We start from the raw sequence: 72,089 nt of genomic DNA on the forward strand, positions 1-72,089 counted from the left end.
CATTCGTTATAACGTATAAAATTATGTTTCTTAACAAAATATAGGCAGATGTATTAGACAAAGTTGTTCGTGGTTTGTTCAACTTGTTGACTTCATACAAAAAATAGAAAAAATGGTGATTTTGCAAAACATTTATGATCGTAAAATTGCGATCAGAGTGTAGCTATGTGACAATTGGTTGTAAAAGGTAATGCTACATGCCAATTAGGGCTATTGCACTTGTTTTATTGAAAATGAAAGTCATCTATTAAATGTTTTAGCTATTCCTGTACACGTGTTCACTTTCACGTATTTGAAGAAGAAAATTTGTCTTTAAGTAAATTGATCCAAATGGAAAGTCTGTAATACTTCAAATAATTATATTTAATTTATATTGATCCGATATTACTTATCTGGGATAAAAAAGTCTAGTATGAAAATTCATATTATTCATTTTTAAACTTGTTCTCGTAATTGATAAAAGCTCGTGTATTTTCTTTTTTAAACTGTTGTGCAACATTAAGTTTGTGGAAATAAATTACTCGTTAACATTGTGCTACATTTTTAAGACAAGTACGTATACATTCACTACCTTTTATCAAAAGCATGTGGAATGCAGGATGTAAAATAAGAAACAATGTCGGTCGGCTTTTTGTTAATTAATGTAATAAACCTAAGCACTAAAGCATATGTTATGGAAATGAACAATGATACAATCAAATCAACCAAAAATATTTACCAAACATATTTATTTTTAATTAAAGAACTGAAAATAAAGGCGCAGCTGTACTCGTTGGCTGATACTTTAACATTATTTCTAATGTGACTGAAAATATAATCAAACACCAAAGTTATTACGAATTTGTAATTTTGTCTGATATTACTGTAATTACGGTTGTTATAGAAATGTTTGCTTCACGTAATCAAAAGAAAAATACAATGTTTCATCTTCTATTTGTTTAGATGATATTAAACATTTAATCTAAAGATATTTAGGGTAATAATATCATTGGATAAATCTCATTCCTATAATTTACCTTCAGGTTAGCACAATTACACTGTTACATTGAAGTCTAAGACAATATTGATCCCCCGTTGGTTCAACCAACATATTGTCTGTAATATATATGTAATGTCTGAAATATGAAGTTACCTCAGAGCACTTCAGGGAAAGAGATTATTTTTACATTATGCTGATGGCAGCATATCTTACGACAAAAATTGAAATTGGCTGCAATTATGGTTTTTATTTTCTACTGAGGTAAGACTTTCCTTTATTAATAACATATATCTAACATATAAATATACAAGCGGTTTTAACATAAAGTGAATACCTTTCTGCTTGATTGCTCAATATTTTTACAGTTTTATCTCCTTAAATCTTCATAGAAAACAGAGTCTATTAATTTAAAATTAAATTGAAATTGAACATATTATTATGTCATTTATATTCCAGAGAAAGCGTAAATTTCTCTCAAAGTATTCCATTAGACAATTTAGTAAACCACTCAACAAACGTGATAGATAAATTCTCATGAATGATTCGGATGTGAATTTTGCACTGCATACAGTCCCTCTATGCATTACATGTAACACTGTAAGTGGAAAACATTGAAATTGTGAACGAAATTTTAATGTATACTAGAAATGAAATAGAGTTTAAGTATTTTAATAAAGAATGTTTCTTTTAATAAGTAAAAAAAAACCACAAGAACAATTTGTAATGTAAAAAGGTCAAGACCATTATTTACCTCTTATTTACTGGAAAGCGAAAGTTAATGTAAAATCATTATCAACTGAATTATGTTTAACAAAAATATTCAACGAAACCTTTATGAATGATAAATATAGCAAAGTTGTAAAATAGTTCAGGGTCGGTTTGATTGATAACGTTAATGAATGAAATCTACCATCAACTTCTCCTAAGTATACCATGGCATTGACGCTTTCTAATTTTAAAGATTTATTACCCCAAAGTATGTAAATTACACGACAGGAGTGTCAATAACTTCGAATGAATGGATATCATATATTCAAACAATCATTAATATTTGGTATATTTAATTAAAATAACTACATTGGTGATTTCTAAATGATAATAATAATGATAATAATAATAATAATAATAATAAATAATGATGATGATGATAATAATAATTGTAATACATAAATAAAATAAAGCAGTAAAAGGACATGCACTCTATTTAAATCTAAGATGGTTTATCATTAAAATGTCAAGCAGTTAGTAAATGTAGTAAGAACATTATATTCATTTTCTGTTTATTTCATTCCGCAACCTTGCTTTCATTTACTAGTAAAACCACTCAACTGAGAAATGACGCTGAAACTACATAAGTTTAATGTTATGAGTAGTAATGATGTGATTTCAAAATAATAATCGACCAACTTATTGACTTTGCAAGAGAAAATAGATATTAAGACAATAATTTGTTTCAAAATAATTGTCTACCGACTTATTGACTTTATTGCGTTCATTGGGAGCCGCCTTTCCTTGTTGATCTTGTTTATCATATTTTTTACAATGACAAAACGAGAGAAAAAACATTATAACAATAACTTCCGAATTCCTTTTTCTGATGTGTTAAAAATGGAAATAAATCAAACAATCATTACGATATTTTAAACATGATTAAAGGACCACTTAATTGGGTTTATCGCCAATACTGTCTTTTCTTTAACTATACCCAAAAGGTTTGAAATTTATGAAAAATAAATACTTTCTGATGTTGATTAGATAACTTTATATAACAGGTAATGAGTATATTATGCGGTTACTAAGCACAAATAACCTTGATTTTTTTTTGCTCAATGGTCTATTTTTGCAACCAGTTTCTAAGCGAAAGCTCGCCAGTGTGAGTCTGAGCCAAGGTTTGATTTTTTTGTGATTCGTTTGCGCCCTCCTATTACAAACTAAAATGTACTTTAGAAATGTATGTGCTTATCTTTTCTTTACAAGATACGATACAAATTAGGCAATTGATATTTCCTTCATTCTTTTATACTAAACTAAATAAGCACGACTAACAGTATTGATACAACTGTATCGCTGAAGTTCCTAATGAATGGCCTTATTATTTGTATTGCAATTAAAATAAAACAATTAGTGAACGCAATAAATATGTGCAGATGAGTGGCATAAATAATTCATGTGATACATATTTTTGTTTTAAATGAAATTTGAAAACATTTTATAAGAATGTCATTTTTCATTCTTTAACATTAATATCATGTATCAACATTATTTCAAATAATGTCTTGTATTGGCAGATAATAACAAATAATGACGTGATTTCGAAAGACATTTCCTACGAGGGAGTAAATTAGCAATAGAAAGAGAAATGAAAATCAATTTACTTATTATTATAATGGTTCTTTTATGATTAGGTAACTAGATAAAAAGTAAAAAAGTAATAATGTGTAACAAAACATTATTTTATGTTTTATCGCCAGAACCATTTACATTTTGTAACCATTTCATTATATGGAAGATACTTTTGAAAATATTGTTTTTGAAGCTCACTTGATGAAATAATATTTTATCATGCACAAAAATATAAGAACAAGTTTTATTTTTATATTTTGCTTAAAACAAGTTTGCAAGACATTTCTTAATAGTAACATTATTATTAAAGAATGTTTTCCCCGCTGACAGTCTCAATTTCAATCATATTTCACATAAATACATAACGACAAGAGCTAAATAAATAAGTACTGAAAATAAATTGTTATTTAATTAACAACTTGTCATAAGAAAGAAAAGGGCATATGCAGTCAATAAATGACAGAAGGCAAATAAATATACATATAAAATGCGACTAGGAATTTGGAAAACATGTATTTCTGAAAGGCTGCATTACGAACACTGGGTTATTTATTTCTTGTGTTGATTGTTCTTGAAAGATGCATTGTCAATACAATGACTATATACACTGGCATGTGTTCTTTTCTTAAGAAAAAAATTAAGGTGAAATTCTTATTGTTATCCATTGATCTAATGTTTGCAGACCTGATAATGTCCGAATATAAGGGAGATTCACATGGGGGGAAATCTTTAAAAAAGAGGACCCTCTTTATTAAATTGTATGAAAGTATATTTTAAACATTTTCACTGGGAAAATATCAAATAAATATAATTTTCAAGGATGAATGAATAATACGGTCAAAAGCAGAACATAAATGTTGGTAATTTATTACTACCTACCTACCTGCCTGCCTGCCCGCTTGCTTACCTACCTTAGTGATACAACAAACAGCGTTCTATATACTGTAGTATTGTTTTGATACTGCTGCATAAAAAGCGTCAATAACAAGGATTTGTTTTGTATTACAGATATCCCTAATTTCCAAATGCAAAGTTTATCCGGAAATTACTATCAAGGAGTGTTTGCGTAATTAAACCATCATGTCGAATAATGTAATTATAAATATAGAACATATTGTCTCAAATTTTTGTTTGTAAATTAAAGACGTTTATAAATAAAATCAATATCCAAGTCAGAGTTGTCACCAGAAATAAATATATTGTTTATATAGAAACATACGAAGTCCGCAGTGATAGAAATATTGTATATACATGTAACTACATTTTTCCAATATTTCATTTCTAGGATGCAACTGTACCTAGCAAGAACTTTCGAGTTGTGTTGCATGCATTATTTCGTAATGATGATTAAATTATAATTTACACCCATACAGCTGCTTTGTGTTTTATTTTTACTATAAAATGTATTCATTATTTAATCAAACAACAGTTAATACTTTTTCAATTGATTATATTATGTCTTTCTGTGAAGACGGCATCTATTTTTGGTTAGCTAAACGTCTCAATATTGGACAACGAAGTGATTTAGCCAATACATGGATGATGATGTTGTATTGGTTAATCTTTAACACATTTTCAAATATAGAAATGTTTTTTCATAAATATTTAATGTTATAACTAACTCCCAGTCTGAGATATACTATACATATTTCTTTGCTTTTATGAAATTTATTCTGGAAAACTTCCAATATATGAACCGACCGAATTTATTGTGTTGATTGATCATTTTTTATTCTTTTACGTGTAGCGTGATAGATATCACCGCATTGACAAATACACAATTCTAAATTATACATTTATGCATAGTAAAGTGTAACTCAAACAATTTATAAAGTATTTTGTTCTTAAAATTTAAACTGGGTCATTTCAAAAGACTGATTCATAGTTCAAACTTTCAAAGAGCCTAAAACATAGCAATGCAATAAGAAAAAAAACTACCGTTTGCTGGCCATCTTAATAGTCTATTTAATTGTAATCTATAAATTGTAAAGTAATGTAAAGTAATGAAATGAACAGGTCATAAATGAAAGAGAAGTCCTTGTCAGAATTAACTTAAAGGAAGATTAGAGTTAAAATCATCAGCGTTATCAAAGGGCACTTAATTATATCACATTACATGATGTTTTTATTTATTATAGAAGAGAGGTGAGAACTTGTGCTTTTCATATCATCAAATGTCATTTCCATAGTAATCAATTTGATTAGTACTACTTAATGATTCTCTAAAGACTCTAATTCCCCCAGTGTCCATATCAATCGTGTAATGTTTCAGAAACAACAACAATACGAATCAACACGATGTATAACAATAATCAAACATATCATGACTGTAAAGAAATCATAAAAAAAATGAGATCACGGAGTTTTTGAAATATTACTATTTATTCGATTTAATACATTTAATGTATTTCAAAATATAACAATTCAAAGAAGTATTTTAACTGTGCATGATTTTTTCTCAAGCTCAGGCGAGTACCAAGCTCAGGCGAGTACCATAACAATTAATATTTTATTTAGAAGCCCTGTAATTGATTATTCATTGTTCAAAGAAACCAGTTTCAATAAAGATATTTTTCGAAATGAAGCAAATGATATTTTCAGTCATATTTTTTTGCAATATATCAGATAGGATCGTTATAATCTCGAAATACTGTTTTATGTCTTTGTGTTTGTTTCTTTTTTATGAGAACTAAAAATTAATAGTATTTGTTTGACATATCATTCAAATATGCATTCCATGTAAAGTCCGTGACAGTAGCAAAGAATTGTTAAAACCGCTAATGAACTACATCGACATGTACGCGTTACCGTAAATAAATCATGTTGAAACAAGAAAGAATCATTAGCTAAATAAGTAGGTTATAATGTTTTATCAAGTCTGTGCTAACTTTTTAAGGATTTAGGTCAATAATTCAATTGGAATTTCGTTTAATGAGAAATGAAATGTACTAACGTAAACAGATATCATACAATTGTCTGATACATTTATATAGGCATTACTTTTAAAACATGTTGATGAATAAAAGTGATACCAACATAAACTGTTATCTTAAAATATGTATTTGTTAATTATCACAAATTGATCGCTTTATGATTACAGGCTTACATCTTACGGCTGTACAAAACAAACACTATATGAAATGAAAGTAATATACAAGAAACACGTATTTTTCAATTCAATTTCAATTTATTTACAAAATGCACAAGTCCCACAATAGCGGGAAACATCAGCAGTATACATTCATAAACATATACAAAACATAATGGAAAACGGCTATATTACATTCTTAGGATAATAGTAATATATAGTTACAATTTGGTGAGAAGAAATATATATTAAGTTAACATATTTAGTATGATTAATGGATCAAATAGAATGTTTACACATTTCAAAATAAAACGAAAGCGTATTGAAAAAAACAACAACACGAAAGATATCCAGGTTATATTCAGGTTCTAACAATTTAACATTCATTTCAGTATCAATTGTTTGTAATTAAACAGAAAGTTTCATATTTGAATCTTAGATTTGTATGTATGAGAAAAAAATGTGCGCAACGTACTTATATCATAAAGATCGTACTTTAATACTTATTGTAATAGTGTGAAATTATATATATTATATATATATAGCCGAGAAGACATAGTAATTCAAATATCTTAAGATATTCTACTTTTCAAATTTCAACAAAGGTGATTACATGTTGCATAATTTCATCATTTTTATGAAAGAGAGAGACTTATATGAAGTATGTATAACAAAGAAACAAATTTTCTTTTAAATAATTCAAATGTCAAATAAATAAATATATTTATATGCTTTACTCAATATATAATGATTTGTATATTTAACAATATAAGTTTAACTCTTTCATAAAACACAAGAAAAGGAAAATAATGCAATATATTTGCAGCATAAAGAGCATTTTTGTCAGTTATGTCATTTCAGAAGAGTAGTAAGTATTCTAAAATTTCTAGAAATGTAGTATTTTAATGTTTCACAATGTGACATATAAGTTTCACTGAACCTTTTATAAATATCCTAAGTATGTGAACTATGTGAATATAAGTTATAGAATATACTGTTTTTAAACAGAAATCATTAAGATCTAATACATATGCATGGTATATAAGTATGTTGACATGTTTCATCTACCAATACCTTAATCTACAGTGTACATTACATAGACAATATATGTAACATAGAGAATAATCAAGAAAAAACAAAATATTGAATAATTTTATTACAACAGATACTTAAATTTTCTAATTTCTTCATATTTTTACAGTTTAATAATTCTATGAATTTAAACATACTTGGTCTTTGTCGGTAAAAATTATCTATATATTTTCTTCTTTCGTTTTCAAATATTGGACATTTAAAAATGTAATAAAATTCATCTCCTAAATCTCTACAAAGAGTGCATTTACGATCGTTTACGGGTATGTTTTGCCAACGTCCCGTTTCAATTGGAAGTCGATGGTTCCTTGTTAAAAACATAAAAAATTCCTACCGAAATACAGAGATAATGTGTCTATGTACGCGCTTCTACAAAAGTTATCTTTAATATATTTATACTAATTTGAGTCTGGCGTATTGTTAATTTCAGCTCTCAAGCTTTGAATATAGATATCTTTTAACTTTTGAAAGTTTGCTTCAATAAGCCGTTTACTACTGCTAAAACATTGAGCATACCATATTCCAGAAAAAACTGTCTCACATAAATATTGTTTAACATTTTCTATCCAGAGTGACTTAACTAAATTATTATTTTTTAGTTCCTTTAAAACAATATACAACTTAGATGATAGTTTTTTGTTTCATTACTATTTATATTATCAATAAGTATTGTCCAGTATGGTACAACCCTATGTTTAATATGAATTTTTAAAGGAAAAATGCCTGTCTCTCCGTACACCATATGGGCGCCGTCATGACAAAATGACCCTTCGGGCAATTTTCTTCGACTTTTTGGTTTCATAATTTTCATAGAAACCAATTATTACAGATGATTTTACTTTTTATTTGACGAAAAAATCTTGAAAAATGTCAAAGATATATATTTTTATGTACATAGACCAATGTGATGCTTCGACGTCGACGACGACGTTTGTTTAAACGTTGAACGTTTTAAAGAACGTCGTGGTTCATTGCTGAATTGCTTTGTTTTAAAAATAGATTTTGTAAGAATCAATAAAGACAGTAACTCCAAGTGAATTTATTTTACAGTCCTATGAAGTTACAAACTTCAAATTCATAAATATGAAAAGATAACATAAGAAATCACATAAACTGATCAGCACTAATGTGCCCAGTATATTGGTTAATTTATTATTAACGAATTTTTAAAAACTTGCAATATATACATCATTCTTATATCAAATGATATCTAGTTTATTGATAACAAATCTAAGGACTAAACATACAGACAAAGATAATGCATGTATACATTTGTACATTCAAATCTAAATTGTCATTCTTCCCGTAACGGTGGGCACGTCACATCACGGTACGCCTGACGTACAAAAGGTCGTACATTCTTGTACAGATATTGCTGGGCCTTGCGCGGGAAAGTCCACCCGGTAGCAAAACTGCAGGGAGAATATCTTCTGGTATGTAGCATTTCTCTTCAGGATTGTGACCCGCTGCTCTACGTCATTCGAAGCGCTCTTTCACGTATATAGCATCCCTTCGTAATACGGAAAGCGTGATAGCGCTGTACACCCCGTAATGGTAAAAAGAAACGCGGCAGAAATGTCTTCCAGTCATACCTGTAATATATGTTGACTTAGTTAATAATATGTCAGTCATAAATTACTTGATATTTTACAATGACAAGCAAGTATTAATACACGTACAAGTAATATGACAGCATTTATGCCGAAGCCGAATTAAGCTCTCTATTAATTTGTTTTGTTGTTTTATTGTACAAACTTATTTAAATTGGGTGTAAATTTTAGAAATTCAAATATTTGTAATAGAATACCAAGTCCAATTCTGACATCCATCCTCCTTGCGGAAGAGCACGGGGAAATTGCTTGAAGCAGACTTTCCCACGACAGATGCCACCTGCGAAATACTGTCCAGTCCGTGCGTCTATACAACTTCTTGATATGTCCAAATCCACCATCCACAAGACACCTGGAATCGAATAAAAAATAAATAAAAAATTGCTTATTTATAGTTAATGTTGATTTTATTTTTATTTCTATAGGAACTTAATGATTGCAAGTAGATTTGTTCTGGAATAATCGATTTGTTCGACAGTGTTTTAGTTTTAATCTAATGGCCAGATTGTCTCTATGGCATGCATAAAACACGCCCGCTGGTGTGCAAGCACATACATGTTTAAACACATAAAAATAGCAAATGCTCGTTTTGTGCAGACCAGAATTATTGTAGAGGACTGTCATAAACTAAAATACATAAGTTCGCATTATACGAGTATAAAATAAAATATAAATTAAAAACATAAATTACTTTGTGTGACCAGGAATTCCCATCAGGAGTGTTATCTCATCATGGAGCCCCATATGAATTCGCCATGCCAGATACGCTAACATAAAGCGATTTTTATTCTGCGCTGTAATAAAAAATTAATATATTTTTACTTCACCATTTAAACTAAAACTTAAAAATTATGCTTTGTAAATGTAGCATTTTGAATATAAAACAGAATGTTCAATGCTATACTATTATTTAATTAAAAAGACATTTACGGGAAAATACTCACAACCACAGTTGTCGGCGTGCATGACGCAAGCTTTCTCTCCAAATCCCTGGTTTTCGAGGCAGTGATGTAGCATACTTATAACTGAGTTTGGCCCGTGGGTTCCTGTACCATCAACACCTGTTAATTTAACATTAATTATAAGTATATTTCATATTTCGACAGCACACATTTAAAATGACATTTTATTTATTATATGTTTATATGAAATTAATATTTTTACAATACTGAAAAGCAAATATCTGTATTATAGAAAAAAATCAAAATTTATTTACTTTTTATTTACTTATTTATTTATTTATTTATTTATTTATTCTTAACATACCAATTGATTCATCCTCGTCTATAAGGTAATTATATTGTTGTGACACTGAATCAACACGGACGCCAAAAAATTGTATTTTCCTGCCAGTAACAAAATACAAAGGGCCCATTTGTTGACTATGGTGTGGTATAGTCACATTTTGAGAATAGTCGAATGTGTAGTGCACTTTTGTTAAATCACTAGTGCATGGCTGGGCAGGTCGATTGAATGTGACTGATGTGTGCCTCATTTCCTCACGAGCCTCTTTTATTGTCTGTCTATAAACCTGTCGCTCTCTCTGTGCATCCTACATAGTTTGTGTAAATAAACAAAAAATATAAACAAATCACTCCAACTCTATAATTATTAACCTTACAATAAAATATCTATAAACACGTAATGCTAGTAAACACAAATATAACTTAATAAATGTTAAATTATTGATAGCAAATTTGGTTTCACATGTATCAAACTATAATTCAATTGATATGTCAATAATTTCAAAAGTATGGTTCCATTACGGAGGCAAATAATTACCGCAAGAACTTGCAAGGAAAAATCAGTGTTACTAATAAACATTTGGAAACAGGTGATCATTGAAAGCATTAATAACAACAAAATGACATGAAAATTGCAGACTTGTTTTGATTAATTAAGCGTCATAGGTGTTAAAGTCAAATCAGATTAAATTCCGCTGTCGAACGGATTTTAAATTTTAGAACGGATTAGCGTATCTGTAGATGGAAGTCAGTATGATATAATTGATATTACCTGTATATGTTCTCGTAAAGCGTTTGCTGCCTCAAGTTTGTCCATCTCATGTATAGCATCAGCCACCCTTTTCCTTATCATCTCGCACTTATGACAAACGTCATCTTTTGCCGTCATTATCTTAATGTGTGGAAGGCATTGCTTCCAAACACATTTAAATGTAGTTATTCCAAGAACTCTGACGCCGGCTTCTATACATGCTTGTTGGTATTTTGAATGTAAATCCACTTTCGTAGTATTACATGGTAACAGTATAGGCGCAGCCTCGTCTGCTCCGCGTGGTGCTGCTGGCATTGTTAACCCGTTGATTTCTGCATATAATAACAGGAAATCAACACAGAAACGCACGTCCTCGTACTTAACTGCATGGCTTGGCTTTCTCCCGGTATTCCCATGTATTCGCGGCACCGGTCCATTTGAATTTAAATGTTTCAGTAAAGATTTAACAGTTCTCTGCCCAATATCATTAATGTGGCAGAACACAGATTTACAGACAGTTTTGCCATCAAATGTATATCTATATCTAACTCGTTTACGTTTACCTTTCCTGGTTTCCTGTGCACCTATTTTCAACAGACTTCCCATAACAAACATCTCCTTTTGGTCTTTCTCCATTTCCCTGAGAGACAATATATGCCCTTGAATGTGTTCAGCATCAAACTGCGACAAACAATTGGTTTTACACTTACATTGTACACTTGTGACAGCATTATCGTCTGACTCTGATTCTAAACCGCCCTCGCCCCTCTCCTCATCTGATCCTTCCGGAATGTCCTCTGCAGCACTGTAGACAAACTCATGGACACGCCCTATGATTGACTCTGCATGTTGGTCGTCATCATCGTCTCCCCACTCTCCATTTAATTCGTCCTCTGTTACATGTGCATGTGGCCCCTTCTCGACTGTCTCATTAACAATGCCAAATTCCTCATATAACTCATCTAAATCCTGCGTTTAAATAAAGTAAAAAAAATAATTATAATAATCTATTGATAAAATTGTATGACCGATGATAGTTATGATCGATATAATCTAGAATGAAATATAAAATGATATTATATGTTGTCCCAGTTATCCAGTAAAAATAACTCGGGTACGATAGTAAATGTGGTAATATATCTATACCTTAAAATATTTCTTCCCTTCTTACAAAATATCTATGAAGCACTGTTACAGGTACAATTTAAATTTATTTACTGTATGCATACCAAAAAGAAAATTAAAAAAAAAAAAAAAAAGGTGAGGCAAGGTTTCGAACTTCGGTCCTCTGATTTGTCAGTCCTTCACTCTCCCGACTGCGCTGCAGAGACGTTGTGTATAAAGTGTAGTTATATTTCTATAGTAGAGTAAATCGATCGATAACATGAACGATTACTCTTGGTCTGTAACTATGTTATGAAGGGAGGCAATTCCTTTGTATATACTGTTGCTATGAAGTAAAACCACTGAAAATCGGGATTATTCGATAAAATTCGCATCGTAAACTTAAACTGCTAAATACTTTGCTCTATATATTACATGCAGGATGCAAGTTGACGAATAAAAACATGATTTCACCATAAATAAACTCATTTTTTAACTGAAGCGCTCAAATCATCTGTCAAATTTGACAGCAGACGCAACATCTTAAAAAAGTAAAAAAAAATCTAGTTTTGCACTTTAAATCTTTGTATTTTTTGTTTTTTAAGTCATATAAAGATACAAAAATACCTGAAAATCATTCTTCTCAGACATGGTGTCTAAATTCCGCCTACAAAACACGGAAATTCATGATCTAGCGGCAACAAGGTACTTGAAAAGCCGACATAAACTGTGAACAATTTCGCGGACTTTTAACCGGTGTTTGAAAAACTTGTCCGAAGTACAAAATGTCACGACGGCGCCCATATAAGACTGTGTAGACTTTTTAAATTAAAAATATATTTGTAAAACTTCAGTTGAACTTTTTCGAAAACAGAAACATCGCCAAATCCCCGAATTTCACTTCCATATAATTAAATTGGTTTGATTGTCTTTTCAAATAGTTCAATTTGTAAATCAAATGGTAAAGCTAACAATTTAAGTTTCCTTAACAATGCAAACATAGCTTTATTTGCTTGATCTGCAATTTTTTAGATTTATAAAAAGAGCCACTTTTATTAATGTATATACCTAAATATTTGTACTCATTTACAACTGCAAGAACGTTTTCTCGTATTGTAAACACGTAACAACTTTTAGAACGGCCTTTACTGAAAATCATAATTTTTGTTTTGTTTACATTAATGTTTAATTTCCATTGATCGCAGTATTCTTTGAATTTATTTAAGGCAATTTTAAGATCTTTTTCATTATCACTGAATATGACGGTGTTGTCAGCGTAAAGTAAAATAAATAGTTTCAAATAAAACCGCACCCCTTCAACAAAAGCTTCTCTAGAAACTCCATTTACACCACCTCTATTAATATAACTTTCAAGGTCATTCAAGAAAACTGAAAATAGAAAAGGAGACATGTTTTCTCCTTGACGTACCCCAACAAGACAGTCGAAAACCCTTAGTAATACAAAAGATAAGCCACTAAGTTAAAAACATATGTAAGAAACCCATATAGAAATCTGAGTATTTCCGATTGAAATAATATCTGATTTTAGGTGTTTCATAAATTAAAGTGGTGCTAGTTTCTGTTAATTACCAAACCACAAAACACTCATTAAACTTTTTGAATAACATTAAATCATTTAATCCTTTAAGGGAATGAAGTTTGAGAAGTGACAAGTATGTCGTGTTTAAGGGACATTAACTTATACCATGTAACACTAAACATAATTAATTTCAAGTTAAAACTAAAGTAAGTATAGTGTTCTTAACAAAATAGGCAATACAAAATAAACACTGCTTTTAAGATATATGAGATTATCAAATGTTAAAAACAAAGTTCTCAATTTGGCTATATTTGAATGAAATAATAAAGTTGAGACGAATCATGGCAAAATTTTATCTTAAATTGACTTTTAAATGCTCAGTTACCATTTTCCCTTGGGTGGGCATTTAGTTACTTTTATATGTACTTTTATATGTAAAGCTTTTATCAGTTGATAAACTTTTGAAATGCAAAGTATGTTTTTACCTTCAACATAAATAGCTGTCTTCCAAGTACGTCTCAAATTATTAAAGATAATACGTCTGCAAAATTTCAATATCATCCTGTATTGAGGTTCAAGGTTAAATTGTATTGCTTAGACTAAAGTGCGAATGAGAAAATAATAAAGCAAATAATAAACGACTAATTTATAAATTTACAAAAGAAAGAAATATTCTAGCAAATATCTAAACTATCTAAATATATCAAATTCTTGACGAGACATCAAAAACTGCCAGTTCATGAGTAAACGTAAAATCAGAGAACACACATCATGCATCTTGATTTTTTTCCTAGAATTTATAAAAGAAATCGCAATACTACAAACTTACACTCATTACAAAGTAACTACATCCTGTACATTCTAATGTGTGTTATATATGAAAATAATATTTTAAAAACAAGATCATTATAATATTTTTATTTTAATTACTAATAATGTAATGAATTCCATTTTTTGCCATGCTATCAATCGTTCCTTTTTGTGAGAAATATTAATTATTCAGTCTGTCAACATGTAAGACGGAAACATGTTAATAATATATTTTGTTAACTTCACCTTAAATTTAAATGTATAGCGCGTTTAGTGAATACGAATGTGTCGAATTATTGTCAAAGGTCATAATTATATAAATGACATCAAGTAAATATCAGGTTCATTTTAAATAAGTGGAGAGGAAAGGATGATGGTTTTATCCTACATGCTACATTTCTTTTTATTTATTTTCTTTGCTTCGTTAACAGTGTTTTGTATGTACATGCATCTATCTATGGTTTACAATACCTTGGATAAAGTTATCGTTATTCGCGCCTTTATATTTCAATTTCACTTAAAATTACAACTGGACTATCTAAATGCTGTTAACATATCTGCATTTCCACATGTCCAATCATCATCAAGGAAAATGACAATCATGATATAAAAGTAAAACTATACAGCAACATAGAAAGTATACACTTTGTTATTAGGCGTTAAGAAGATTAGTTTGTTTTAAGTCGTACACTGTTGTATACTAAGCATACATCTTAGAAAATAACTAAAAGCTTTGCAAGTAAATCCGTCATGTTATTTCTAAGGAACAGCAGAAATCATTTTCTTCTTTTACAAACATTTCGGTTAATGTTCTGCAAATAATCAAAATATTACTTCTTGAACTTACTGGAATGATGATGAATGTGTTTTCAATGACCGCTTTTAAAGACTTGTTAGATAATAACAAACCGTTGTCTTACATTTAGAAAGAATTATGAAAAAGAAAGATATTACATTGTTAATTAAGATAAAGGAAGTTCATAGGCTTTATTTGAAAACGAAGATAATAAACATTATAACTGAACGGCAAAAATAAATATAGTATTATGTTTTATAAACATGTTCTTTAAATACATTTGATTTACTATTTTTCGTGATATGCGACTAGTGTTCGATAAACTAGTAGAATCATTAAAATCACTTTTTATGTATCGTTACAAGGTACTGCTTAACAGTATCTTAATACTCACAAAAAGCGACATGAATCGCTAATAATATTTAAAATTTCATAATAATTACAAAAAAAACGAAGTTTAATTATTGATACGTCAAATCAAAATACTGACTGTTCATGAACGATGGCATTATGAAATACATGGTGTCTAGGCTATATATAATAGTTTACAATAATTCGCAGACACCTGAGTCTTAATATTGTAATACAAGGGTATGCTTTAACGAAACATGATTGTATTGTCATATTAGAATGTACGTTCCGGGTAAGGATTCAATATAAATAGCAAGTAAACAATAAGTAAACAATAAGAATTCACTTAAAAAATATTTGTGATACCAAACCATGGCTGATCTTTTGTTCAGACGGTTGTGAAACTTACTGCTAAAATTGTGGAGCTGTTTTAAAACTGTATATATTTTGAGGTCGGTCGTATTTCAAGAGTGATTGAATGAATCACATTAAAACATGTCTGATATAAACAAAGGCATATATCCATATATATCCAAATACCATTACGCCGATGGGAATGATGTTGCTTTTGTGACATCTGCCAAAGTCATCCATTATTTACAACGGAATCATGATAGTTAATATAAAAAATAGAAAAAATAACACAAGTTGGAAAATTGGAGGGTAAATATAACTGGTAGCACGCACTGATATGATCAATATCTAATGTTTTAGCTAAAAGATCATTATTTGTTCACCTGACACTTTACTTTAAATAGATTCCGCCTGACCTAAAAAGACCTAATTCTTTAACACTCATATTAGCCGTTGTATGTGTCTTATACAAAACAAAAAGATAATAGAAAGAAGAACAAAAGATGCGTGAAAGTAATATGCATTTTGATACTTTAGAAAAAATGATATAAAACAATTTTAACAATCTTCTTTCAGCTTTTGTAAAGTAAATGTGTGTAGGCATCTTCGACAACAACCAACGATTTTAAGGAATATTGACATCGATAGGTAAAATACTTGACAAAACGTTTTAGTGAATGTCTTTTTCATTTACGTGCTACTTAGCTTACAGTAGAATGAAGTAAACAAAACTTGTTGGCAGCGTATTATTTATTCGTGGCAACGTTATTTATGTCAGCAATGTTGTTCTTAATGAAAGTTTTACACATTAAATCCAGTTTTGTTGTTACTTATTTTAGACCTTTGGCAAAAGTCCAAACCTATATTTGCTTAATGTCAGTCTGGTAGAGATTATATAAACATATCTATTTGTTTTCACAAACCTTCGAATATATACTCGTTGTCCTATGTAATATATTCATTATACCCGTCCTTATTGTCTAGAATATAACACTGTTTCGTTAAAAATAATTTGTTCCTTTGACATTAAGCTGTCATTTTTCTTTTTCTTTTTATTCGTGCATTTGGTTATTTTTTCACCCTTCATGTCATTCTTTACTATGAAAATAATTAGTTCGTACGACAAAATCATTAAAAATATTCGGTAACGGTTGTTTTTAAAAAAATTTGCTGATACGATTATGATTAATTCAATAATATATAAAGGAATGATTTCGTAAATTTTGTACGTGTTTTTTTTCTACTGGCGGACTAGACCAATTCACTGTATTCATAACTATGTAGAAAACAGAGAAAATAGTGTAATATATATCTTTGAATTGCAATCGGAATGTTGCTTGGTTTATAATTTCTTTTGTTTCATGTGATGCTTATAAAGAGTAATTGCACACAATAATGTTTTGGCAATATCTTTATTAAAAAAAATCTTTTTGTACGTCATCTATTAATAGTGTCAGCATTTACTGTACACGGACTCTCTTTTTAAGTATTTCTAAGTAAAGTTCAATGCGTAAGAATACAAATGTATACTCAACGTTAATGTCATTGCTTTAATATCATATGCCAATAATGTCCTTCCCTTTCTGAAAGAGAGAAAATAAAACTATGTCACAGTGAGCCATTGTTTGAATATTAATAAGTCATAATTGTAATTGTTTTACATGTAATAATAAATGATCGTGGTTATATTGAATAAACGGGATTGAAAATATTTTTCTTCATACACGTTGACATGTGTTCCTTTGATTATTAAGTCTTTTTTTTGTCTGATGAAATTCTAATTGTAATCTACTGTTCTGATACATTTAATTCAAATTGAAATTTGGTCTTAACAAACCTGAAAATTTCGTAGTTGTAAGCGAAAATAAACATGATGTCACACAATCATGGGGAAAATCTTTAAAAAAAATAATATTTTCTAATATTACTGAAAAGTGTGGAATAATTTTTAAAAAAATCAATGTGAAACTATTAAAAAAATACATTTTACGGATACATGTGAAATCACCCAAAGGCATTAACTATTTTCTTTGTAATCAAATCGTGCTTTTAATATAGCGGATAATATATCTTTACCTAATAGTTTATTTCGTATTTTCATATTTTAAATGCTAGATGTTTTTTCGTTTAACTTTTTTATAACAATTACACAAGTACTTTGTAAAAATTGCTTTAGGCTAAATTTTTAACATTGTATAGAAAGAATGAAAGTAATTTTTATTCAAATATAGACATTTCTTTTGATAGTAGTGTATGATACAATATTAAACACCATAGACTTACGTGACGCGAGAAGCAGACATGAGTAATTTCAGGGCAATTAATATGGCCATGGGACCTTTTCTGTTATTACATTTAAATATTGTAGTCATGATCATCATTGCAAATATTTCTGGACATCACTTCCAGAATGAATTACTTGACTATGAGGTAAAAGCTTTCGTGTTACACGCTATCATGTCAGTGGTCGGTGTGTAATCAGTTGTCATGGTCTACTCACATATGAATTAATAAATGTACTTTGGAAATTATTTTGACTGAAACAGGTCAAACGATATGGCAACTTTTGTCACTATACTGACAAATATTGACGGTGATGTATACAGCTGGATTGTTTTCTAACAATGGTATTGTAGGAATATTTACTGATTATAATACATATTAAATACAGTTTGTGCAGGCAAATATGAAAAAGTATAATAATTCAGGAAATAAAATTTAATAAAAAAAAGCAATTTTACTTTCGTGAAGAAAGATATCCTGGATAATTTTTTTTTCAATTTTAAAAGATACTGCTGCATAAAAAAAACGTGTAAATGACTTACATTTTAAATGCAAAGTCTATCCGGAAATCACTAAAAAGGATTATTTGTGTAATTTAACCAACATGTCTAATAATGATATATCATTAGCAAATCATGGTGCTTTTAAGGCGTATTAAAACAAAGCTCTTTCTTTAGCACCAGTGTTTACCGTGGGAGCAAATTCAAAAATAGACATAGTCCAGGAATTGCGTCAGTGCAATTTAATCAGATGATTATTTCAAACATGCCTAATTTACACGATAAATTACAAATAATAATTATAAAAATATAAAATTGAAACATACTGACAACACAAAAAAAACAAATTCTACATAACAACATATGGTTCATATTTGAAAAAAAACATGATAATTAAATGCTTAAAATATACTTAATAACATTATGTGCTATTAAATTTGAAAAAAAAAAACAACAACAACAACAAAACAATAGAATAAAACTTCAAGCGAAGTAAAAGGTTAAAATGTACGCAATTTAACGTTCCCTGTTATTAAACATATAGTTGCAACATGGTGTTTTCTGATTATAATTCTGTTGTACCTTCAATGGCCATTTCACCATTCATCATTTCATCCGCCGTTACTATTTCTTACAATAGCATATACATTCATCAGGGCGAACTGACGGTATTCTAGACATGCAGTTTCTTACTGAAATGTACCGAAATGACGTCATTGGACCGCAATTCGTCCATAAAATGCGCTAAAATGATGTCATATTTTAAATTAACCTTTTCCCTTATATAAGCGTGTTTCGACGGCTTTTTGCCCCTCCCCCCCCCCCCTTTTTGAGGCCTCAAACAGTGAAAAAATGTCCTATTTAGACCCCAAACACTGTTTTTCGTTTGAGAAATGTTGTTAAAAAAAGTGACCATTTTTTCGGCGCCGTCCCCCATCCAAATAATACATCAGGGGGTTGCCAGAAGGGGGATGTGCCCCCTTCTGTTTGGGGGGTTTGAAGGGGAGCAGAGTCCCCCTCATCGCCAAGAAAATTTTGGACTTGTGCGAGGCTTAAAATGACCCCAGGTTGATCATAAAGTAACGTGTAACCAACGCTGAAAAGCCTTTGACTCTATCTCAATCCATTGAGAAGTTGCAGCACTTTGAAACAAATTTTGATGGAAAAAATCGAGGCAAAATAGTGATTTTTTGGCAATTTTGAGATGTCCCCTCGTTGCCATGGTAACAGGAAATTTAAGACTGAGCATGTCGTTACAAAGGCAATGGTCCAGTCAACATTTGTGCCAAGTTTGATTAGTATTGAAGCATTTTTCATAGTTTTTTATAGCAGTTTGAACTTGTAAGAGGAGGCTTTTCAGTTAAAATGGCCATTTTTCACGATATGCTCATGGGGGAAAGGGTTAAGCAAGAGACTCATCTGGCATGAGGGTGCCAGATAAAATTTTGGGCCTGGGCAAAACTAAAGAAAACGCCAGTCTGATATGAAAAGAACAATTTTGCTTATGTGGCATAACATATATACAAGTATACATGTTAAGTAATACCTTGCAACGATACTCTTGTTTACTAAGGAAAACGCGATTTGATGATTTTACCAGTTTATCGAAAATTGGTCGCATGTCACTAAAAATGGTAAATCATGTATTTCAAGTACATGTTTAGAAAACATAATACTGTATTTTTGCCGTTAAGTTTGAATGCTTGTTTTCAAAGCCTTAAAACTTGCTATTTAGCAACTATATGTATTTTCGGGTTTTAACATTTCTGATTAAACGATAAGACAACGATTTATTATCATCTAACACAGCCTTAAAAAGTGGTCATTGAAAACATTATCATCATCATCCCATTAAGTTAAATGAGTAATATTTTGATTATTTGCAGAACGTTAACAGAAATGTTTGTAAAATAAGAAAATGATTTCAGCTGTTCCTTGTAATTAACATGACTGATTTACTTCCAAAGCTACAAGTTATTTTCTAAGAAGTATGCTGAGTATACAACATTATACGGTTTAAAACAAATCAATCTGCTTAACGCCTTTATTATACTTTTTATGCGTTCTATGTTACTGAATAGTTTAACTTTTGTACCATGTTTATTTGTCATATTTCTTAAAGACTCCTTGCTGTTGATTTAACATGCGGAAAGTCAGATATGTTTGCAGCATTAAGATAGTCAAGTGGTGAATAAAAATATACTAAATAAAATTGAAACTATAAAGGCACGAATTGCTATAATTTCATCCAAAGTATTGTAGAACTTCAGTCTTGAATTGTTTTAATATCCGAATCGGATATAAATTGGCAGAACAAACCAATTAGTGTTGTATTAGAATTCCAATAATTTCACTTAGTCAAATATAATTGTTGTTTGCCTCACAGACACGGCTGGCATTCAGTCATTTATTGAACTACTTTAAATGATTACTGTTGATCAAAGCCAACAATAAATTCTCAAGCTTTTAATATAAACTGATGAAAAAATGTACCTATTTTAAATGGCTTTGGAATATATATTATTATAAATAGATTTATAATAAGTATAAAAATTCATAAATATATCACAAAATTTATTATAATGCTACATGATTTTCGATTGTGTAATCTAAAAATTATGATTTATTAGCAAGAAGAGTTTCACTCAAAAATAGATCTAAATTAAATTTAAACTTGCAGTTTTCCATTTCCAGTCCTGATTTTTTTAAAAACATTTGCTATAAGATTCACTAAGGTAGTCTAAGGAAAATATTTTTAACCTTGAACCTCAATACAGGGTAATATTGAAATTCTGCAGACGATTTTCTTGAAAATAAAATCAATTTACCTGGAAAACAATTTTAATTTGAAAGTGAAATGATCTTTTAAACATGTAAATGTCGAAAGCATCTAGAATCTAGAGATTCTTTATTGGTTTTAATCAAAAATATGATTAGTGAAAAATCTGTATAATAGTTGCACTTGATGAGCATCGCCAAAATGTCGCTTTAGAAATGATAGAACATGCAAACATGTGTTTATAAGAAGAAAGAAAACAGAGGCAATGATTGCATTTTATTACAATTTTGTTTGTAAAGTTTATTGACCGATAAAAGCTTTACAGTATTAAAGTGACATTATGCCACATTATGAAAAGACGAAGTCTACACAAGTTTACATTTTTCCATACTTCCTCTCAACTTGATTATGTTCTTCGCATGAACGATGCTTAAATCTCTAAAAATATCCTTCACGTTCAATTTATAAAAAAAGTAAAATACTCCTTTAAAATATCAGGCAGATTTATATACTATCCTAAACATTTTCCAGTATCAATCGTTGGTCAATCACCATTGCAACATTCGATCTTTTGAAATTAATGATTTATTCAACTTGATAAAGAAGAAAAATGAACATAATGTATCTTCAAATATAAATAGACCTGTGTAGTAATTATGCCACACGAATAGTTATGATAAAGGACACTCCTAATAAGATAATAATGTAACTAAATAAGATATTAAGAAGACTTACTAATTGCATAAATATCAGAGGCTGTAATATATTTACTGAGTCGTAATAAAATTATCAAGTTACTAATAGTCAAATTGAGTGTTTTGTTATTAACATTTTATAAGCTCAAAAAATCTTAAAAGCAATGTCCATTTAGTACTGACCTCTATTTTGTTAAGAGCAATATATAATTATTTTGCATTAGTTTTGCCTTGAGCTTAATTCATTTTTAGTGTTATATGATATAGGTTAATTCCCTTAAACAAGACATACTCGATTTGTCATACTGAATATTCATTCCGTTTAAGTATTTAATGTCATTTAAGAAAGTTCAACGTGTATTTTTTGTTATTAAATAAACGATAGCTTAGAAAATTATCGGATTAAAATAGACTAGCACATTTTATTAAACACTTTAAATCAGATATTTATATTTTAATAGGAAATCTTCTGCTTTGTAGATATGTTTCTTTTATATGTCTTGAATTTAGTGGCATAATGAAATTTTATATTAATTTTATAAAGTTTCAAGAATAAATGTGTCCATATTAATTTAATTTTATCCTGTGGGTTTTGTACATCCTATCAGCTTGTTATTATAAAGCGGTCAATTTGTGATAATTATGTGTGTTAAAGAAAGTAATTTTTCAAATTAAGGCAAATAAATATTTAGGCAAACAACATATCAACAATGTAATGCCATTATGTGATGTATCAGAAAATTGGACAGGCAATGATATTATGAAACGTTGGTACAAATAATTTTTAACAAGATTCGAACCTTTCTTCAATATAAGAACAAACATGATGACACATTCTTGTTTACTCTTAGCTAATGATTATTTCTTGTGTCAACATGATTGATTAACGATAAAGCGAATTTGTCTATGTAGTTCATTAGCGACGATGTTTTCACATTTCAGTCACGGACTTTATATGGAATAAATATTGGAATGATATGTTAAGCAGATACAATTTTTTGTTTCAATTCATGGAGACAAACAATGACATGATTCGGGGTTTTGATACTCTAACGATCCTTTCTAATATAGTGCATAATAATATGACTGAAAAATATTGTTTGCTTTAATTCGTAAGATTTTTTTATTTAAACTGATTCGTAAGGCTTTTAACAATGAATAATAAATTATAAGGTTTCTAGGTGTAATCTTCATTGTCTTGGTCATTGAGTGTGAGAAAATTCCGTGCAATGTTAAAAACCTTCTTTTGAATTGTGCGATTTCGGAATACAATCATCATGTAATAAATCGAACAAATGAGGATAATTAATTAAACACTCTATAATCTAGTTTCTTTTACGTTTTCTTTTCCTTCCGTCATGACATTTTTGATTATTCTATATGTTTCGTAGCCAGTTTAAGCTATTAAATGTTTTAAGAATAATTCTTCATTCGTTAAGAATAAGTCTAACTACTTAGCTGATTCATACGCACTATTTCAATTAACCCATCGAGGATATGTTGAAATAACTAATGACATTATCAGTTTTCTTCTTAACAATATTACTGATAAAATATTGTAGCTAGATATAACCAGGAAAACAGTCATTATATAACTAAGGTATGTATCTTTAAAGCATTAAAACATATTTAAAATATCATTATTAGCTTTAAATTTGAATATATTTTATATTTATGAGCTAGCAATATTTTATATAAAGTCTTATTGTTATGATAATCATTGTTTTATTTATCATAATTTTACTTCAATATTTCTAGAAATTACGAGATCATTTCATTACGTACGTTATCCTTTCATGGAAAAAAAATTGGCTATGTACGACTAAATAGTGAACAGTGTAGGCTCTGCTAGCATGAGTAAAATTGCAGCCTGTTAAGGTTAATCTGTCTATTTAGGGAAAAAGTAGTGATCAAAGGGTTTATGCACCTTTATTTTGTAAATTAACATCTGAAAGAGCGATTATAAAGCAGGATTAATAAGGCTTGTGAAGACAAAAAACACGTAAATGATATTAATTTCGCTTATCACGTGCTAATGCGATGCCCTTGACAGTTACGTTTTGATACCGAAGCCTTCGGGCCGTCATTGTAAGTTGTTTTAACGAGTCATGCTTATCAACGGCACGTGTTTGCATGATCTTACCCGTATGCATTTTTTTCCTAAACATATACATGCGTGCAAAGTTTATATAAAAGAAAAAACTGCATTAGTACCTAAAATATGTATACATTATGGCTGCAAATACAAAAAAGAAGAAGATTATAATGAGGAAGAAGAAGAACAACAAAAAAAAAACAGAAATCGGTTTTTGCTAAGAATTTTATCAAGTTTAGGTATTCGCGAGAATGACTTTTAAATGCAATCGTTCTTCTCGTAAATCAAATTTAAATAGTGGCATGATACACTCACGCGTTTCAGCGTAGTCGAATTTGTATAAGTGAAACATCCCTGACGGCTTTAACTTTACCATTGGCCTTTCTGCAGTTCATTTAAATGTATCTTGAACATTAAATTTTAGATAAGGCTAACATCAATCAATAATATAAGTTGTTAGTAAAAATGTTTTAATATACAAAATTATACAATCCCATTTTATTTATTGTATTAAGATAGTGCTAGGGGGCATGGAGAGTAGCTTACGTTTACCAGTACTGTCTATGAACAATCACAATCAAACAAAGCGAATCTGAAACATTTTCAATTTGTTGTGGTCGTTCTTTAGGGATTGTATTCCTCTTTGTTTTTACAGATGGTAACATTATTCAAGTGTTTCAATATTTCAAACCCATAAAAATAGAAATTATTTATGTATAGAATTTAAATAAATGTATGGAATGTAAAATGTTTTTTAGATTATAAAATATACACTATTATTTGAAATGTATATGCATCTAAGTGATTTTTATCTTGATATGTTTATACGGAAGTAATGCTCTTTTTATGTAACATTTACTAACATAAATTTAGTTATGTCGTTGCCACATATTATTGTCAAATCGCGCTGATTCTTAAAGCCCCGCCTTATTTTAATTAAGGTAATGTGTTCATTCACTGTTGACTATTGAGAACTATTTGCTTATCACGTGCAGTATGTACTTACTAACATGATACATCGATATGAATTGTGTACTGTCCTGCTCTGTGTAAAAATAGCTTACTGCGATCAAGAACGAACCTGGTAGTTTCTTCTAATAAGCTGCCAATGATTGCTCTTGCTCTAGCGCGTGCAAACCATATAATACAGAAACCAATTTCTTTATACAAAATATGAATAACAACATCTACCGAATAAAATAATATCTTTTTACATAGCTTTTGCATTTTTTTCGTACAAAACCATTCGCTCCTATTGTATCCCAGTAAATATCTTGCCCTTTGCAGTTGTTTTATATGCATCACAGGTAAATATTGAGAGATGGTGACTTTCTCGGTCTGAAATTGCTCGTGTTTTTTTTCCAGATAAGTATGCCTGAAAAAATATGCATTTTACTCTTGGTTGTTTACTGACTCCATATTAATTAATTTACAAAGTAATACATGCACTCTACAGCGCTTTATAAAATAAAAATATGAATTGTTCGTGAGAGACAGAGTTTGTTTTATAAAGGACTTTAAAAGTGCATTACCAAATATATCGACATATGTTCTTTCTTAATCGTCAGTTTATCGATATGTGCTGTACGGAACAAATTTGAAATATTGTATTAATATGAAAGGAAATGTTATCTTAAAATGTGTTTATGAGACTATATGTATCTCGATAAGCTAGTGACAGATTTATGTTAATGAAAAGGCATCAAAATTTAATGTTAACATATAGGCATAAATTGTTTTCCTCTTGGGCAATCTTAGCATCTGCAAGTGAATAAATTTACTTGTCCTTGCAACCACAAATAGATATGGAATTTGAACGAACTTTAAGACTAATAAAGATTTAAGGAATAAGAGTTTCTTATGTTTGTATTTGAAAATGGTATTTTATACGTTAGCACCGTCGGACCATTAACTGTGTTCCATGGTAATTTACTTATAATAAGCTATATTCTTATCCTTTAGGGATATGAGTAATCAAGCTTATCCTATCTAACAAAATTGTCGCAACATGTGAAATAAAATATTATTATTTTACGAAGATTTTAACCATTTTAATACGGTCTATATGAAATGTATACCAACAATTTGTTACAATTCCAGTTACTTACTTGTTAAGTGGATATATTTCTATCAAATGTCTGTACAAAGCCTAGGTTTGGTTAACATATAAATCAAATTAGATAAGTGCTAAATTAGTCATATCAAACTTGCCTGATGAAATAAATTTAGCAATCACTTAACCTTGTATGATTAACCTTATTCAAATACAGCTATTGCGAAACGAAACGATGTTTAAAAAAATAAATGAAAGACAAATTCAATTAAAACAGCAGAGCACAAAAATGATATCTAAATTTGATTTGAGTGCAGTGACATTATGTTGTCTTATTTAATTATTATGGGAAGATAATTAAAGGAAATAAAGCTGTATTCTGTTTCTTATGGAGATTTGGAAAGTGTTGTTTTTTTTTAAAACGCACATTTTTTTTTCAGCAAAATATTTTAGCTTTCTGTGAAATTTAGGTGGAAAGTAATTGACACCAATTTGAAAAATTCAAAACAATAGTTTGCCCATTCCATAAACGATATTAAAATGATTGTAACTGTAAGTACTTCTACAACATATTTGTTAGAATAAAATAAAACAAAGTTATTAGCTTACTAATAGTTGACTAAGGAAAAGGTACACAAATGTAATGCTCAATGTTGAAACAAGACTTAATTCAATTTTGCCGTGTTGGGCTTTCTTTAGGGATTCTGTATATATCTATTTTAAAAGAAAGCCACACGCTCCTTTATGCAATTATAGATAATTAACAATAATACCCCCGTAGCCGAAACTATTATTTAAAAGTAGGAAGTCTGAACTGAAAATGTGTTTAAAATGCAGTTATGATGTCATCTTTAAGTTAAATAATCTTATTAACTCTATTTACCGATATAAATATGCTTACGTCATCCGACGAAGACAAGTTTGCAATGAATTCTTAAAGTTTAATGTTTAAACATTACTATACACATCTCTAAAACATATGGAAAAGAAACAGACGTTATTTAGTTCTTACTCCGAATTATGATTAATCTGACCCATAGCTATGTGCGTATAAGAAAGGGAACATAGGGAAAGGCAGCAAACGTTTGTGATTAATGTGTCGGCAAAATAGAACTACAGCGTATTACACTGAATATTGTAATAATGATGAACGGGGTAAATTGTAATCAATAAAACAACCTTGTACATAAAAGTGTCTACAAAGGAAAAAGGTACTATTTTACCAAAGCCATTTAATTTTATAAATTGTCACATTGTTTGTTGCAAGTTTTGTTTATTGTCATCTAAAATCAATGCTGACATTTAGTTTAAACAATATTTTATTCATTAATAATAATAGTAATAATAATAATAATTTAATAATTTTATTTATATTCCACACATTTACGTTATAAAGTACATAAAATAACATTTACGGATTGAGCAGAAAGCTTGTACTAAGCTTTTTCGAAAACTCTTTCCGTAAAATGTAAAATGTTGACATTTATAATATGTCAATTTAAATTAGATTGAAGTATGTGATTGAAACTATTCATTTATATAATTTTATTTATTCCAAGTTGCACCCTTACAAAGTCAATTTAACCAATCAGCATTTTGTTCTCGCTCCGAAACTTTACTCAGTATAGCAAAATGAGGTCGGGCCTTTGTTACTGTAATTATTTTTCAATGAAACTAAAATCTAATTTCCACAATTCTCAGGTTTAACTAACTTAACTGTTTTATCTAACATTGAACAAAAGCAGCACAGTTTTTTTAGATTACTACAGGTCCGAGCTTTGTTATTAGAATGGTTAAAAAATGTAAGTAGTTTATCAGTCTTAGATCTTTTTTGAAAACTTAAAATAAAGAATATTAATTGCTTGTTTTTTTATATATTTTTTTCAGGAATGTAAACAAAAGAATAATTTATATATTGTAAATATCTGTCACATCTATCTAGGTCACGTACCCGCAAAACGTTAATACGTTCGTAAGCTTCGATAAATACTTAAGTTTCAGACAAGCAACTTCATAAAAGACAAATTAAAGTGTGGGGGAGTCCGATTTCTGAACGAGCAATCGTTAAAAGTACATTTATCGAATGTCACGGTTCTGTCACAAGAAACAATAACGATTTTAAAAGTACAAAATGTGCTACATATTGCGCAATAAAATTCAAATAGACAAAACATTGAACATTTTCAAAATAAATTATTTAATGTGAAATTAAGTTTTTTAAGGACAAAAGTTTGGAATTATATCTAATTCAGTATGATTGAAAATTGGGTTGCTTATTTCTCTATTTAAAAGGACCTTGTTTTTTACTGTGTTCCGTCCAACTTTATTTATTTATTTATTTATTTATCTAATAAGGAAGCTAGATATCAGATAAGATTTGTCATCGTCTGAAAAGTGTTTCGTCTATTGTGTGAAAGTACTTTTATAAAATAGGTTTGTAGCAATCACCTACAGTACAGTGTTCCGTCCAAGCCTAATGACTTCTTAGAAACTGTTTTATTTAGAATTCTCGTTGAATTTAATTTGCGGTCATCATGGAAACATTCTAAAATTAGATTGGGGCTTAATACGCCATAAAAGTGATTATATTATATTGAAAATGTAATGCCGGCGCTGGGAAATTGGCCTAACCAAAGTACATTAAGTGCAATAAAAGTAACACACGGTTCATTTATAAGATTTATTCCAAATTAAAACAAATTATAAGAATGAACATGTACACAATAAGTTGTATATATTTGATATTATGAATGAACTAGCATTCTTTTAAAAACATACGATTTCAAAGATGAAACAACAATTGTGTCACATAAGTGACGTTAACAAGAATGTGTACAATAAAGAAATATTGAATTTTCAGTGTTCTGCCTTTTCTATTCCCAATAGCACCGGTTTCAAGCAGAATGCAACATTTATATAAATTATAAGTTTAAAAGAATGAACAATCGACATGCATACATCAGACTGTTTACACTTGATTCAGTTATCAGTAAAGTAAATATTAAACATTTCTTATAATCATACACATTTACCACATAAGTTATTATAACGAAACCAGAATAGTCTTTTTGTAATTCATCGTAATCTTAATCTGCTTGCGTCAAATTATTCTTCCAATGCAGCAAGTTCAGACCAACATTCGATTGTGGTATGCACTTTCGCTACTTCGGATAGTTAGCGTGCGTGGCAAGGATTGAATATTTACATGCAATAGAATCAACAAAATTAATGACGAACAAATCTGGACCAGCCAAACTTAACACTATTATTGATATTAAATGTTAAAAAAAACCCTGTCAAATGTATAACATAATCATTCTTATGTGATTTATATCCAAACTCAAACCAAATCATTTTTGTCAAATTATATGTTAAAAATATTCATTATACCCGTAAAGTTATTCGTAATATTGGATGATCTGATGCGGAAACACTGTCTTCATACAATATGTTTTCTTCCTCAGTTGATACTGGATCACTGTGTCTCATGTTGTTGAAATCCTGTCTTTTTAGCACATCTATATCCTGATACGATGCCACATTAACATTTGGACGCGGTGACAAAAAACTTTGACGTCGATTTGTACATCTTTTATGACGACATAATGCATGTAAACCACCGTCAGAATGTGCATGTGAACTACAACTTGAGCTTCCTTCCTTACTGGTTCGATTCAGTAAAGTATCCTTTGTTAATTGTTTTTCAGTAATCACACCTTTCCTTACAGAATGAGTAAATTGTTTCTCGTTTCTATAAAAAGTCACCAGGCGCATCTGGTTTCTTTCTGGAACGTACTCTTTTGAATTAGCCTGGACATCTGGTTGTAAATGCCCGTCATTGTTAATAAATTTTGCCTTGAGCATATAAAACGTTGGCAGAGAATTGATATTAACACAACATCTGCAGAGTGTCCGTTTGAAAGCCCGACGGAATTTCCTTGACAGTAAATTATACAGAATTGGGTTGACCGTACAACTGAAAAAATACAGTACCCCTGAAAGTAGACAAGTATTAAATGTTATACATAAATACATATACATTCTTATGAGATGCAATCATGTTTTTTATCAAGATACTTGCTTATTTTGTGATTATTCAATAATCATGTCAATGGCTTTTCTACTTATGGCGATATCAAAAGCATATGAAATGCGAACATTTATCTTAATGATTACAAAGTTACAATTATAATATGAATTTATTAATCGGCAACTTTGAATAGCCACAATCAAACTTCGAAAGACCGGTGGGTCAACTTAATGAATTCCCGATTACAACTTCATGAATTCTCGATTTCAACTTCACGAATTCACAATTTCAACTTCATGAATTCACGATTTTTACTTCATGAATTCACGATTTCAACTTCAATTCGTGAAGTTCAAATCGTGAATTCATGAAGTTAAAACTGTGAATTCACGAAGTTGAATTCGTGAAGTTAAAATCGTGAATTCATGAAGTTGAAATCGCGAAGTTGAAATCGTGAATTCATGAAGTTGAAATCGTGAATTCGTGAAGTTGAAGACGTGAATTCACGAAGCTGAAATCGTGAATTCGCGAATTCCGTCTGTTTAAACCGGAAATTCACGAAGTTTATAATTGTGAATTCATGAAGATGAAATCGGGAATTCATGAAGTTGAAATGGCCCTACCGGTCTTTCGTTTCAAATCGTCCCTGCAAAACAATCAAATTTTCGATTTTGCTGAACTTTATTTGGCTTTTGGTTTTTGACAGGAAGAATCGTGTAACAAATAAAAACATAAATCAAACAGATATAGACTATCATATGGATATGTTTTTGTTTTAAATAATATAATTAAATTTTATGTCATATATCGACCTGTCGGCGACCAGTTAATACTAACTTCAACTGGTATACCCTGTTGTTTAAATATTTCTGTACTGTCACTACAACTGATTATTTTTGTCTAGATTTTGTCCAGATTGCAAGATAGACAAGTCCATTTGTGATATTAATTGTTTTCAAGGCTAAGCAAATATCGTTACTTGAATAAGTGAAATAACCGATACGAGATTATTTTCTCAAATTTGTTCCAACTGTTCATTACATGATAAATATAGTATAAAACAAAAGTTTACACAATATTGTTGCAAATGGTTTATAGGGTATAACGCCATGATATCTTACGAAACATGTATATGAAATCTTACAACTTGAAACAAATATATTGTAAACTTCGGGAAGCAGAAATTAAGCTTTCTACACTTTAAGCTTCATGTTTTTATGTCATTAAAACATCCCGTCTCCGAACAAGAAGAGGGATTAAATATTTCGAAATCTCTCGAAGAAAACAGTATTATATAGAATGGATCAAGTGTAAATGTTATAAGATGTCATTGACATGTTTTGTGTCTGATATGTTTTTATGATATATAGATAAACCTCATGAATATAATTGAAAACATTAATGCAACAAGAAGAAAATAAAAGTCAAATTAAGCCAATATATAATACTACTGTGGATGTCAGGGAAGGGTGTTTAGCATTATTTTAGGATAACGCGATTTGAAGTACAGTTCTAGATTTAGATGTTCCTTATTATTTGGTAATACTTGTAAAACACGAACATTTATACACGTAAATCAGACAAACAGTACACAAATACAAAACGCGATTTTAGAGGTATGTCAACAGTTAGATGGAATTAATATTGGCAAAGTTTCAAAATACGTATGTTAGTACAACAGACAGGTACAAAAATACGCAAACAAGTTTACAATATCCATATCCGAAGCACAACGTTAATCAATGGGTAATGATAAAAATAATTAAACATAAACAAATAGTATGCCTTACATTACTTAGTCATTGCACACTATATTAATGAACTTTAAGAAATATTTAATTAAATAATGCATGTTTACATTTAGGCCTTTTCGAATTTAGATAATCTTTATCATAACTATTGTTTTGTTTGTTTAAAATTGTTGGTTACCTGAAACATAAAATAAGTAGCTCTGTACTTCAATCAATTGTTTGGTCCAAGTTTTTATATACAATGTCATCAGTCGTTGAGCATGGAATGGAGCCCAGCAAAGGAAAAAGGCAACAACAACAGCAACTGTAAAGAAATTTTTTTAAAAATAATGAAATAAATATGTTAACATCAGCTAAAAGAGATAAGTAAACATGTATTATTATCTAATATTCAGTATACTAGTATTTTGTAGAAACTCTCACTTTAGTTAAAGTCGTGGGTGCTTCATGGACAGTTTATTGAATCACAAGTGCTTTATGACATTTTCCTAAAATAATAATAATAATAATAATAATAGAAATAATAATAATAATAGTAATATGAGTAATAATAAAAATAATAATAATGAAGATAAAAAAATGCACGGACATGCTGCAATCTTTGTTCAAACATATTAATTAACAGTTTCACTTAATGAAATACCGTAAACAATTTTCTTGCTCTTTTTCTTTGATATGCAACAAAATAAAAACACATAATAATACCAAGCATTTTCAGGATTGCCCGTCTCGCTCGTGCAGCAGTAGCTTTGCCATACTGTGGAGATCGAGGCGCTGATAACGCACTTTCTCTTAACTTTACACCAATAAGAATATAAAATAATGTTATCACTACCATCGGTACAATAAAATAAATAAATGTTGACATTTGGAACACTGTGATCATTCTTTCCGTCCAAATTAATGGAATATTACACACAAGGGAATCAAGAATAGGTTCACCGGTAGACGGATCGTGTAGATAATAAAACGTTCTTGTATGAATTGGATATGGCAAGGCACTAAACACCGACACTGTCCAAATCAGTATGATACATCTCGTGGCTCGAGACACATGACAACAACGCTGAACTTTAATTGGATGACAAATTGCTATGTATCGTTCAATTGTAAATCCAGTAATTGTAAGCACCGATGAATAAGAAGTCATTTCCATAATAAACGATCTTAGTATACAAAATGGTTCCCCGAGTCGCCATGGATATGCTTCCCAAATGGAGTAGACTTCTGGAGGAAGCGCTGAAGCAAATAAACATAAGTAGTTAACAGTTTTATAGGTATGTGGAAAGTAGAACATCACTTGGCAAATATGGTCATAATTTTCAAGTGAATATAATGTACACATATACAATATACACATAATTAAAATATTTTTTTTCAATACAAATGCAATCATTTTCAAATTGACATATAATCTGCATTCTACATGTATCTTCAATGTAAAATGACATTGTTAATCGTTAAAGCATTTAAATATTCGAAGCGACATCACAAATAAATTTTATTTTCAAGATCAGCATAACTCTGAAATATGTGGTTGCTTTCTTTTCTTTCAATTATTTGGAATTATCGTTTAGCCAAGGTTAGAAAACCTTTACTCAAAAAACAAAACACAAATAAAAGTTAAAATGCCTTAACGATCTGTAACGTTTTTTTTCTTCTTTTCTTTTATGTAATAAATGTGAACTTGAAACTACCATTTGCGCCCTGTTCTAGACAATTGCTATGACAATAAAAATAGGTTCAAGAAAATCAACATTATGATACAAATAAGACGACTGGCATTTTCAAATGAAACTATGTTACTAGTTCATCAATTGAACTAAAATAGCTGCATGTATCGTTATGAGACCAATGCTTAGGTGCATAATCAATTTGATTTATGTTCAAAAAGGGTTTCCTATCACTTTTTTTTTAAATTCTTTAAAATAAAATTCACCAAAGTTCAAATTTGTCATTATCAGATAAAAATCAGTTATTATATAATATTGGAAATTGATGTCTCGACACTGCAGTTTCAGTTTTACTTTATTTACAAAAAATAAATTTGGACATAATATAACAAGACATGGAATTTGATATTAGTATCTCGTGTATATTCGCCGCCATTTTATCTTGCTGATTGTTGAAGAGGAAAATATTGTCCTGAGAGCGCTGTGTACACCAAAAACAAAAATAAGAAAATAAGGCTGATTGTGGGAGACTCTAACTGTCATTTTGTATTGAAATAGTATGGACATGATGCAATAAAAAATTGGAAATGTAATTTTTATAACAGAAGGCATTACTATGTGATTGGAAAATGTCACTTCTATCGATCTTATGGCTGTTTATTTTCGGCAATATAGTACAGCTTGTCACGTTGTTAGTTGCTTGTTTCGTTATATGATAATAATTATGATAATGTCAAGGATTATTATATTGTCCAAATAGTAGAATACGTTTGTATAATTATAATAACTTTACATTTTTCGCTATGTTCAAAAACAAATAAGAAAAAGGTTCCTTTCTCGGTAAATTAATAGTATTTTAGACACGGAGTCATCCCAAACGTAAACATCTTCATGTATAAATTAAAGGAAAAGGTAATTTGAAATTAATAAAAACTATACTTTCTATCGGTTATATACATAATACATATTTATATAATCGAAATGTTTCATTAATTGTGTGTTAATAATAGTTGGCCACATGCCAACGACAAGTATGTTAGATTTGTTTAAAAAAGTGTTATTATGCTTTTTACAGTAAGTGGTGATTGCTACAACAATTTAAATCACTGTTCCGTTTAAAATAATGGGTACTGTGTTAAACATTTTATCTTATTGTATTTGAAAGCTTATGACAATAAACAAGGTTATTGCATATAGAAACATGCGATAAAACTAAGTGCAAAATTACATTGTTTGCAATACTTGAGTGCCAAATATTCATATTTACCTCGAGAATGTCATCAAATAAATGCAATGCATGAACACTAGTAAGTTCATTTTCTCCATATCTATAAACGTTTAAACAATATACAAAGATATGCATAATTGGATTTTATTCAATATTATATAATAAATTCTAAAGGATGTATTACCATGAATATATATTTGATATATTTGTGTATTTGATGGTATCTTCAATTGTTCAAATATGCATTTCATGCCTACACACCGCTATAAATATATTTGATCACTTAAGAACAATGACGAGTAATTATATTTATTTTTTATTGTATTACATGCTATGCATATTCAGAAAAATAGATGTCACCTTTTCGATCACATCCTCAAAGATATATTCTTCCGATATTTCATATTTAAAAATAGATATTATATATATTTTTCTGAATATGGTAGATTTGTTGCTTTTAAAACTCTACATACTATTAGTTAACGCAACTTAAATAAAAAAAACTCGCAGTTTTCTTTTAAAGAAGGGACCAACTAAAAATAATATAAAACATACAGAACACACAGCGTCCTTGCATTGTGTGTGAATTATTTTGGTCAAATTTTATTTATTCGTTAGGATGCTTTTATTAAATGTAATTAAAATATTTCATTCAAAGATGAACACAGTATATATTTTGTGAGACGAAGGATTACATTCATTTGAAAACATAGCATCATATTCCAGTATATGTATTCTTGAACATCTTTAAATCATATAATTGCGATAGTGTGTGTATTAAAGTCACATATATGAAAAAATCCTACATTTATATCAATGTAAAGTACTGGATAAAGTGTATTAATGCCTACCTAAAACAAGAGTAAGTAAATCCGATATCGCTAAATTGAATAAATAATAATTTGTCACAGAATGCATGTAGCTATTTTTCCATATAACAATGCACGTGCATAAATTTCCAGCTAATCCACTGATAAATATTATGCAATAAACACCAATTAGAAATATTACTGACACAGTATCCTTCCTTCGTTCTCCCAGATTTGAAAATAAATGTTGTTCTATATTCAATTCACCAATAGTCGAAGACATTAGTTGGTCTGATAAATTAGTCCATATTTCACTTGATACATTTTCATACTTCTTTCCCATTCTAATTAAGATCATGCAAGAAAATCCAGGTATTTTTGTTATTTTTGTACACGTCACATTTTTATATCATATATTTGAAACCAACGGTATATATCCATTGAAATATTGATTGCTCACTTATTTATTTTTTTCTAATGATTAGTTCTGTTATTATTATCCTCATCAATAAAATATGCATCTTGCAATTCCATGTTTACATAACTACATGTTTATAATGAAATACTAAAGTTTAAGCTTAAACTTATTACGTTATCAAATAATCAGAAAACACGGTATAAATATATTTGTATTATAATTATTCACATTCAAACAATGTAATTCTAATGCTGTTATTCGGATAATATATGCTTGTCTTTAATTTCACCAATAATGGTAAAACGTAGTGTTATCCTTTTAGAAACAAATCCGATAGGTCCGTTCGCATTCACTGAAAGTCAATCTCTGATTGCAATAAAGGAAAACGTTTTTTATAGAGTTAGAGAAAATCTATACTGCGTTCAACAACAAATTCCGATTCTCTCTACAATTGTGAAAAAAGCTCTTCTGATTCGTTCTACTGAAGGGATATCGTCTTTTTAAATATGTTATTCTGTATAATATATTACAGTAACATTTTATTGTTTATTTTTATAAAAAACGCACAAAAATACGATTTTCTGAAAAGAAAAAAAGGAAAATCATATTTACAATATTTATAGTAAGCGAATGCTTCATCTACTTTTAAAGAATTGTTCGCATGCGTGAAGTTTAAATTGTATATTACAGTTTCATGTTGCTTTCGTTGTACAGTGTACCTAGTTGTCCATAAATTTATGTTATATAAATTATAATGTTAAAAAGTATATTATAATTATTGCTGATTTAAGGTAGAACAATTGATTTACCTATAAGAAAAATAATGTGCCAGTATTTTCTATCCTTTGACTTTAAAGTAAATAACGCGCTTGTGCAAATAACAGTACTGTAGCGTTTTCATATAAAGCAACATCTGTTTATACTTAATGAAGATACAGTATCCTGATTGTTAAAAATGTCATTGGATGTCAAGAATGATCTGGTCAGTTTTGATACAGAATAAAGCTGTCATACATATTGTTCAAGATGTCGACTTCTGTATTGAAATTGATATGACAACAGTAATATGTTTACTGTATCATAAAATATATCAATAGCAACAAAAGAATATCACCATGACATTACAGAGTTAGGACATAAGATAGCTTTCATATGATTTAACCAATAAAATGGATAAATCTATATATCTGCTGCAAAAGTTGTGTTTCAATTTTTAGACAGAATGCCTCCCAAAATGCTTGAATATATGAGATAAATATGGTATTAAATGTGTTTAAAAGCTATTGGCGCATGCACAAAAGTCATGCTCAACGGATAACACCATATTTAAATAGCTGATAAGTATTTTGTTCAGGAATATTTTAATCTGTTTACGTGCATTACTCATCTTAGCCATCTTCGGGACCAACCTTATCGAGACCGACCATAAGGTTTGGGAACCAATATTATTTTACTGTTGATGTAATCAACATATTAAGAGACATTTCTGATTAGGGATGCAAAGGATTTTTATCAGTAAAATGAAATTAAAAGTGTCGTGTTTCTTCATATAATACTATAGGCTCTTTCAAAAAGGAAATTATTTTAAACAAAATGTTGCGTGTTAACTTTTTTAAATAGCACCCATATTGATTAGTTGAATAGTGTGTCTTTCTGTTCCTCGTGAACATATATTGTTTATACTAAATAATACGAAATACAATAAATGAAAATAGTGAAGGTCATGTCAAGCATTATTTTAAATCAGGAATTCTACCATTGTTAACTGGATCAAATAAGTATAACCTCATCTGCACCAGAACCTTGGCAATGTTTACAGCAGACAATTAAGTTTGTGACCATATCGGAACTTGGATAACATAAATGCCGCAAAAGGATATAAATCTTTATGATATATTATTTATGTAAAACGCAATATAGAAAAATTAAATCACGATCCTACCATTTTTATTATTTTTATTATAATTATTATTATTTCTATAATTATCATTATTATTATTTAATTTTATCATTATTTTTTTTATTATTATGATTATTATTATGATTATTATTATTATTATTATTATTATTACTTGTATCAAACAAATAAATCATTTCTATACATCAAATTATAATATGAAACATCGTTTTCTATTTCTTTAGAATTTTGCTTTTAATATATTTATAAATTAGGTTAACAGCAAATGAAAATGGAAAATAAACGGTACAGTTTTTGGGAAAAAAATTCTTGACTTTTTGTATCATTGCCACATTTTTTCGTTGGCTTAATATAAAACATAATCTACAGGTATGAAACGTGTGTGTTTTGTACTTGATGCAAGCGCGGTGGTATTTAGATAATATCTGACATATTAATTGCTATGAAAAAAAGCTAGAGTTGTGTAACCTTTTCTGCGAGAGAAGAAAAGAAAAAGTCATATTATTTTCATAATTAAACGAAGCAACAAGTTGTAGCAAGATGGCTCATAAATGAAAGATTCATATAAAAATCAAACTAATTTTAGCATGCCTGCTTAACTAAATCCGGAGTATATAAATGAAAACCATCAAGATTTACCACATAAATAAAAGATGGAAAACAAATGAAAACGTGGAACAAATTCCAATTACGCATTTAACATTAAATTACTTAAATGCTCACTTGGCACTGTATCATTGTAAATATGTCTATATGGCGATATATCTTAAATAAAACTTCCACTAAAAATCATTGTACAAACATAAACATAGGAATGATGACTAATCAAGGGATAAACTATTTGACTGTTACTAGTTTTACATTTATAATTTGCTATGTTTTGCAGCAATAAATCGCTATTTTTCTGAAGATGTCGATAATGACGATACAAATAAAACATCATTTTGAGTACTTTATTTGCATTAAATGCAGTAATATCTTTTATATGCAAGGAATTTTATCGGTATCATTTCACTTGTAACATCAGTCATGTGAATTAATATTCTCTAACTTGTTTTTATGTTGAATTCTGCTTAAGCGTGGATGGGAACTTGCATTTTCCAGTACCGTCTATGAACGAGCCTACAACATTTTCAATTTTGCTTTCTTATGCTTTCTTTAGCGATTCTGTTTTTCTCTATTGTATTGTCACATCAGTGTTATTTGTGCGGTTTGGCGGCTATATAATGTCTCCCCGTATATATAATCAAAGATGTTATATATTTTCGACATTGAAGATCGTTCAGCACAATATTATTGTTGTGTATGCATGTTATGTGTAATTTTTATTTTATTTCTATTTGGCCTTTTTCAACTTGGGTTGTTTCAGTATTCATACTTGAATACTGTATAATCACATTTAGGTTATGTTTTTGCTTTTTAAAATTGTCTTTTCACGTCTTTTCTGTGATATTCAGGCTTCATAATCTCAGTTCCCCTTTCAAAATTCCATTTTATTTAGTTCCGCCCATTGTTTTCTCGTTTAGGGTACACGCTTTTTTATTAATTGGGGACCATACGTTTCTAAATTCAATAGTTCATCATTTCCATGTTAAATGTTGAATTTTGCTTAAGCCGGTGCTAGCGGTGTGGACGGTAATTTGCACTATCGAGCACGATCCATGAACAGGTTCAATCAAACCAAGCCTGCAACATTTTCAATTTTGCTTTGTTGGGCTTTCTTTAGGGATTATATTTTTCTCTATTTTATTGTCACACCAGTGTTTTTTTCTGCCGTGTAGCGGCTGTAAAAAGTTGTTTCCCATACATTTAATCAAAGATGTTATATTTTCGGTCCTTGAAGATTGTTCATCACGACATTATTGTTGTGTATGCATGTTATGCGGTATATTTATTTTTTTCTATGTGGCCTTTTTCAACTTGTTTTGTTCCAGTATTCCTACTTGAATACTGTATAATGACCCGTATGTTATGTTGCCTGCTTGTTAACGTCTTATCCGTGATATACAGGCTTCATAATCTCAGATCCCCTTTCAAACATCCATTTAATTTAGTTCTGCCCAATGTTTTCTCGATTAGGGCACATGCTTTTTATTAATTGAAGACAATACGTAACTTTTCATGGAATGGCACTAACGTGTCATATAGAAGGTTCTATGATGGCAGCTATATGAACACATCTGCGGATATTTCTAAATTCAAAATTTCACCATTACCATGTTTAAATGTTAAATTCTGCTTAAGCCAGTGAAAGGAGGCTTGCACGGTAACTTGCACTTTCCAGTACCGTCCATGAATAGGCTCAATCAAACCGAGCCTGAAACATTTTTAATTTTGCTTTGTCGGGCTTTCTTTAGGGATTCTGTTTTTTTCCTTTTTTATAATATTCTGTGTTCTATTAATGTTATTAAGGTAGACCATGGGTAATGGGCACTATAAGGAACTGTAAAAATGACAACATAGGATAGTTATATGTCTTCAAGGTCACCTGTATGCAAAATTTAAATAAAATTTACGTGTGTGGTTCATGAGTTATGGATTTATTTCTGAACTAAGACTTTGCTATTAGAAGGGCTTATTTTCAGAAATGAGGCAACTCTAAATAATCTGTAATATCATCATTATGAAAAATGTTTTCCTATTGCTCATTGTTAAGAAACAGATAATAACATTCAGGTAACAAATTACACAAGCAAAATGTTTGTTTCTAAACAAAATGTTCTTAATCTGTATAAAAATGTTACCCTACCCCACCCACTTTAAACACTAATTTGACCATTTCCCTATATAAAAGCCTTATTCAAAATATCCCTAAAATTTACCACAATAAGGGGCTGTTTTCAAAGTTTGCCTAAATTTCCTTTAAGGTATATTGGTTGATCATACAAAATATAAAATACTTTTACCGTGTAGTTTTTATTTTATTGAACTTTGAAAATATCTGGTATCATATTTACTATAAATTTTGGCATTATTTAGCAAATAAATACCTACAATAATTATATAATTAAAATCAAACACTTTTTTCTTCCATAAGGGATCAGGGAGATACATAAATAATAAGAAAAAAGAAAGAAAAAGAAAGTTGCCCCTTCTGGGGTTTGAACCCGCGCCCCTCAATTTTAATGTAGTTGACAAGTGATTCTAGCCTATTTGAATACTCTTCAAAGTGGAGGTAATGCATTACCCATGGTCTACCTTAACAACATAATATTCGAGTATTAAGATTTTCAACTTAATTTTGATCATATTTTTTATAATCCTAAATTGCCATGTTTTCATTATTTTGATTTATTGTCACTTGACCAGTGTAAGAATTTCTCATTTTGTTTAAAATTAAGGATGTTTACACCTTAGTAGTGCTCCTTTAATGTCTATATCTGTATTAAATGTATGTGTGTTAACGTGACGTGTGATTTCCGGCTTAACTTTACCCATCAAAACAAATATACATAAATCACTGGTTACATATCCGAGGTGTATGTTTACATTACAGAACGATTCAAATGCAAGGTGTACACATTTACAAAGAAAAAATATGCTTTTACGGTATGCCATTTTCACAATTTCAAAACAGATATCCAATTATAAAACCAACAACAAAAGAAAAAGAAAACTTAACAAAAATAAATTATAAATAGTGTGACAGATGTAGTATATATCTTCTACCAGCTGTGTAGAATTCATTTTACACATGAATGATTGAATTAGCTGTGTCCTATTATATGCGCAGTAGCTTTGAATATTTGCTCGGGTAATTTTGTTTATTTAAGAATATAAAGGGTGAAGAAATAATGTTGTTTTTATACCTTGCTAACATTTGCATGAACAATGTCAATTTATTAGTTTTACAGCATCCCAATTGACACATCATATCCAAAGTAATTATAACTTTTTGGCAAGTACGTAAGTAAAACATATGGCAGCATAGTTACTTCTTGTCCATTTCCACATCATAAAACTACATTCAGTGTGTTCTTACCATAGAATTAATGGAAGATGTCTGAGCCTCAATCTGTGCATTAATACGTTATATATTGCTTCAAGCACGCACACTGTAACTTTATCAACGGCTGACACTCTACCTTTACGAAATGGAAATGTAAGCAAGAACATCCTCGTGACAGATTTTTACCAAGTTTTCTTATAATACCAATAAGATATATCTCAATGATAAAATATTCAATCAATTCGTGGATGAAATTGAAATTGAATCAAATGTTAGCACAATGCTAATTCATGGTGATATAGCAATATATAGTGCAAAGCATTTAACAACATATGCAAACTCACAACAAAAAGTAAGTTTTTTACAATGAAAATGGATATTGTCCGTAAATATACTTTAATTGATATATTCAGCACGCAGATTATCAATCGTACCATGTATTGTATATTTAATGCATACAAGAATGTGAATAAATGGGAAAGTTAAAGACACAGAATTCAATTACCGTCAAATAAATACTTATACATTAAAGGTGAAACTAAAGATATATATGATGGAAATACAACGATGACATTTTGAAATACATGGTAATTTAGCTGTTACAGTATTTAAAAGGTAACAATTATTCTCAGACACATGATTCTTAATTTTGCAGTACAAAAGATAACTGCTTAAATGAAACATGATTTTATTGTCATATTAGATGGCAATAATGTTGCTTTCGTGACATCTTAAAACGTTACGTGGCATCCGCATGTTCTGAGTTGGAGTTATTCATTAATATCAACAAACACATATGATAAATAGATCAAACAAATAACTTAAGTCGGTCAATCGGAGGGTTAGAGAATAATTTTTGATTACATGCACTGATATGATCGTTATGTTATGTTTCAACTAAAAATCGTCATATTTTCACCTGACAATTTGCTTTAGTTTTTGCCCAATAATACAATTCCAGACCTTCAAAGATCAAACTCCTAAAGTCTCATAATAGCCGTTGTGTGTATCTTACATAAACAATTAATATGAAAAATAAAACAAAACGTGCATGAACACAATATGCATGTTCATACTTGAAAATAATTTGAAATATTTCGTACAACTTTTATCTTTTCTTGTATTTGATATAAAGATTCAAGGTCAACGGCATAATGGATTATTGACATCAGGAGGTATAATACTCGACATAAGTAGTAATGATTGTCTTTTTCGTTTGTATGTTACTGTAATTGTTCCAGTAAACTTAAGAACCGACACTTGTTCGCTGCATGATTATTATATCTGTTGCAATGTCATTTGTTTCAATAAGATTGTTCGTAATGCAGCTCTGATAAAGGAAGTTTTATAAACTCAAGCATATTGACTGATTAAAACACTTGCAACTGATAAAGTCTATCGTACAAAGCGTGGTATGAGTACAAAATAAATCATAGTCATTATAATCAGTAAAAGAACAAACAGTAAATGTAATATTATCTTATCAGATTAACTATTACAGTTGAAAATTTGAAACTAAATGAAATTGAACGGCGTTTATGATACATGGTATAATTAGAAAACAAAAGAAGTATTAACAAATAAAACATTTTGGAACTATCAAAGGATATGCCATGGCAAAGATTTTTTTAGTTTGAAATGAAGAAACAATATAATAGGTTACTCTAGATTTGTGGACTACATCCATTTTTTTGTAACTTATTTCTAGACCTTTGGCAAGAATCTACACATATTTTTTCTTAATGTCAGACTGGTAGTGATTATATTTACTTTTCCATTTGATTGAAGAAAACGAACGTATTATTGTGAAAATAATTTTTTTTTGGACAAAATAATTATGAAAATGTACCTTTTGTACGTCATCTATTAAATGTTTTAGCATTTCTGCACAGGGATTCACTTAAAAAATATTTCTAAGTGAAATTCAATATGATTGAATAAGCTCAACCTTAATTTTATAGCTTTTACAACATTGGACAATATTTTCTTCCGTTTCTAAAAGAGATACATAAAGCTATTAAACAGTATAACTTTGCTGAAGATGTTATTAATTAGTCATATAAATAAAAGAAATTATTATAAGTTATGATTACTATTATTGTAATAATGATAAAAACGGTGTGAAAATTTTATAATTGTATCAAATCAACACTCAAAGCAGTGTTATTGCCAAAAAGCTTTTCTGTATTGCAGGAGAAAAAATGTCTTCAAATAAATTGATCCAAATGGAAAGTCTGTAATGCTACAAATAATTAAATTGAACTTATTTGATCCGTTATTACTAATCTGTGATAAATTAGTCTAGTGTAACATTTAACATGCACCATATTCATGACCATACTAAAAAACTTAGAATGTAGTCAGCCTTTATGTTCAAGAAGTATTTAATAAGAATATCGAAACGATTCGTTTTTATTGTATTAATATTTGGAGTCCGTATGGCAATTGCACCCTTGTAGACCAATTACTAGCTTGCTTTTTGTAACTGGTAAATGCTCGTATTTTTTTATTTTTTAGATATTGCAAACTGTTGTGCTACATATGGTTTCTGGAAATAGGTAACTCGTAAACCTTTGCTAATGTTTTAAGACAAGTATGTACACATTTTACGTTTTCCCAACAGCATGTGGAATGCAGGATGTAAAATAAGAACCGATGTAAGTCGGCTTTTTTTAAAGTAATATTATTAATAGACCTAAGCACTGAATGTTAAGGAAATAAACAATGGTACAATCAAATATTTATCTTTATGTAAAAAAACTGAAACGAAAAATGAAGTTGTACCCAAGAGTGATACTTTTACATTACTTTTAATTTGACTGAACATATATTATCAAACAACAAGGTTGTTTGTTATTTTGTCTGCTACTACTGTAATTACAGATGTAACAGAAACGTTTGTTTCACGTATAAAAAAGAAAATCACAATGTTTCATTTCCCCTGTGTTCAGTTGATATTAAATATTCAATCTTAAGATATTTAGGGTAAAATATGATTTGATAAATTTCATTCCGGTAATCTAAATTCAGGCTAGCACAACTACACTTTTACGTTGAAGTCTATGACAATTTTGTGCCCCCTTTGGTTATACCCAATTTGAACACAACCGACATATTGTCTTTCATTTCTGTTTAACGTCTGAAATAGGTTACAACAAAGCACTTCAGGAAAAGTGATTAATTATATATGTTGATAACAGCATATCTTACGACAAAAGTGAAATTTGCTGCAATATTGTTTTTCTTTTGACTGATGTAACATTTTCCTTTATTAAAAGCACATATTCTATATATATATTATATATAATAAATATTGATCAAAATGATTAAATCAACATTTTTTTATATTATATGTTTTTATACAAACGGATTTAACAGAAAAAATACTTTTCTGTTTTATTTATCAATATACTGACAGTTTTAACTGCTTAAGTCTTTACAGAAAACAGAATCTATCAATTTGAAATTAAATTGAAATTGAACACATTATTATGACATTTGTATTCAAGGAAAAGCGTAAATTTCTCTCAAAGTATTCAGTTGAACAGTTTAGTAAACCCTTCAGCAGACCTGATAAAACTATAAAAAATATAAAAAAAAATAAATTCTCATGAATAATTCAGATGTGATGTTTTCACCGCTGAAAGTCCCCAAATGCGTTGCAATTAACATTGTAATTGAAAAACATCGAAAATGTGAAGGGAATTTTTAATATAAAAAAAATAGTATATTGAAATGGAATTTGAGAACATTCTTTTGTCGGAATGTTTTTTTCATTTTTGCTTTTAAAATCATTTCGTCGATTTTTTGTTTGTTTGCTTGTTTGATTTTACGCTTTTCCCCAACAGTATTTCAGTCATATCCTAACCATCGTTACACCAGTACTAGACTACCTTCCTCCGCGCTAAACTACCAATGAAAGTCAACTTTATGATTACAGATTAGCAGTCATTTAACCAAAGGAACATATACTAAGCTTTCAAAAATAACTCCTTGAGGAAGCAAAACTATCAAATAAGAAAAAAGAAATGCAAATGTTTATCAAAATAGGTTTCCTTGTACCAGGTTACTAGGCTAAAATAGTAGAACAATATGAAAAGACTATGGCCCAGTTGTTCAATACTTTTGTTAAATATTTATCAATGAAATCATTGTAAAATTAACAAAAAATGTTAAATTCTGCGTTAAAAAAAAAGAAATAAAAAGTGCCTTTCTCCGTTTATGAATTGTCATTTAGATACGGAGTCTCTCATAAATACGTTATAACCGGCAGAATATATTTAAAATATGTTGTTTTTCCCCAAAACGAATACATATACATGTATAAAGGAAAAGCTTTTTAAAATTAGAAAAACATCTATACTTTCTATCGGTTATATACACCGTAAATATTTTGGTAGACTAGTTTTATAAATTGTGTATCATAGATAGTTCGCCATATGAGGTTACATTGGTTTTAAGAGGTGTTCTAATGCTTTTTGCAGTTAGTGGTGATTGCTACAACAATTTAATTCACTGTTCCGTCAGAAATAATTGGTACTGTGTAAAACATTATATCTTATTGTAAAATAAAGTTAATTACATATAGAACATGCTATTATATTAAGCGCACAATTACATTGTTTGCAATACTTAAGTGCTAAATATTCTTATTTACTGCAAGAATGTCATCAAACAAAAACAACATTAGTAAGTTCATTTCCCCCATATCTATAAACGTTTAATAAACAATATACCATATGGTTTTCTAGTTTGTCAGCTTTATTATAAGCATACTGGGATTTTTTTCAATATTATAACATTTATTATAAAGGATGTATTACAATGATTCTATATTTGTGTATTTTATGGTATTTTCAATTGTTCCAATGTGCAATTCTTGCTCACAACTACAATTACACACCGCTTTAAATATTTTATAACCTAAGAACAATGTCAAGTTATTATATTAATTGTTAATTGTATTACATGTTATGCATATTCAGAAAATGGATGTTACTTTTTCGATCACATCCTAAAAGATATATTGTTCCGATATTTCATATTCACAAAATTTTAATATACATTATTGTTCATAATATATAAATATATCAACAATGGTATTGTAATATAAAATATATGTATACATAAAGAGTAGATATGTTGCCTTTAAAACTCTACATACTATTAGTAAACACAATTTAATTTAAAAAAACTGTTATAAAAACACAGCGTGTGAATTATTTTGGTCAAACTTTACTTATTCATTAGAATTCTTTTATTAAATGTGATTAAAACATTTCATTTAAAGATGAGCACATTGTATATTTTGTCAGACAAATGATTACATTTATTTGAAATCGTTGCATTTTATTACAGGATATGAACATCTTTAAATTATACAATTGCTTTAGTGTGTGTATTAAAATTACATATAATAATAACATTCCTACATTTATATCAATGTAAAATTCTAGAGAAAGTGTATTTCTGCCTACCTAAAACAAGAGTAAGTAAATCCGATATAGCCAAATTGAATAAGTAATAATTTGTCACAGAATGCATGTAGCTATTTTTCCATATAACAACGCACGTGCTTAAATTTCCAGCTAATCCACTGATAAATATTATGCAATAAACACCAATTAGAAATATTACTGACACAGTATCCTTCCTTCGTTCTCCAAGATTTGAAAATAAATGTTGTTCTATATTCAGTTCACCAATGGTCGAAGACATTAGTTGGTCTGATAAATTAGTCCATATTTCACTTGATACATTTTCATACTTCTTTCCCATTCTAATAAAGATCATGAAAGAAATCCAGTTTTTGTTTGTTATTTTAGTACACGTTACATTATTGTATCAAATTTTGGATTCCAACCGTATAATTATATCCATTTAAATATTAATTGTTCACTGATATACTTTTTATTCTAATGAGTGTTTCTATGAGTGTTATCATAATCCTCATTAATAAAATATGTATCTTGTAGTTCCTTGTTCACAAACTATAAAGTTAAATGACAATGTTTTAGATAAAACATCTGACGTTATACTTACATAGTAGATATGTTGCCTTTAAAACTCTACATACTATTAGTAAACACAATTTAAATTTTAACAAAATATTCATCAAAATCAAACTATGTAGCATATGTACAGGAATACACGGAGCAAATATCTTTCTTAAATTATTCAAGTTCAAACAATTCAGTCTAAGGCTGTGATTTTGGATAATATAAGTTTGTCTTTAATTTCACAAACTATAAGTTAAAGTGTAGTTTTAGCCTTTTAGAAAGAAATCCAATAGGTCCGTCTACATTCACCGAAAGTCAATTTCTGATTGAATAAAGAAAAAACGTTTTTTATTGAGTTAGAGAAAATCTAGACTGCTCTCACCAACAAATTCCGATTCTCTCTACAATTGCGTAAAAAGTTAACTTCAGATTCGTTCTAATTAAGGCATATCGTACTTTTAAATATCTATTACTGTACAGTACCTTTTTATTGTTTATTTATAAAAAACACACACAAAACACGATTTACCGATATAAAACATAATGTTAAAAGTATATTATCTATAAATGTTGCTGCTTTAAGATATAAAATTTCTATTTTACCTATATAAAAATAAGATGATGAATACAGAATAACGCTTAATTATCCAGAATTTCTATCATTTGAATTTCAAAGTAAATATCAGCTCGCCTTTTATTGTGTCTAAATGACAGCTTGCGCAAATAATAGATGCATTTTCATATACAGCAACACCTGTTCATAATAAATAATGATACAATATCCTGATTGTTAAAATGTGATTGAATGTCAAGAATGGTCAGGTCAATAATGAGTTTTGATACAGAATAAAGCTGCCATGATGTCGATGTCTGTTTGCAATTTATACAACAACAGTTATATTCTTTTTGCTCTCTATCGATCCTGTGTCATGAAATATATCAATAACAACAAAAGAACATCATTATTACATAACAGAATTAGTCTAACCGATAGCTTTTAAATGTTTTATACAGTACTGCGTATGGAGCTGTATATCTGCTGTAAAAGTTTTGTTTGAATTTTAAGGACAAGAAATAAATATGGTTACCGTAGTAAATGTGTTTAAAAGCTATTTGCGGATGCACAAAATCTTTGCTAAACGGATCACATTTAACGGGCTGTTTAGGATAATTGATTTATTTGTTCCGGAATATTTTGTTCTGTTTACGTACATTATTCATCTTGGTTAAATAACAAAGATATTCTGTATGTTACAACTCTTTCGGGAACTGACCAAAGGACTTTGGAACCAATATTATTTGACTTTTAATAGGGTTATCAAAATATTTCCTAAGACAAAGCTCTATACCCTTTAGCAGTCAGACGAATGCACTTATCTCATGGCGTAGATATGTGCATGATGGACGTTTTATCTTCTGTATCATACACTTTTATTCCCTGATGAATGAGATGATACGTGAAATGTGTTCTTGCTCGGGGGAAAATGCAAAAAAGGTCTAAGATTCAATATTTGCTGTAATGCTTTATGCTTTAACATCACGCACTTGGAATGTTTGTCTTATTATTGAGTGACAGATATAAACATGTTATAATGACATTTGTCTATCCCGTTATACACATATATGCAAAATATTTGAATATTTAAAATTTATACCAGATGTTTTCTTGACAATAAGGTCTGACCTAATTGTCAAGAAAACATCTGATATAAATTTTAAATATTTAAATATTTTGCAGAACCCGCAAGTAAGAACTACAACTACTGGTAAAAAATCTTTCAGGTATGCTGCACTTGCTTTATGGAATACTCTACCTGACAATTTTAGAAAATGTTCAAATTTTGCTCAGTTTAAAAAGTTAATTTCATCCTGGAATGGTAAACAGTGTAAATGTATTGCTTGCAGCTAATTTCTATTTCTTTATTTACTTCACCTTTGTTTATTTTTCTGGGTATGAACATTTTTTGGTCTCATTTATTATTTAGTTTCTTTAGTTTTTGATCTTTTTTGCTTTAAATGTGTTCTTGCATGATTCCTGCTTATGTTTATATTATCATTTAGTTTCTAGATAGGATGTTGCTTTATTTGTGATTTTTTTTTTGCTTATCTTTCCAGCATGACTCAAGCTAGCTGTTAAATGAGTTCAACTGTTGACTTACATGTATGATCCCTTCTGTCTTTGTGTATTTGTCCAATAACCCATAGTCTTTCATATTTAAATTATATATAAAAAATAATGTACGTTTTTTAGTATTTTTATTTATTTATTTAACTATTCATTAAATTTCTAATTTAATCGGTTTATTATTGAACTTTAAGTAAAATTTTTAGATACTAGACATTGTAAGCATAGTTTAATATACAAGCTAGTGATGTAGAATTGGGTAAACTATCATTTTAGTTTTTTAGCATATGATTCATTTTTATAAAAATATCTAAAAAGGTCTATTTTATGTATACATCATGTCTAATCAATTTTTATTGTAGCTGTTTTATCTTTATTGATCTTATACTTTATGTTATATACAGTCGGTTATAAAAGCTTCTAGAGCTTATGTTGTACTGTTGAAAACTTGCCGACTTGAAATAAAACTTATCTGATCTTATCTTATTAAACTACCACGTTTCCTGCAAGGAAGTAGCCATTTTGTAGATATGCATTATGGGAGTGTTCACATGGAAACCGTTAGCAGCCGATATCGTTGTCGTCTACAAAATGTTTAAACGCAACAAAAGTGCGAAATTGAATCTAATGGTACTGATTTTTCTGTAATCTAATATTTTATCTTTCTTTTTGTATCATAGCAAAGTTTTTCATGTAAAAGTGGCTCAGTGACCAATTTTCAGTATCTTAATCAATGTGACCAAATATTTTGGTCACTGTGACCAGACGAAAATGGTCACTGACCATTTCTTTTTGGTAAATGACAAAATTGACCTGTTTTGACCATTTTTGTTGGTCAATTTTCTTGATTTAGTATAAAAGGGCCGAATTTTGGTAATCTTGGTCAGAATCTGCTTGGAAATTGTACTGTAAGCTTGTTTTGCTTGTCATCAGATGCTAACATGGAAAAAGCTCTTTACCCTATTAATGTAAGCAACATTAACTATTTTTAGAGGATTTATATATACAGGTCTACATTTTAAAGATTTAGAAATACTTTTTATCTCTAGAAAGATCGTTTTAAGAATTACCAGACTGTTCCAAGCCTTATACTGCTCTGAGATGTGCATATTTTTGGGACTTTTTTAAAATCTACTTTGATGATAAGTCTAAGCTAAACAAGCTGAGTTAATAATAAGTCTTATGAATAGTTGAATTTTGGATACATTTAAGTACACTTGTGAATTGCTAGAGTTCTGAAAGCTGATACAAGATTCAAGATTTTTTTTCAAGATTTTATTCAATCAAACCAGAAGGTCATACACCCATGTGGTACATATATTACAAATAAATTTTGAACAATATATAATATTACAAAATATACATGCATAATATCTGAACATACCTCTACATGTATCTAGTATATGTACACAATCATTTTAGTTTCTTATATATATGTGTTCATAAATTTCAATAGAAAGGGGACATAACTATACATGAAACGCAAATTCACATTAATTTGTGTTATCACCCTTGCACTGAGGCGTATTTATAATATAATTTATCAAATTTTCGATTAGTGAGACTTTCTAATTATGTGTCATATATTATCTACTCATATATTGTTGTAATCATTAATATAACTATTTTGCTTCAAAAACCCATACAATTCTGATTCTGAATAAAAACTGTATCATGCATACGAATAGAGACTAACAAATTACACGTTTTGAATATTGTTTTGGTATAATAATCGCATTTGCTGTTATATATATAATTTTTTTTTAATGTTGTCGAACTGTATGAGTATTTTAGCTTTACCGACAAATAACGAAAGAACGAAAGTGGTAAAACTTTGATTTGAATTGAACTTAAAAGCGTAATAATGATGAGCACATAAAATGCGTATAATATGTGACTACACCCTTAATTTGAAGTTTCACCCGAAACGAAAGTTGTGAAACTTCAACACAAGGTATCATTTTATTTAACAATTATTATCTCATGTAAAGAAAGTGAGGTTTACATAATAGGGTATAATTATTCAAACACGTCATACACTACATTATTACTTATATAAAATATATACCATATCAAATCGGTAATAACATGAAAGCATACACACTAAATACTGCATTTCTTGTTACAGTGAAGTAATTTTAGCATTCAAAGCATTAATTACCATATAACACAGTTTTTCTCAAAGTAAAAGCCTTTTCAATATACAATGATAAATTCTTAAGGATTTGCTTTTTATCGTTCATTAACAATTCTATAAATTTTTGCATATTTGGTCGCTTCCAGTAATATTTTGGGATGAATTGTTTTCTCAAATCATGATACAAAGAACATTCTAAGACAAAATGGTACTCGTCTTCAAGTATATTGCATATATTACATTTCCTTTCAATAACTGGTGTGCTCGTAGGCCTGGTCCACCGACCAGTCTCTATACATAATCTGTGCGAAGATAGGCGTAAACGTGACAAATTTATACGATATTTATTAATAACAACAATATCTAAGTACGACTGAAAACTATGATTAGCAATATATTATACAATGAGGCTCTGCTTGAATCATTTAACCTACCAGACCAATTTTGCAAAAATTGATCTTTTATACGTTGCTTAACATTTAAAAGAAATAATTTTTCATCACCTATTGTTTGAAACAACCATGCATCATGAAAACCAAGAGTACATAATACGTTTCTCGTAAGTGAACACCAATTTTGTTTAGTTGGATTTATAATAACATCATTATATAACATATCATATACCTTTTTACAATATCTATTGTCGGTTTGAATATAATAACTTCACCCAGTATCTAATTATATTATAATATCTAAAATTCTGTAGTGGCATCCTACCTAACTCTCCATAGATAAAGTCATTTTGTGTACTTTTCTTAACATTCAATAGACGTTTGCAAAATTGCATATGTAATCTTTCAATTGATAATCCTTTATTAAAGCCCCATACTTCACTACCATAGTTAAGAATTGGCAAAATTAGTTTATCGAACAATTCTATTCTATGTCTAACGGAGATATTTGTAAATTTATATAATTATTTATTCATTTTAAAAATTGCTTTTAAAGCTTGTCCAGAAAGTGTATTTTGTGTTTCAGCAAAGAACCGCCTACTGTAAAGACTAAACCAAGGTTATTACAAATGATTTAACAATTTCTATAACATTTCCATCGTAATAAAATCTTAAGTCATCTGAAATTCTACCACCTTTTCTAAAAATCATAATTTTTGTTTTTGCTGCATTGACCACTAATTTCCATTTCTGACAATAATCAAACAACAAATCAAGATTGTTTTGTAACTAAACTATTGTTTGCAAAAATCACAATATCATCAATTAAAAAACATTTTAAACATGTTAACATCTATCCCTTCAACATCATGTTTAAGGTACATATCTTCAATATCGTTAAGGAACATAGAAAATAAAAAAGGAGACAAACATTCTCCCTGTCTAACACCCAATGTACATTGAAAACTATCACTTAAAGTGTTTACAATATTTTACTCTAGACTTTACCGATGTGTACATTGATCTAATTATATTTAATATATTGCCTCTAAGAACCAAATGTGATTAATTTTGTCCATAAATTGTCCCTGTTACATAATCAAAAGCCTTACTAAAATCTATAAAAGCACAGTACAATTGTTTATTGTTATTTATAAAATGATTTATCAATCCATGTAAAACAAAATAAATTATCAGTAGTTTCTAAATTAGACGAAAACCTGCCTGTGCTTCAATATAAACACTATATGTCTCTGCCCAGTCCGTTAAACGATTATTGATAATTCTAGTAAATAATTTACCTAAAGCACTGAGCAACGTAATGCCTCGATAATTATTTTCATCATTCATGCTTCCTTTTTTATGCAAAGGTATTATAAATCCTTCTGACCATACGTCTGGAAAATGTCCGACTTGAAAAATTTTGTTAAAAAGTGTTAACAAATGGGGTATCAATGCCTCTTTACCATATATAAACAATTCATTAATATACATATCTGGACCTCACTTTTGTTATTGCTTAATTGTTTAATAGCGTTTGATAAATTTTCATAAGTAAATGGCAAGTTCAAGCAAGAAAACATAACATTAAACTCCTCACTTTCATATCTTTCTATTAAAATGCAACACATCTTCATCCGGTGAAAAAGGGGATCTTCAGGATTATTTACAGATTTGAAATAACGCTCAAAAGTTTCCATAGGTATATTAGCATCTTTAACACCAGCACAGTTTTTTAACATTTTCTAATACAACCTTGCATTTTTAAATTTAGCATTCACAAGTTTATTAGTTTCTTTTTTATCAAAACAAATCTAGCATTACGTAAACATGACTTATATCTAGACCTTACGTTACCATGTTTACACGGTTAGCCTCAGATTTATCATTTCTATACAAAGTCAGCGCAGCGTAAAATGCCCGCTTAATATCATCACATTCTTGTGTGTACCACTTTTGATTCGTATCTACATAATTAGTATTTGATCTTTGGTTTCCAACATTACGTTTAAATAAAGGTGAGCACACATCATCCATAATACTAGCAAGATACATATATGATATATGTTTGATGTGTGACATGATTATTTGCTGATAATTATATGATGCAACTGTGTTGGAATTATTATTTATAAAACTTATTAACTGTTTAATAAAGCGTTTATTGTGTGTTGAATAACTGGAAAAGAGTATTACTTTATGTTGGGCCATCCCCAACAAGTATAAGCCGGAAAATAGTATTACTTTATATCGAACCATCCCATCAAGGTAATTGATAGAATTCAAGCCATCAAAAGGCCCTGCCTAACCCTTAGGGATTACTTCAAATTGCGCACTAAATAAGCCACCCTGACAGGCCTTCCCCTAGCGCGCAACAATATTATCTTTATTTTAATTATTATCATTATGATTATTATTATTATTATTACTATTATTATTATCATTATATTTATTATTATTTTATTATTACTATCAATATTACTAATAAGTGTATCATTAATTTTAATAAAATAATAATATGAAAGATTGCTTCGTATTTTGTTAATATATCTATGAAAAAGGAAAACAGCTATTGAAAATAGAAAAGAAACGGTACGGTTTACAGAAAAAAAAACTTTCTTGGCTGTAAGTACCATTGCCACATTTAGATACAGTAGTAATCCTTATTAAAGTTGCACGTGTACGTGATCAACGTGCATATTAATATAAAACTATTCTCTGGAACGGTTTCCCGTTAATGATTTAATTTTCAAAATTTTGTTTTGCTCTTGCTTTGTCCTGAAATACTCGTTATATGTTACAATGAAAGGATTAAAACGGATAGAGTATTCTAATTTGAGGCAAACATTTATTATATGAATTCGTTGGCTTAATATCAGGTATGAAACGTGTGTGTTGTTGTACCTGATGCAAGCGCGGTGGTATTAAGATAATATCTGACATATTAAATGCTATGAAAACATAGCACGAGGTTGTGTAACATTTTCTGCGAGAGAAGAAAATAAAATGTCATACAATTTTTATAAATTGATGAATGGGACAACAAATTATAGAAAAGATTGTACACCAATACAATATACAAAAAGCAAACCCATTTTATTATGGCAGCTTAACGTAAATCGGTGGGAAAAACAATAAATTATAATAAACTTACTTAAGGTAGACCATGGGTAATGAGAACCATAAGGAAGTGTAAAATTGACAACATAGGACAGTTATATGTCTTCAAGGTCACCTGTATGCAAAATTGAAATAAAATTTACCGTGTGGTTTATGAGTTATGGATACATTTCTGAACAATAGAAGGGCTTATTTTCAGAAATGAGGAAACTCTAAATAATCTGTAATTACATCATTATTATAAAAATGTTTTTTCTATTGCCAATTGTTAAGAAACAAATAATAACATTCTGGTAACAGATTCCACAAGCAAAATGTTTGTTTCTAAACAAAATGTTCTTAATATGTATAAAAAATGTTTCCCTGTCCCACCTACTTTAAACACTTATTTAGCAAAATTTAATAAATACCTACAATAATAATATAATTTTATTCAAACCCTTTCTTCTTCCAGAAGGGATCAGAGAGATACATAAATAATGTTAAAAAGAAAAAAAGAAAGAAACAAAGTTGCCCCTTCTGGGGTTTGAACCCACGCCCCTCAATTTCAATGTAGTTTGCAAGCGATTTTAGCCTATTTGAATACTCTTCAAAGTGGAGGTAATGCATTACCCATGGTTTACCTTAAAGTAATATATATACAAAAAATATATTTTGTTGAACTGAAAAAATAAACAAATACCCTGGATCAATATATCTATCTGTAAACAAGTAATCAAGATTGACCACATACATGCTATCAAATGGAGAATAAGTAAAAATGTGGAAAAGATTGCACATTGCGCATTTTAATATATAATTACTTAAATGCTATCGTGACACTGTGATATTGGCAATATGTTCATATGGCGCTATATCTTAAAACTTATTGTTTTCGTTAGTACGGTTATATTTAAATCATTGTACAAACATTACATCAGAACTGGCGAATTACTAAGAGCAAAACTATTCAACAACTGTTTATAGTTTTACATTGAGAATGTGCTATGTTTTGCAGGAATAAATTTCTATTTTTGTCTGAAGATGTCGATAATGACGATACAAATAAAACATAATTTTGAGTACTTTTTAATTGGCAATAATTGCAATTATAATCTCTTTAAAATGCAAGGAATATTGTCGGTTGCATTTCACTTGTTATATTAGTCATGTGAACTCATATTCTGCGTTTTATAAATATTATTATGTAATGGTTTTGGGACCTTTCTGTTGAAAATGTGTCTGAGTTAAATCGTATACATAATTATATATACACAGTGTGTTAACTGGAGCTCAGGTATGAGATACCTGCACTCAAAAGCATGTCCATTGATTGCCTCATTTGTTTGGGGGTTTACTTATTGTGATGACAGAGAAAAGGATACTAATATAAAGATCATAATCAGATGCTCGTTCATTAGGTACTCTTTTCTGGGGTTTCATATTGTGACAACAGGGCACGTGTTCTTACTTTGCCTATGCTACAACAGAAAGAACATCAAAACATTCGGCAATCTGGTGTATACTTGTAAATCAGATAGCCTCGTGTTTCGATGCTCTTTCTATTAATAAAAATATTATTTCAGTATGCAGATTTTGTTTTTGAATTTTTTTTTTTAAACAACTGGTTAATATAATTCTACAATGTACATATATATCATTCTTTCGTATAACTTTGCTTAATAACAAATAGAATGCTACATATTAATTAAAAAGACAGACAAAATGCATTTGTACAACATTAATAAATATAAATGAGCCGTGTCACGACAAAACCAACATAATGGGTTTGCGACCAGCATGGATCCAGACCAGCCTGCGCATCCGCGCAGTCTGATCAGGATCCATGCTGTTCGCTATTAGTTTCTCTACTTGTAATAGAGTTGGTAAGCGAACAGCATGGATCCTGATCAGACTGCGCGGTAATACCGGTATATACGAAACTGGTCTCTTCAAATAGCCTGTGTGTAAATATTCAGATCAGTCTTTTTTTCAGAACTACCTTTTCATTGTGTAAAATGACAGATAACATGCAACAAAAGATATATTTAATTCTGGTCATATTTTTATAAACGTAAGTTTGCAGATTTTTTATTCTATTTAAAGTGTTTCACTTGATAGGTGTAAAAATATCACATTTTTATTTAAAATAAGAGACTTTTGATCTTAGCAGTGCTCCTTCAATGGTTCTTTTGAAATACATGTGTGTAAGGTAAGGCGTTAACTTCGGCTTAATTGTACTAATCAAAACAAATTTTAATAAAGTATGTGTAACATATGCAAGATTTATGTTTACATTGCAGAACGATTGAAATGCAGTGCATGACTTTACAAAGAAAATAATATGCCTTTACTGTATGTCGTTTTCACATTTTAAAAAGCAGATATTCAATTAAAAAACAACAAATTATAAATAGTGTTGACATGTGCAGAATATTCCTTCTACCAGCTGTGTAAAAACAATTTTTCGCATGCACGATTTAATTATTTTTGTCCCGTTAGTCTTTGTGTTTAATTTTTTCTTAATATTAGTCTGGGTATCTTTGCTTATTTAATTATGCAAACGGTTGAAGAAATAATGTGTTGCTTTTATTCGTTGCAAAATTTGCATAAACAATGTCAATCCATAAGTTTTTCAGCATCCAAATTGACAGATTGACAAGTTACACACATGTTAACATACTTAAATCTGATCAATTTCCACCTTATAAAACTACAAAAAGATGACAACAATTTTCGTTTGATATTCATTACATATCCAGCACACTATATCTGTAATTTACATGATAAATATAATACGCCATTCAGTGTGTTCTTGCAAAATTATTAATGGAAGATGCCTGAGCCTCAATCTGTGCGTTAATACGTTATATATTGCTTTAATCACGCACACTGTATGTTTAACATCGACTGACACTCTTTACAAAATTGGAATGTCAAAGCAGAACTTCCTGGTGACAGATTACAAAGTTTTCTTAAAATAGCAATAAAATATATGTCAATTGTAAGAATGACATTCAATGTTTTGTAAAATATTCAATCGATTCTTGAAAGGAAATTGAAATAGAATTAAAAGATTTTAGCAATGCAATGTAAATGCATGGTGATGCAGCAACATACAGTAAAAACATTATCACAACATAAGCAAAATCACAATAAGTGTAAAGTTTTTAATAATGCAAATCGATATGTAAATATTGTCCGTAACTATTAATGATATATACTCAGTACAGATATTATAAATCATATCATGTATTTAATACGAACGTTATTGAACGACGCTGAAAATATCACCAAACCAAATGTCAATTTTATATAATGACACTGGAGGGATTAACAAACCCAGGCGTCTTTTTTAATCATTTGTATGTTTTATCGTGTTGCAGCAAATGCTGAACACAATACATAGTGACTTTATCCAGTGTTTATTGCTTAAATGTGATGGTATAAATGTGTCCATGGACATTTGGACACAAATGAACCATTGTAATTCTTTTTTAGTCTGTTGGGTACAAACATATTTTTGTATTGCGAATTGTTCGACATGAAGATATATTAAAATCTATGACATTTATTGTGACATTAGTCCGATAGCCGTTACTTGATACAACGTTGCATTAGTTTTATACATATATGAAAAGAAACTTAGTAAACGGATTGGATGTCTTTCAATCACATTAAGCGAATTAAATAAATATCACGTGAAATATCAGTTTTCATTATCAGATGTGACCGTTTATCCGTGTATTTCAGAAGCAGTTGAATGGAAATTGTTCTTTTCAATCACATTAAGCGTATTAAAAAAATATCACGTGAAAAACCAGTTTCTCTGTTGTCCTATTACAAATGCCAAGCATAATACACTCGATTTGTCGTGAGTCTCGCCGTTCTTTTTTTCAATTTCAAATTCTTGATAAAGTGGAAATCGCAGCATCAAGATTATTGCTTTAGTGCAATACTTTCAAGTTAAAAACTCTCAACCACTTTAGCAGCAGACAATTGGTAGTTACAGGAAATATCTATTGCATTGGCATCAGGATAGCAGTGAATAGAAATTTACACTTGACATCAGACGATGTGGTCATCAAAGTTTTTTCAAGCAATTATTTTGGTGTCAGTATCATTACCCTATTTCTGTTATTCAGTAAATTTGAAAATATACATACCCGTATAAAATTACAAAGCTTTTCTGATTGATTTGAAAAATACAAAGAAACATATCTAGTTTCAAATTTAATTATCAAGCAATATTTTTTTTCTAGATCGTTTATTGTTTAATTAATAGCAACAATTTACATAGGAACACTACGAATAATGTAGGTGCAATTGAATCAACCTTGCAGACTGATAGTGTGCATGCGTTTGTGCATTAGAAGAGAATGGTTCATAGAAGAGTTTTTAATTCGTTGAGATGAGACGAAACGATACAAATGAAATAAGGTATTTAATCTGATGAGATCCAATAGCATATAAATATAATTATTACAAATACAGGCAAATGTATTTCTGCCTTCCTGATGACCTTGCAAAATGAGGAAGTTTGCAATGTCAGCAATAACAGGAACCTTGCTAGTTTATATGAGTACTCTTTTCTATCTTTCTTTTTAAACGGGTCATAAATCAAACTTCCATCAATATTGTTAAAAATGTTGGAATAATAAGGATAACTCATTCAAAAAAACAAGACAAACAACAAACAAATAAAAACATCAAATGCCAAAACTAGGTTCTCCTCGTTTTTTTACCCAAGTTCTCATTCTGAGAAAAAAGCAACATAACAAAATTTAAGTGTTTTATCTTAAAGACTTATATTTAATTTGTTGTATTTTGTAGCTGTTGTTTTTAGCATCTGCTTTAGTCATAGAGCAATGATGACATCAGAAACCAATGACTTATTCAAGAGGATACACTTAAGTTTTAATGTTTTATTTGCTATATATTTCAGTAATAAATCATATTTCATTTACAAAAGAGTGCTTTAGTCGGCATTTAGTGCAATTATTGTATCAAGATGGTTTTAAACATTTCAGTACACGTTTAGTAATTTACACTTATTTTCTGGTTTAGAATATTGTTAAATTTGTATTATGATTTTTAGACACTTGTTATTCCATGATGCTAGTTTTTTTATGTTTTGATATAATTTAATAAAGTCTAGATTTTAGACAAATTGTCAAATTAGATATAAATATTTTTTACCAGAGCATCATCATTAAGACAAAGACAAAGGTACATGTAAGTTGGAGCAGATGTGGTCATGGGGCGTTTATCACTGAACCTACATTATGACACGTTAGTACCATTCCATGAAAGCGGCGTATGGGTCAAAGTAAACTAAATGATTCCCGGGTGAGAGTGCTAACATGCTGAATACTTGTATATCGATACGATACTTTAAACCTATAATAAAATAGTTGATATTAAAGTCAACATAAATTCCACTTTTTAGTTTATAGTTACATAACGATGTCATGCATGAACAACTCGTTTTCCAGTTCTTACATTCAAGTACACTCAATTCACATGAAAACTTTATTGTAAATATAAATTAACCGCTAATATGAAGTTATGTTAAAGAACCTAAATGAAACCATAAATTTTACAGATAATTTATACCATTCAAGACGCTTATATCATCTGAGATACCCACGTTGCTTTTTAATATTTATACTAAGACCCTTAACACCCAAAAATGAATAAAATTTTCCAATATTGTTATTTTTCAAAATCAACATTGATGTTCTGATTTAAATGGCACATAAAGCCTCGTTTGTGTTCTTTTCATAGGCAAATATTTCTTTTGCAATGTTGTTATATGCATTTTAAACATGTTTGATTCGTGTCGCGTGTAGAAAATGGCGCTTAAAAATAAATTGTGCTGAATGTAGCAAACATGTAAACGAAGAGGAATGTTGTCTTTCAAACTACAAGTAAATACTTATTCATCCTCATTCAACTCATTGTCAAAAACGCGAGATAAGCAACATCTGCAACAGTAATATTTAGGAAACAGTAAAAGACACCAACAATAAAAACATTAGAATGACAGCATTTGTTTGAGGTTTAAGGCATTTTAAAATATAAGATTATAGAATTCAAATCTTAATTTAAGCAATTTTTAAAAAATGGTAATATTACTGAAAATGACATCGACGTCGTTTGAAAGTTCGAAGGCCAATATCAACAACCTTCTTTGTAAGAACACAAGAGTCATAACGACAAAGACGTAATAAAAATTAAGATTAGTAGCACATAATACCGTTACATAAAAATCGTTATCACTGAAACTCAGGTTAATGCATTTTTTTATTAAAACTAGTACGTAGCAATAGATATCTAGCTTGATTTTCCTGATCAAACACACACACACAATTAAACAGTTTGAAAAAAAAATCTATTACATTTCTGGATAAATTCACAAAAAAACCCCATAAAATTTTGCAATGTGTACTTTAAGAACAAAGGATATTCTTTTACGATATGTAAGTTATTATCGTTATGTCAAAACCGATATTCTGATTGTAAAAGAAAAATATGTAATAAATGCTGACAGATGCGATATATACTTTCTACCAGCTGGGTCAAAATCAATCTTTTACATGTATGATGTAATTATTCTTTGACTACAATTTGTATCGAAAAAGTGACACAAATGTATGTAGGTACGCATCACATCCGGAAATTTATGAATCACTGTCAATATAGCAAATTTTCCATCGCAATAGTTACCAACATTTTTATTTTCGGTCAAAACAAACAAAACATTTTAATAAAATCATAAAATAAAATACAATTATAATAATAGAACAACAACAACAATGAATATATAACACTTCATAAAATGCCAATAATTTTCTATTGAAATTAAGTTCGTCTGAAACAAAATGCATTTGTAGTTCACATGATAGATATGATACGTCACTCAGTTTGTTCATACTAAAGAATTATTACAATACGCTTGAGCCTAAGGTTTTGTTCTAATTGATATAAACACGCAAAATGTTGGAATGGTAATTGAAGATGAACAAACTTGTGAGAGGATGCAGCAAATTGTACTAGTAAATTGCATAGAATACATCATATGGACAAGAAAATTTCCATGATATTGAATACGTTTAGTCGTAACGAAGACATATTAAAGACAACTTTTGTATTAAACATGTATCACATAGACATTAACCGTTATGTGACATGTAACACTATATATATATATATATATTATATATATCTTATCTTCAAAGCCATTATTATATATATATATATATATATATATATATATATATATATATATATATATATATATATATATATATATATATATATATATATATATATATATATATATATATATATTATATATATATAAATATGGCTTAGAAGATAAGGTGGTAAATTATGTTTAAGTCTTACAATTAACAATAATTTTGTCTATGGATCAATGCAATATTAAATACAGAGTTCACAATGATTCAAGATTCAAAATTTTTATTGGCAAAAACATTTTACAATGTCCATCGCCATGTTAGGCGGTTCAATAAACACATAATGAGAAAAGTATGTACATCATAAGATTCAGATAATTATAACTTAATTAGTACATAGATTAATAAATCAATCTTTTTAAGTGTCTAACAAACATACAAAGTTTTTATTCTTCCAATTTCTATTCAAAGTACACAAAAAAGAAACCCACTAGATAAGTGCATAGAACAAAAATATGAAACATACAATGTATACATACATAATATACAATGCAAAGGCGAAAACAATGTCGAAAAAGAACAATTATGAAATGATTGAATACGTTTAATATCAATTTAATATTGCCATTTAAACTGAACGACATTTAAAAGAAGTACGCTTTTAGTAATTGTAACCTAAACGTATATATATCAAATCAATATAATCATACAAAGAAAGTATAGTACATGGTAAATCGTCTGTTAGCTAATATACATACATGTCTACACGAAATAAACAATACAACTAAATAAACTACCAACACTGGGATTGATTGTTCATACTTTGTTTACCATTTTTATTTTTTAATATCATGTAAATCATAACTGTAATACTTTGAACAGGTTTCTCATTTAATGTAATCGCCCAAAAAGTAAGAAAACCTTCAAGCACATAAGGGAAAAATAAGTCGGATGTCACGAAAAGCAAAATGTCATATTACTTTTATTACAATGCTTCTCACATTTTATGACAAGGAAAAACCTTTAAAGTGCGTGATGTACAGAAGTCATTGACTTCTGCCCCTTTTTTAATTCGATAGCAAAGTTCAAAATAACGCGCATATTAACCTAGATAATACTAAAATAAAAATTTGCTTTTACTTATCTGCTCGCCCGTTTTGTTTTAAATTGCATTATAATTTTAGTTGTTATTATTATTTAATTATTCATAGTAAATCACAACTATTTGTCTTTTCGATATAACATAATTTGATACATCTTTGCGAATTAATAACATAAATTTTGAATACTATGCTTAACGCCACAGCTTATATCTCTTAAAACCTGAATATGTGACACACTGGGAGTCAAACTGCGATATTAAACTGACGTTAGTGTCCAGCTTTATTTGTCATTCAATGAAAACGCTGTATTTCTTAAAAACTGTGTGTGTTAATTTTCATAGAAGAACAAAAGTCGATACTATATTGAATTCCGTTCAAAGTCGCCTTCTATTTTTCATAGTGCTTCATAGAACCGCGTTTGTAAAAATAGTCATTTGCATAAATTTGCATATGCAATTTCAGTAACAATAACTTCAAAAGGTCAACATACATAAATTTTGCATTTAAAGGATATACATGCAGTTCAGATTTAAATCCACGTCTTGGCGAAAAAATCTATCGATTGCTCTAAAATATCAATTAATATTTCTTAATTACGAATGTAGAAAAGGGTCTTCATTAATTTGTTACTAAGAGGAAAGTCACGTGTGTCTTTTCACGGTAGACAGAAATTGAAAGTAGACATTATGTTTTTGGAAAATACATTACGTGACCTCCAGTTCTGTTAACACATGACATTTAGTGTATGTTTATACATGTTTAAATCATATCAGATATAAGCTACGGAGTATCAATTGTCCAACTCATCAAAAATGTTGGTCGAAAATAAATGTTTCAATATCGAGATAATGAAAACTCGCATCAGCCTCCATATTTCCCAGCTGAACCATAAGGGTACATGCGTCTTCGCGCGCCAAGTGACGTAAATAATGCATATTTTAAGGTCAAATTTAAACTTACCATAATAACGCGGACTGGTAGTGGCGTGATATTAAAGTGAATATTAATGAGGCCAAATAAATAAAGTTTGACATTACATTTGTTAGTATTCATCCGTCGCTATCGCTCCAGTCATAGATTCTTATTTCTGTAGAACAGCACGGATTATAACTAACATAGACATTATGCCCATCCAAGTGTAAATACACAGGTAAAGTAAACACAACTTTGCATTTCTCATAAATGTGTTGAATTTGATATTTCATTATGCAAATATAATCATTCTTACACTATCGGAATTTTTTCTTTTACATGTATAATTAAAGAAGGCCAGAATATTGATAAATTTCACAGTGGGTACACTAGCCGTTCTTTTTGCCCCCGATACAATTAGAAAAATTAATAAACTTAAAATAAATAAAAAACAAAAAACACTTTTTTTACTTTTGCCCAAAAAACTTAGAATGATATAAAGTTGTCTATATAACTAAGACAGTCACAATGCAGCGCCAAACACTGCGTCCAAAAACCGTAAAAAAGAACGCTGTTTCTATTTTGCAAAACAGTTAATATCACTTTTATTTCACTTTAATTACTCTGGATTGTTTCGCTTGAAAAAATATAAAATGAAATAAAATTAACACAAATAATAACTTAACCAACTAGAACAGACGCGCAGTTAGAGAACGACCGTTGCAGTATTACAAACTCTCTGAGGCGAGAACAAATATAATCACCAAACATATAGTCCCAACTGTATCTTGCTTTTTTGGCGATTTAGAATGAAAATAGATCTTGATTTTGTGTGATCTGATTTATTAAACCATAACTCTGTTTTGCTTTATTTTGGAGTTATTGCCCTTTCTCATTTTTACAGTTTAAACTTTATCCTGGACATAACTCTGAAAATATATAACGTATCAACAATGAACTTAGTAGTTATAAAGATCTCATTGAGTAGAAGTGCAGTGCTAAAATCTCTCTCTGCAATGCCTCATTTTGGAGTGTGTGCCCTTTATTATATTGAACTTTGTCTGGAACAAATCTCTGACACTAAGAGTTATAAGCAGGAATAAGCAGAAAATTAGTATTCAGATAGATCTCAATCAGAAGACTAGCAGTGCATAAGTACCATAACTCTCTGCCCTTTACTGGTTCGAGGAGCATCACCCGAACATGAAAACTAAATGATGTCATGAATATTAGCAGTGCATACACCATAGTATCACTTTTTTACTTTGTTTCGATTGATAATTTTAAGACGATCTCTCCTTTTATATCAAAGGTTTAAAATAACTTACAGTGGTAACTATGTAGAATTATATTTTGATTTGTTGAATTTGTCTGTTTGTCATTTTCATCTTTTATTTTATGCTTTTCAGTGGATTACTGATTTATCCGTGAAAATTATATTTGATAATTTCACAGTGAAAATTATCAAAATATAATTTCACTTTTTTCAATGACGAAACTACTTTTTTTAAGATTTTCCCCATGTGGTACCTCAATTTAATTTTTACGGACAATTCTGACAATGTCAGGCTGTTAAAAGAAATTGCAAAGCTGAAATAGATAAATAACTTAAATGTCAAAAGTAACACAGAGAGAAAACTTACTTCTATTCCTTCAAATTCCAATCACCAAATTTCGTCTCTAAATTTTTTTGTTTCGTTTTTACAGTCTGAAAAATACATTCCTTCCCCATGCAAAACTGCTCTTGATGACATTTGGGCATATTAAAGTATCCTACGAGCAATAACTGCCGTATGCTTTATGAAAAATTGAAAAGCATTGACAGCCATCACTCGTAAAATAAGTAAAACAACCCAGCGTTCCTTCAGCAATCTTCCAAGTTTTCCATTTTCCTAGCTCCTTTTCTGAATGTTTTCACTTCTGTCAACACTTATTTTTTGTCTGTTACAATCCTCAAATAAGTTTTCTTTCTTTTAAAAAGGTGTATGACTAACAAATCCAAATTATATCCTTCTGAATCTTATACAATTATTTTCCTCCCATAAAATACACAACTTTAAAAAATGGGTGCCGTTTACATTTTAGAAAGCCAGGTCTAATATAAATTCGCAGTAAGTAACAGAAATATGGATGGATGGTTGGAATTTTCTCCTGCAAGAATTGTTTGTTTTTATTATTAAAACAAGCGATCATTCATATTTTTTTAATAAAATGAATAAATATCATCGTCATTTAACCTTGATTGGCGGACCTATTTTTCAGCTCAAGACTTCTTGTTTTAAATGAGAAATTCCGTCTAAATGGGGCTCTCAATGGGGGAAACAGATTTTAATATTAACGTTAAAATTATGGAAATTTCGTTTTAACTTGTTTTTAAGCATAAAATAAAAAGAAAATTTGTCTGTTTGTTGTGTAAGATGTAATTTTATTTCATCTCGTGAACTTTAAAAACAGTATTCTCACTCGTGGCTACGCCACTCGTGAGAATACTGTTTTTAAAGCTCACTCGATGAAATAACATTTTCATCTTACACACAAACAAACAAATATCCTCTATATCTTATTAAATGATAAACTAATACTTAACTTTATGTTGCCCGTTAAATAACTTTCATGTGAAATGTCAACAGAGATTTTCCTTAAAACATATTAATCTTCTTACGCCCGGCCACATGTAGATCGCGCCATCAATCATGACGCCGTTCGATATGCAATTAAACATGACAATAAGTTCACAATAACAAACAAAATGTCAACGACATGTCAATCTGGAAACAAAACATAATTATCATAATGAAACTCTTTATAAACATTTTATAAGATATGTTTAATGATGCTAGTAGTCTGATAGTGTCAGGAGGAAATCATTTTTACACTGAATTTATCTCGAAACTTACCGTCTTTTTCTCTTTAAATGACTTGTGCATTAAATTTTCTGAAAGAGTGTTTCTTTCGTACAATCGATGCGAATTAACGCCACTTTCAACTAGTTTTATACACCAGGAAATAAACCACTTATGTAGCTGTATTAGATGTTTATTGCAGTATACGGATATGAGAATATAAAACTCTGCACTTTGTAATTAAAGTTGTCGTATCAAAAGTAAATACAAGCAATTATCATAGTATTGCAAGCAATCCATAAGTCCCCTACCGGTTAGAACCCCAGCAACATTCTGATTTCAATTTTACCAGTGAATGAATGACATGAATGAACTTAAATCTTTTGAGTTCTAAGTTTGTCTATTTCACAGTAATGTGTTAAGTTTCCCTGCCTAGTAAGGCAATTATGTTTATACAATCTTGTCATATTATTACGATGTGGGATTTTAAAGTAAATCCTATAAGGAATGAAGAAGTTGGAGTAAAAAATACCAATTTCTCGAAAAAAATCTAAGTTCAAGGGGGACACAATTCTGGAAATAGTCTTGCTAGAGTATTTAACCTTCTCAAAAATGTTGAGTGATAATAAGAAACATATATATGAAGTTTGAAGTAGATACATTAGTCAATAAAGAAGTTATTTAAAAAAGACAACATTTTTTTTCATATAAATTCTAAGTTCAAGGGAGGTAATACTGATAATTTTTGTGCTAGAGTTGTAAACCTTGTCACATATGATGTGGTTGATGACCAGAAACTTATATTTAAAGTTTGAAGTAAACACCTTAAGAAATAAAGAACTTATAGTGAAAAAGCTGAAAAAATTAAATCAGAAATCTTGAAATCCAGGCTATTTGTTGCCATAGCAACCAGAATTTTCAACATAGGAAGAAAAGAAAAAGATGTGCATAATCTGCAGACTGCCATCTACCCATATTTTATGTTTCATAAAAATATTTTCAGTACTTTTTGAGTTATCAATGGATCCAGTTAATGTGTTAAATATGCCATATTTTCAGACTATTTGTTGCCATAGCAACCACAATTTTCAACATAGGAAGAAAAGAAAAAGACGTGCATAATCTCCATACTGCCATCTATCCATATATCAAGTTTCATAAAAATATTTTCAGTACTTTTTGCGTTATCGCGGGATCCAGTTTTGTGGACGGACGGACTGACGGACTGACAGACAGACGGACGGAGGGTAAACCTAAAGTCCCCTCCGGTTAAACCGGTAGGGGACTAAAAACAGTTAAATTAGTGTCAATTGTTTTACTTTGCCTTATCTGAAGAAATCACATTTTGTCTTGGTGAATAGAATGTCGATGTCTTCATATATTATGTGTGTGTGTATTAAGCAAACACTTTTAAGGTTTTACTAAACATTTTCAAAAGACAAATGCACTGATGTGTTTTCATCGACTTTTTATTTTGATAACTTCTAGCAATTTTGAAGAAAAGGAAGCATGAACGTATATTATATATTGCAAGAAAAATAAACTATATTCTAATTACTATCCTACGTACCTAAAGTAGAATGGATGTAAAATAGAGAAAGGCAGGCTCGCGCATGAACGCCCAAAATGTTTTAAGTCTCAGTTTCATTGAGCCTGTTCATGGAAGATAGGTTTTTTTTGCAACCGTTTAGGACCCCAGCACAGATTAAAGTTTACATGAAAATGGTGAAATTTTGGATTTGGAAATATGCGCAGATGTGTTTATACACTGTCCTTTATATATAAATTGTTGACATATGATTTTATCTAATTAACTAAATCGCAAAAATGAAGCCAAACATCTTTATGTCATTCTTAATTCATCAAAGAAAATCAGTAACAATATTTAAATGAATAAATCATTGTATTCGGTACAAACAAACTAATAATTGATCTTAAGACAATTCTAAGTATGTTTACAGATCAAAACAATTACGTTGCAAAGGAACCACTTGAAAATAATAGATAACATGTTGCTTATTATTAAACTGTTTGCTATTTCGTTCTAAGCTTCTTTCTGATAGATATAGTGAACATTTGCATGTCTCATTATACTGTTAAATGTGATCTTGTTTGAATTTCCTGACGCAGTGAATGAATTATATGAAATAATGCACTATAAGTTTTTTTCTGTTTTGTCTTTATTAATTTTAGGAATGTTCTGTCACTACGTATTGGACTTTTATTTATTTATTCTGATAAAATATGATAAACAAGATCACCAAGGAAAGGCGGCTATCTATCAGTTATCTATCAGTGTCAGTACACTTTAATTTTCTGTTTCGAAAGTATTCAAACCGATGTGTCAATCTTTTTAATCAATTTCTGGAATATAAAAAAGGGAATAAACGTCAAACAAATGTTCGGGAAGAAAGCAAAATAACTTTCCAGCAGAGGTGATTCGTCTGTGTCTATATAAACACAGTGGATGTCTCTTTCTAATTAATGTCTGCCCCGACATCTCAATTCTATGGAGTCAATGGACGGGAAAATGTAGTAACCGACATTTCCATACAGACTGTGAAATTAGTATCCCTCATTCAACAGGTTTTCTTAGCCTCAGATCCCCTTTCAAAATTCCATTTTATTTAGTTCCGCCCATTGTTTTCTCGTTTAGGGCAAAAGCATTCTTTTACTTAGGGACCATACGCCGCTTTACATGGAATGGCACTACTGTGTCACATTGAAGGTTCCATGATAACCGCCGTATGAACACATCTGCGGATGTTTCTAAATTCAAACTTTCGCCATTTTCGTGTTAAATGTTGAATTCTGCTTAAGCCGGTCCTAGGGGGCGTGGACGGTAACTTGCACTTTCCAGTACCGTCCTTGAACAGGCTCAATCAAACCGAGCCTGCAACATTTTCAATTGTGTTGTGTTGGACCTTCTTTAGGGATTCTGTTTTTCTCTATTCTTAGACCATTTTATAACACAAAGTCGATAGTTGTACAACGTTGCCATTTTTATAGTTATGTTGAACGTATTTACATTCAGTGTAGTTTATTAAGGTTTATAGCTATCCGAATGTTTGTACAAAAGTATTGGTTAATATGCAAGCCATCGTTCTTTATTCAAACTTATATTTGATTCCGCTTCAGCCGGTGCTATGGGGCATGAGGGATGTTGCACTTTTTAGTATCCTTCATGTACAGACTTAATAAAACCGAGTCTGCAATTTTTATGCCATTTTGTTGTGACTTATGCTTGCAGGGGATCACCCTTCTATTAGAAGTTTATATACCAACAAAGTATTATTTTTAAATATTTATGTGTACATGTCATAAATACTATATATATATATTATATTTGTCTGTGTTGCATGTAAGATCGAAATGTATTTCAGTCATATGTAATATTTTTACGAGTGGCGTATCCAAGAATGAAAGTATAAAAAGCTGGAGTTCACGAGAGAAATACATATATAATTTGATCTTAAATACAAAATATATATATCTATGTGAAGATGTGCATGTACTTCTCGTAATCAAGTAATTCACGACGGCGTATATTTATGACGATAATAAATAATTGACAATTAAAAATGTTTCGGATAATTTAAAAACACTGTCTTAATTATTAAGGAGATTAAAAACTGATCACAACCGATACATTCCGAATGAAAGCTATATAATTTGTGTAGGTTACTTGGAATATTTTACCATAGTTATGTATAAAATTGAACAAGAGTCTGGCAAAATGTAAAGCTATTTTTAGCTCACCTGAGCTTGCTCCGGGTGAGCTAATGTCCGTCGTACGTCCACAATTGCTTGTGAACACACTAGTGGTCACACTTATGACTCAATTATCATCAAACTTTGTCAGGATGCTTGTTTAGTCAATTGCTCGGATGAGTTCAAAACTGGGTCATTTCGGATGGAAAACTAGGTCAAAGGAGCTAAAAATAAAAAAAACCTTGTGAACACTCTAGTGGTCACATTTTTGACCCAATCATCATCAACCTTTGTCAGAATGCTTGTTTAGATTATTGCTTGGA

At 29.5% G+C, this 72,089-nt stretch overlaps 2 protein-coding genes across 2 annotated transcripts; both read right to left on the reverse strand.

The window, feature by feature from the left end:
* Nucleotides 1-9,604: 9,604 nt before the first annotated feature.
* Nucleotides 9,605-12,172, reverse strand: LOC132725235 (uncharacterized). Its single transcript, XM_060710329.1, has 4 exons — nucleotides 11,129-12,172; nucleotides 10,379-10,664; nucleotides 10,057-10,173; nucleotides 9,605-9,906 (listed from the first exon to the last, which is right to left on the reverse strand). Exons 1-4 carry the CDS (start codon nucleotides 11,741-11,743, stop codon nucleotides 9,800-9,802), a joined length of 1,125 nt encoding a protein of 374 aa, XP_060566312.1. The 5' UTR covers nucleotides 11,744-12,172; the 3' UTR covers nucleotides 9,605-9,799.
* Nucleotides 12,173-29,163: 16,991 nt separating this feature from the next.
* Nucleotides 29,164-36,833, reverse strand: LOC132725232 (pyrokinin-1 receptor-like). Its single transcript, XM_060710327.1, has 4 exons — nucleotides 36,001-36,833; nucleotides 32,954-33,487; nucleotides 32,427-32,552; nucleotides 29,164-30,462 (listed from the first exon to the last, which is right to left on the reverse strand). The coding sequence occupies exons 1-4, from the start codon at nucleotides 36,314-36,316 to the stop codon at nucleotides 29,852-29,854; spliced, it is 1,587 nt and encodes a 528-aa protein (XP_060566310.1). The 5' UTR covers nucleotides 36,317-36,833; the 3' UTR covers nucleotides 29,164-29,851.
* Between the last annotated feature and the right edge of the window lie 35,256 nt (nucleotides 36,834-72,089).

Source organism: Ruditapes philippinarum, unplaced genomic scaffold (assembly GCF_026571515.1).
Source record: "Ruditapes philippinarum isolate M1 unplaced genomic scaffold, ASM2657151v2 ctg3638_1_1_1_1, whole genome shotgun sequence".
NCBI lineage: Eukaryota > Metazoa > Mollusca > Bivalvia > Venerida > Veneridae > Ruditapes > Ruditapes philippinarum.

Coding starts and splice junctions, on each gene's coding strand:
- LOC132725232 (XM_060710327.1), bottom strand. CDS start 36,316: ATGATCTTAATTAGAATGGGAAAGAAGTATGAAAATGTATCAAGTGAA. Junction 32,553..32,953: donor GGCAATCCTGAAAATGCTTG/GTATTATTATGT, acceptor ATTTCTTTACAG/TTGCTGTTGTTGTTGCCTTT. Junction 30,463..32,426: donor CTACTTATTTTATGTTTCAG/GTAACCAACAAT, acceptor GTCTACTTTCAG/GGGTACTGTATTTTTTCAGT.
- LOC132725235 (XM_060710329.1), bottom strand. CDS start 11,743: ATGGAGAAAGACCAAAAGGAGATGTTTGTTATGGGAAGTCTGTTGAAA. Junction 10,665..11,128: donor CTTTACGAGAACATATACAG/GTAATATCAATT, acceptor CAAACTATGTAG/GATGCACAGAGAGAGCGACA. Junction 10,174..10,378: donor AGACGAGGATGAATCAATTG/GTATGTTAAGAA, acceptor TTAAATTAACAG/GTGTTGATGGTACAGGAACC.